General features: G+C 34.5%; 2 protein-coding genes across 3 annotated transcripts in view; one reads left to right on the top strand and one right to left on the bottom strand.

Moving 5' to 3' along the window:
- The window catches only part of IL12B (interleukin 12B), a 16,766-nt gene extending 501 nt beyond the window's left edge, over positions 1 to 16,265 (top strand). Inside the window, exons 1-8 of the mRNA XM_031953609.1 lie at positions 1 to 2,330; positions 5,268 to 5,355; positions 6,921 to 7,199; positions 8,221 to 8,338; positions 10,244 to 10,461; positions 11,237 to 11,397; positions 12,801 to 12,921; positions 14,247 to 16,265. The exon at positions 1 to 2,330 is cut by the window's left edge and continues 501 nt beyond it. Coding sequence (XP_031809469.1) covers positions 5,268 to 5,355; positions 6,921 to 7,199; positions 8,221 to 8,338; positions 10,244 to 10,461; positions 11,237 to 11,397; positions 12,801 to 12,921; positions 14,247 to 14,251 — 990 coding nt within the window. The 5' untranslated portion in view covers positions 1 to 2,330 and the 3' untranslated portion in view covers positions 14,252 to 16,265. The remainder of the gene's footprint in view (positions 2,331 to 5,267; positions 5,356 to 6,920; positions 7,200 to 8,220; positions 8,339 to 10,243; positions 10,462 to 11,236; positions 11,398 to 12,800; positions 12,922 to 14,246) is intronic.
- Positions 16,266 to 45,523: 29,258 nt separating this feature from the next.
- Positions 45,524 to 69,187, bottom strand: UBLCP1 (ubiquitin like domain containing CTD phosphatase 1). 2 transcript variants are annotated; one of them, XM_031953608.1, is made up of 11 exons: positions 69,086 to 69,187; positions 66,177 to 66,369; positions 65,237 to 65,328; positions 64,718 to 64,803; positions 64,519 to 64,634; positions 62,642 to 62,740; positions 61,160 to 61,197; positions 60,524 to 60,622; positions 58,377 to 58,493; positions 54,453 to 54,580; positions 45,524 to 47,237 (listed from the first exon to the last, which is right to left on the bottom strand). In XM_031953608.1, the coding sequence occupies exons 2-11, from the start codon at positions 66,328 to 66,330 to the stop codon at positions 47,150 to 47,152; spliced, it is 1,017 nt and encodes a 338-aa protein (XP_031809468.1). In that variant the 5' UTR covers positions 66,331 to 66,369; positions 69,086 to 69,187; the 3' UTR covers positions 45,524 to 47,149. The 2 variants fall into 2 exon arrangements, with proteins under 2 accessions (XP_031809468.1, XP_003756818.1); XM_003756770.4 differs by lacking the exon at positions 45,524 to 47,237 and adding an exon at positions 51,842 to 52,997 and having other exon boundaries at positions 69,086 to 69,186.
- Positions 69,188 to 72,089: the final 2,902 nt, after the last annotated feature.

The raw sequence follows: 72,089 nt of genomic DNA, 5'->3' as shown, positions 1-72,089 counted from the left end.
CAGAAGAGGGAATATAAAGAAAATTCCCTTTATCAATGAAAATGGGTACCTTCTCTGCAACTTACAGCCATAGAGTTAACAAGAGCTGTGGTGTCAAATTCAAATAGAAAAGGGAAATTGGGGGCACTAATTGAAGGATCCCTGCAAGTCACATACTGACTTCATTTTAAAACGTAATGTGATACACACATGTATGTATGTGGTGTATGTATTTATAACTGCAAGTATATACCTGCAAATACCTGTTTGTATATTTATATGTGTACATATATACATATATATAAAACGTGCCTGAATATTTTATGTAACATATTATTGTATTTTTATTTATTTTGTTAACTATTTCCCAGTTACATTTTAATCTGAGAACTCAAGAATGTTGTGGGAGTTCTTGACACCATATGATTGATACTGGCCAAGGGCATTGAGAGTTTAGATGAAATACCCAAGATCACCAAACCAATATATAAAAGGGTCACGTCTTCTGGCTTCAAGGGCAAATTTTTATCCACTATACCATATTGGTTTTGGTAGTATAATGCAGATAAAGCACTTTCAAATCCTTAGTACCATATAAATGTGAGTTGTTTGTTATAGCTCTGTCCAAATGCATGCCTATATATTTGTATACATGGATGTATGTACTGAGCCATAGAAAGAGATCACAGAATTAGTGAATTTTAGATCTTTAACAACCTAAGAGAGCTATCTATGATAGGATGGGTTTGAAATATGGGAGTTTTTTTTTTTTTTTTTTAAGTACTTTTGGTAGGTCTTTGGGGTCTATGGGAGCAGCCTTCATTTCGGTTCAGTAATCACCACAAGAGTAGCCAGGTGTTAAAGTCCAAATCCTTTATTATCTCCTTCACTTGGGGCTCAGCTAAATTTTCTTAGAGTCCTTTCGGAGTCTTGATTTCAGTGGAGAAGTGCAGGTGGAGAGCCTGCCACCAATGACCTGATTGAAGATCGAATGAATATCTGTCCTTGATTCTGAGAGCTTGAGCTCCTGCTTGTCTTCTCTGCCCTCTGAAGGTTGTGTGAAAACATTTTCTCTACATCTAGCCATAGTCATTCATCATTCCTTTCATCCTAGTTTTTAATTATTGAATGACAACTCAATGCTTATAATACATATGACAGAGAGAGAGAAATCCCCTAAATGTATTTGTGATCACAGAGCAGTTACTGGATGAAGAATAGGAAAAAAGGAAAATCAAAATGTGAAAAAAGTTGATTGTATGCAATGCAGGTGCTAAAAATTGGGCAGAGTATAACAAGAGCAGGTCCTCTTTGGCATTCATCTTATATTGAGTTATAACTCAACATATAGTTGAGTCAACTAGGGTCAAGTGGTCCCATGTAGCTTTCCAGAAAGACTATAGGCCATGGGAATCAATGCTGATGGCCAGAGTAATGTAAGCATGTTCTAAAATGTAATGGCCAAACCATGGCAGATGTAAATATAGAGTAGTATAATTCTACATGGGAACAGAGAGAGGTCAGAAAAATACCAAGCAAACTCAAAGTTTGATTATGAGTGACTGGTAGCAAGTGAAAATTGCAAGATTGGAGAAGGTTGGAAATCTGGAATGTGCTGTCATGGGAGAAAGGAACTGTCATACCAATATTATTCTAGCCCGGGGTTTTTAACCTTTTTTATGTTATGGATCTCCTTGGCAATCTGGTGAATCATTGAAGCCCTTCTCAGAATATTTTTATTACCTACATTCATAATTGAAAGAAATATTAAATTTGTTCCCATCCAAGTTCACAGATCTCCTGAAATCTATCCACAGACCCCTTAAGAATCAGTAGATTAACAACCCCAATCTAGTCAAACTCTTCATTTTCCAGTTGAAGAAACTGAAGTGAAAAAAAAAAAAAAGTTTCTCTTCCTTTACCATGTAACATTTTGTAAAGATTTGTTTCTGACTCTCTGATTTTTTCCATGTGGTCTATGCTTGGTTCCTCAGTATTGTCTAGTTCTGCCTCTAAGCCTAACAACATAAATAGTTTATGTATATAAATCACTAAGTCATATATACTTTCTTCCCCCACCCAAAGGTCAGAGTTTAGTTTCCTCTTAGTACGTTACCTGCTTTCTCGTTGCAATACTGATACAAAAACAGAACTGCTTAAAATTCCCGCAAGGTTCTTGAGTATTTTTTCTTCCTGTGTTGCAATTTAGCCACTCAGTTTCATAGAAAGTTGCTGGGATATATATGTATATATATATATATCTATCTATACACACTCAATATGGGATCAACAACTGAAATAAAAGCTGCTCCTGAAGCTTTAGGACCTTCAGAACCAACAGAGTCAGCAAGGTAAGTGCCTCTGAACTAAAATCAATATGTATTTTTTCAATTGTTGTTTTGATACATATTATATATACTGTATATGGAGATGGAAATGGAGAGAAATTATATGTGTATATATATATATGTGTGTATATTTTATACTGTTGAATAGGTTTATTATATTTAAGGATAAAGGAAGAGGATCTATTTAGGTAATTTTATTTTACTTAGAACTTGGTTTGTTTTAGTTGCTAAATCTCATCTTCCATATCTTCTAAAATCCCATCTATATTTTCTTAGCTCAAGCTAAGACTAAGAGAGATCCATTTTATACTATTTATTACCTTTCCTGTGATTTATTTTTCTAACATTTTAATTAATTTAAATCTTGAGGCTTTTCTTGTTATCAGCACTAATTTAAGAATAATGTGACAACCCATCACCATCTCCAAGACCTTTTATCCTATTTTAGTCAGCTTATTGATGATGAAGTCTTTTGATAACATTTTAAAAGTTTTATTTTTCTTATTGTCAAAGAGAGCATGTCTCTAAATCACAAGTGTATCTACCATGAACCCTTGATCCAGAATTTCTGGCTACCTGGATTGTGAGAGCAATCAGATTGGGTCTTAGATGATTTGATTAACTTGGCCAACTTCACTTTGGGCCTAAGGAAATTTTTTAATAATGTTAAATGGTGTTTTTAAAATTGCTTAAATTTATGGAAATTTAAAAGAAAAATGCTAAACATTTATCTAAAATGTTTTACATTTGTCACATTGTACTTCTCCTGATGAAAACCTGTTTACATCAGTGTTATAAATTTGACACATAACCAAAAGATAATCAAATCCCAGCCACTGGCTCATTTGTTTCAAACCAATTGCTTGAAAAACTACACTACTACTGCTACTACTACTACTACTATTACTAAAAAATAATAATAATAACAACCACAATATAAAGAATTTAGGCAGTACTTTGGAAGAATTTCTTTTAAACTAAAATTTGACCTATTTTTTTCCTTTTCTTCAATCCTTCCTTTGAAAGAAAGCATACTAATGAAGTTTGCAAAGCACTTCATAAATGGAATGGCTGGCTTAATACCATTTTACTGTTTATTTTGTTTCTTAACATTGTTGAGCCAAAGTAATGAATAGCTAGAAAAGTGAAAGAAGAAATGGTATATTTGAGATTGGAATACTATGGGGTAATTTTTCCTATTTATCATAGAACAGAATCTCAGAGTTGAAAAGAATCTTACTGACAATTTAATCCACCTTGTTCCTGAACAAGAATTTTCTGTCAGATCTGGCAAGTGGTTGTCCAAGCTTTGCTTAAAAACCACCAAGAAGAGGTACCCCTCTCTCTACCCACCATTTTATTGGGAAAGCTAAATTTTCCTCTTTGCACTTGCCTCCATTGCAACTAGCTCTGTCCTTTGAGACCAAAGAAAACAAATCTAATTCCTTTTCTACATAAAAAGTATTCAAATACTTATAGGCAGCTAATATGATATCCTGAATAATTCTCTCAACTCAGCTCTTTCTGATATGAACTGGAGGTCCTTCACTCTTTTGATTGCCTTCCCTTCCACTTTTTTCTTGTCAGAAGAATTGAACACAGTACTCCATAGGATCTGTCACTCTTATTTCAGCCTAAACTTTTATTACTTTAAAACTTATCCCCTTCCTACTTTGTTATTCTTCTTATATCTTACTCCCCAGCACACCCTGCAATCTAGTGGATCTGGCCTCCTTCTTGTTCCACAATCAAAATACTCAGTTCTCAGCTCCAGGCATCTTCTCTGGCTGTCTCCCATTCCTAGAAAGCTTTACCTCTTCATTTCCAGCTACTGTTTTCACTGGCTTCCTTTAAGTCCCAACTATCTTCTATAGGAAGTTCTTTCCAACTCCTTTTAATTCTACCATCTTCCTTCTCAATTATTTTCTTTTTATCTTGAATATAATTTATTTAAATATATTTGTTTACAATAAATGTAAACATTGTCTCTTCCAGAGGGCTGGCACTGTATTTTCCCTTTTTGTATCCTTAGCGCTTAGCCCAGTATCTGGCACATAGTAAATGCTTAATAAATGTTTATTGATTATTTACCATACCACTTTCTTGAGCTATGTTGAATTTGCAGCTCCTTAAAATCCCAAGATATTGTTCAGAAAAACTATTGTCTAGCCCTGTCATGCTATATGGCTTTTTATAAACCGTTTCATCAAACTGACCTTCAATTTCTTTATTTGTAAAATGAGAATCATAATGCTGATATACTCTTTCATGCTTACAAATACATTTCTTTATTCAGAGAAGTTTTTAATCAAATTTTTTGGGATATAATATGTTTCTGTTTTTAATTTAGTCCCCTTTAATACTGGCTTATGTGAATTTGCCATGGAGATTTTAGGAATATCTTTACAATTTTATAGGGGTGGTGTGACATATGGAAGTTGTGCTGAATTGGAGTCCTGAGTTGACTCAGCTATTTACTGTTTTACTAAAAGAAAGTCATTGTGTCTCTCAGTACCTCAATTTTCTCATCTCTAAGACAAGGATAATAGTTCTTGTAATACCTGCCTCGCATTCTAAGAGAAGGACCATATAAATTGTTCCTATCCTTGCTACTTTCATCAAGTTTTAGGAAATCTCAATTCTTTAATCTTTCTCTTAATACAGTCAACAGGCATTTATAACGGACCTCCTCTGGGCCAAGCAATGGACACATTCATGTTGTATGAACTCCTGTTATGAGAGGTTGTTGTAATATACTTGAACTTAAACATAGAATGTAACATATGCAATATCATAATAGCCTATTTGAACATCAGCATTAGTCTGATGTCAGTACAGGGAGGGTGGGGAATGATTAAGGAAGCGTGATCTGGTGCCCAAAGATGACTTAATGGCTAATCTTTGCCTCTTTTTCCCTCTCTCTCTCTCTCTCACCCACAGATGTGTCATCAACAACTGGTCATCTCCTTATTTTCTTTGCTTTTTTTGGCAACTCCTCTCATGGCCATATGGGAACTGGAAAAAAATGGTAGCTATCCTCTTATTTTCTATTGAATACATTGATATTTATTAAGAATGTACCTGTTCCTAGTCCTGTTAGGTGTTTCTACTGCCCAAGGTAAAAAGGACAGTCAAACAATAAAGCCCTAGTTTGTGGTCCATTACAAACTTAATTCCTTCTTCTTTCATATATTTAAAAGCCCATCCCTTCAAAGGATGATTAGATAGATAGATAGAAAGAAAGACAGATAGATAGATACAGATGAATAGATGGATGGATAGATAAGAACTATAAATGCTTGTTCAAGAAAAGAACAGATAGTTCCTATCTCAAAGAGCTTATATTCTTGTAGAAGAAGATGATACATAACTCGGAACTTAAAAGCTGGGAGGGAGTGAAGCAGGTATTTCTGTAAGGGCAAAGTGTAAAAAGTCGGGAGTGGAGCCAGCTTAGAACTGAATATGGATTTTAGGTTCTTCCTCAAATAGAGGTTCCAGATAGGAACTCAACCATCAAAGGAGGGGATTTCAAGAGTGGAGGCATCTCTGAAGTGAGAAGACATCTGCCTATTCTCCCTTCTTGATATTGTCCATATTTTAGTGTCAACACTATCAGTCAATTAAATTAACAAGTGGGTTTTTAAAGAATCATATGGTAATGGGATTAGGATATGCCAGATCTCTAAGTTTTCTCTCCCAAATTCTACTATCATTATTAAGTCACAGTTTGATAACAAACCTAGAAAAGACTCTTCTTTGGTTATAAAATTCTCTACCAAAAAATTGAAATAAACCTCTTTATTATGTCAGATTAGACAAACACTGGAATGAGACCATGATAGTAAGAGTGAAATTCAATTCAACAACAAACATTTATTAAGTGCTTAACTATGTATTAGGCACTGGCAAGCTTCTGGAGAGGTTTTTGTTTTTTTCTTTGTAGCCCAAAATATAATACATCTTGCACATAAGAACTTAACAGATATTTGTCAAATAAGTGAATGACCAAATGACTACAAAGACAAAACCAAAAACTTCTCTTCCTTCAGAGAGCACAAGTTCTACTATATTTAGATCTTCTTAGGTCTATGTTCAAAGTGTCTTTAATTAAAATAACGGATATGTGTGAAAGGGAAAAGAGGATGGGAAAAGACAAAGATAACTGGGTAATTTTGGTCCTGGTCGACTGGAGTGGTGCTAGTGGAAAGTTAGATATGAAGGATAAAGTGGACAGTGGATGTTGGAAATCACTTAGCAACCCTATTGTAACAGTTCAGGTGAGAGATAATCAGGAATAGAAGAAGAATGGTTACAGTGTGAATGAAAAGGATAGAGTAGGTAAAAGAGACATTGTGGAGACTGTACTTGGCTTCTGTTTTCAAGTGCATAAATTGGGCTTTATGAGAATGACATGAGCCAGTCATCTCCTATAACATCAAAACATTGAACAAACAGGAAATATTTCAGGTGAATGCAAGGAAAAGCTTTTGACTTTCATGAAACTATGGCCTCAGAACAGAAATGTAAAGAGACTCCATCCCTACAAAAGGAACAATACTACAAGATTTCTCTGTTTCCTGTGATTTTTTTCAGTTTACGTAGTAGAGGTAGAATGGCATCCTGATGCTCCAGCTGAAACAGTAGTGCTCACCTGTGATTCATCTGAAGAGGAAAACACCATTACCTGGACCTCAAACAAGAATGGTCAAATCTTAGGAACAGGCAAGACCTTGACTGTCCAAGTGAAGGAGTTTACAGATGCTGGCACCTACATTTGTCAGAAAGAAGGAGAAGTGTTGGGTCACAAGTTATTGTTAATTCGAGTAATGGAAGATGGGATTTGGTCCACAGATATTGTAAAAGACCAGAAAGGTAATTCTTTTCTCTCAAATGCTATGTAAATTCCACTTTTAGCTTTGGCAGGAAAAAAAAAAAAAACAATGGAAAGAAACTGTAAGGTTGAGTGAATTGATAGACTTTTCATTGAAATCATCTAAAGGCTACAAATTCTTTCCAGTAAGGGTGTTCTTCGGGCTATTTTCATCTAATCCTGGTATTGAGATGATCAAATGTAATTTAAATGCCTCTTAAAAGCTAACAATTGAAAAATCAAAGGCATCAAATATTAATAATGTATAACTTTTTAACATAATTTAGTAGAAAGAGTAGACTGTTAGTCAAATTAGGTTCAAATCCTGACTGTGATAGTTACTAGCTGTGTAAACCTGTGCAAATCATTTAATTTTTATAAGCCTTAAGGGATTAGCTAAACTTCCATCAGATGTTTTCTGGTTCCCTTGGTATTCCAGCCCTCCCCTTGAAGTGTTACCATGTATCAGCTTTGTGTGGTTTTTAATCTACCTACATATATTCATATTCTATTGTCTCTTCCTCTTATCCCTGTTAGAATATAAACTCAATGAGGACAGGGACTGTTTGCTTTTGACTTTGTACCTTCAAGGTCTAGACCAGTCCCTGGTATGCGACAGGCATTTACTAAATGTTAGTTGATTGATTAATAGATTGAGGTATGAAAATAGAAAAATTTTGGTATAGGAAGTTCCTCATAGTGGAGGACAACACAGATCACTGCAATGATAACTTTGAAAGCAAAAAGCTTTTATTAAATTGTGTGTGTGGATGTGGAACATCCCACAAAATCAGCATCCCACAGAATCAGCATTCCAGTGACTGACAGTTGAATTTAACTTTGAAATGCTTCCAAAATCAATTCAACAAAATCCATGAAAGTGATATCATTTTTCCCATGAAAGAGAGAAGGTTCATTTGACATGTGTGTAATACTGACCTATGATCTTCAAAATCAAACCCTTTCCCCAAAAAAATTTAGAGTTTGATTGTTTTTTTTTTTTTTTGTCCTCTTTAAATACAGAACCCAAAACCAAGACCTATTTGAAGTGTGAAGCCAAGAATTATTCTGGGAATTTCACCTGTTCCTGGCTTACAGAAAGCAGTTCTGATTTGAAATTCTCCATTAGAAGCAGCAAAGGGTAAGTAAAAGTTTCTTTTCACTACTCCCAGTGTCTCCCCAGGGTCATTCCATTAAGAAATAGAAAATAAGATTACTGTAACTTATCTTAGTGCTGGATTTGGAGTAATAGAACTTGTATTCAAATTCTATCCCTTACTACTTATATGACTTTATACAAGTATTTCATCTCTTTAGGACTCAATTTCCTCATTTGTGAAATGAAAATATTAAACTAGCTGATCTTAAAGGTTTCTTCCAGCTCTAAATCTGTAAGCTAATGATCTACTAAAGAAAAATAAATAAAACTCAGAAAACAAGTTTTCTAAAATCTTTACCATTTTACTTTGCCATTGGGAAAGATCAGGAAAACTTAAGCCAGTTTTCTGTCCCCTCAAAGAATCTATTACTATATACTTATGATGAACAATGCTATCCATCCCAGAGAAAAAAAACTAGTGGTGGCTGAATACAAATTGAAACATACTTTTTAAAGTTTATTTTTCTTGAGATTTTAGAAGGGAGGGAAAGGAGAGAAGGCTATATGTTCTTTTACAATATGATTATTATGGAAAAAAAGAAAATAGTACTATTTATAATTCAGCCACCCCAAATCTTTAGATCATAGATTTAGAAAAAGAAAGGACATTGAGGCCAAGTCAGCAAGCATTTATTAAGAACCTACTCTATACCAGGCACTGTGCTAAATTCTGAAGCTACACAGAAAGGCAAAAATAATCCCTGCCCTCCAGAAAATCAGGAGCCAATCTGAAATCTTTCTAGTTAAATCTGTTCAATTTATAGATAAAGGACACTAAATCAAAAATGTTGAATAAGTGATAGAGTCAGACTTTGAAGTTAGATCCTCTGGCTCCAAATCCAAACTTTTTCATGAACCTCATGTAAAAACTCACAATTGCTTGCTTGAGATATGCTCAGTTCACTAAGATCAGAAACACATGAGGAGTGACAAAAGAAGAAATGGAAGTTAAGGCTGACTAGCAAAAAAGTTGCAGCTTGAGTCAGTGATTAAGCCAAAAATAGAACCTAGGAGTCCTACACCACTGATCTAGCTAGTCATATTGAAGGCTTCTAAAACCCTAAAGTCCACCAAAAATTTTCCCTAGGTTTACCAGAATTTCCTCTAATTTTTTAACCAGTTATCATCTCCCCCTACTCCCCTGCCATTCTTTCCCAGGGAAAAGCATTGTGGTATAACGATTAGTACAATGATTTTAGAGTCAGAGACCTAGTTCATATCCTTCCTCTAAATAGCTGGGTAACCAAGAACAAGTCACTTAAGCCCTCTGACCCTCAGGGTACTCTCTAACAACTGAGTTATAGAACAGTAATTCCTTGATGTATACCAAGGTAACAAAAATTTATCATGTTTACTATGTGCCAGAAACTTTGCTAAATGCTAGAGATGTAAATACAAGCAGAAAGAAAGATGCCTGCCTTTAAAGAACTTGTATTCTAACAAGGAAGATAAACACAAAAGGGAGCTGAAAAGCAAGGAAGGAGAAAGTTGGGGTGAAGGTAACTTCTGGAAGTTTTAGTGAAGAAAATCAGAAGCAGAATCCAAGAAAGAATAAAGGTTAATCCAGAAGGAATGAGAGAAGGAGACTATATGGAGGAGGGATGTTCCAGGGTGAGAAGTCTACTTGGGAGGATGTGGCCTTAGATGAAGGCCTAGATGAAGAAGCCTTAAACACAGAAGGAAGTTCTAAGGTGAGATAACAGCTGAGGCATGATGGTGAAATCCAGAAAGTCAATAGAGCAAGGAGGGGGAATAAGATTGGAAAGGCTATTTCTATCTCCTGTTGTTTCTAGTAGTCAAATATACTCAGACTTTCCTAGGAGATAAATTTATATGACCACCTAACCCTAATGAAAAAGAGAAGTTATAATCTTTGTTTTATTTCAGCTCTTCAGATCCCCGAGGTGTAACATGTGGACCTGCTGTGCTCTCTAAGGAAAAAGTCAAAATAAACAACAAGGAATACCAAAAATATACAGCAGACTGCCAAGAGGTCAGCGCCTGCCCATCTGCTGAAGAAAACCAGCCAATTGAAGTTGTCCTAGATGCTATTCAGAAACACAAATATGAAAAGTATACCAACAGTTTCTTCATAAGAGATATCAGTACGTTCTCTATTGATTTTTTATATGCCATTAGTTTCAGGGACAATTGAATTCAAGAACTCTTGAAGCATAACATGTTCACAGGAGAACTGAAGTGGGATATCTTATTTTATTGCCTCTTTTACTGCCTTCATGGCTTTTTTCAAGGTAGGGATTGGTGGGTGAGAATAGACAATAGTCTAGATCTGTACTTTAACCAGAAGGGAGTAATTATTAAAATACTGAATTTGGGCTCAAGAAGACTTGAGTTCAAATTCTGCCTCAACTTCTTGTAAAAAGGTTGTTGTGAAAATCAAGTGAGATAATTTTTGTAAATTATTTAGTTCCTTCCAGTTCTACATAAGATTCCAGGATCTCAACAAGAGAAGGAGAACATTCCAAGTCCAAGTGACAGAACAAGCAAAGTTACAAAGATAGAAAATTACAAGGCATATTAGGAAATTTGTCAGCTGGAAAAATTGTTTGTTGGGGGAGGGATTACTATGTGCTAAACACTATGCTAAATGCTAGAGACAACAAAGAAGGTCAAAACAAACGTATAATATGAAATAAAACTGGAAAGTTAGTATGGTGCTAGATAGCCAAACACCCAGAACATCAGGCAATGGAGTTCAAAGTTTACTTGCCAAGATGCTTTACCAGAAGGGGAACAGGACTTATGCCAGACACATCTCGATCTCTTGTTTATTCCCTGAGCTATTAATATATCAAAAGAGCCTCAGAAAATCCAGATTTGCCTCAGGAAAATTAATATTATCTATTTCCTCTTCTATAGTCAAACCAGACCCACCCAGGAACCTTCGTGTCAAACCCTTAAAGAACTCTAGGACTGTGGAATTAAGTTGGGAGTATCCTGAGACCTGGAGTACACCACATTCCTATTTCCCATTGAATTTCAGCGTTCAAGTTCAGCGTTCAAGAGACAAGAAAGAAAAGGTAAGTTGGTTCGCTCTTCATTTTGTGCTGTGGTTGTAGTGAGGAACAATTTTAGGATGCTTAGCAACTTGACACAAAAGTGCCTATGGTATAAGGAAATGTCTTAATTGAATTTCTCATATATCAATCTGTCCATTTACTATGCATACCTCAGCAACACCATCAATATGACAAATAGCTGTGACCAGGATGTAGCCAGTGCTTGGCGCATGATAGGTGCTTTAAAAATACTTATGGTCTGACCATAACATTGCATAACTTTGGTGAAAAAGTGAGAAGAAGTAATTATTTGGACAACTGAAAATATCTCAATTATCATTCCAGAAATAAAGAAATGATTTTCCAAGTCTGTGATCAGTTCCATCCTTTTCTCACCCAGGGCAACTTTCAGAATGTTAACATTACAAAACCAGAAGGTTAGAACTAAAAGGAACCTTTAAGGTCATCTATCTCAACCCCTGTATTTTACTTATGAGACTTTTAAGGGCTGACTAGTAGAATGATTCGCCCACAATTACACAAATAGTAAATGGCAGAGCTCAGGTTAGAATCCACATCTTGTGACTCCAGATTCAGCAATCATTATAATGGCACTTCAGTGGGAATTGGTATCATAATTAAATGCTACCTTTGGCATAAAAATAGCAGAGGAAATTTAAGCTCCAACATGATATTATTATCTGTAGCAAGTGTCTTTTTCCTCTGACTTGGCGAATCTGTGTTCTAATTCAGATATAATATGGAGAGCTTCTTATTAGTTTCAAACACCACGGCCTTATTTCATTAAATGGTTTCTTAGAACTTGGATAGAAAAAGGCATTGTTTATAACAGAGCTTGGCGCATAGCCATTTAATACATACTCATGGATTTAATTACCTTTTTCAGTAGGAATTTGAGTGGTGACAGTTATGTAATAATAGGCTTTTCTAACAAATATTTAAAGTCTTGATAATTAGCTCTTAAAAAAAGAATCTCTGAAAATCCAAAGTAAAAATGGAAAGATGGACATGTTTATGCATACTGTCTCTGTAGCAGCGATCAGTCTGGTTTGGGGGCATAATCTGACTTCATGCTCAGCAGTTCAGATAGACTGTTCCCTAAGAGTTAGAGAGAATGGAAACAACCAGGGCAACACAGAATTATGTGTTTCCATAATATGTGAATTTAAAAAGCAGCATTATTGAATAATACCAGCAGATGGCATCGTTTCCCCACAGTTGGCCACATCTCCCATTAGTCTGCCTAGCATCCCCCGTAACATTAGAATCTATTCATGGTTATAATTTACATTAAAAGATGAGTAGTAACTTGAAGACTATGCTAAGAAAAAATAATGTTTCCTTTCCTACTCTTGTTCAATCCAAGAATATTAATGGATTGTTTTCGCCTTTGTTTGATGCAGAATAGCTTCACCACAGAAACAACCTCTGTTCAAGTTGAATGCCACAAGGGGAAGAAGATTTTGGTGAAGGCCCAGGATCGCTACTATAATTCCTTCTGGAGCACATGGGCATCTGTGTCCTGTGAGTAATGCAAGAATTAGTGTATTGTGTCCTATTAACTTCTATACCAAAAAACAACAGAAAAATGCATAGAGAGTGCATAAAGCAGGAAAGTACCCCCACAGAGAATGGAGGAATGGGAGGGATAAGGAAAAGAATTTGGGAAGAATAGAAAAAGAGGAAGATAAAAGAATAAGGTTGGAGGAAAGATAGAAGTGGAAAGAGAAGAATATAAAGAGAGAAATACAAATCCCATGTTAAGCTCTCTGTGTGTTTAGCCCTCCCCCTAGGGAGGGATGTGAGATTCTGGATTACCTAGAATTTGGATCAAGTGAAGAAGAAAAGACTAACTTTAAAGGAAAAGGGAAGAAGATATGCAACAAAAAGGCAATGCCATTTAAGTGATAAGTGAAAGGGAAGGGAGAAGCATTATCTCCAGGGAGTAAGTTCAGGTTCACCACAGTCTCTTTGGGCTTATTAACTTTATTTTTAAAAATTCAATTTAATTGGGTTTTTGTCTTGTTTTGGACACATGGTGGTCCTATCTTACCCAGACAAGAAATACATAGAGACTCCTTAGGCCAGTCTCATCTACCTGGGAATTTTGACCAGCTCCATTTCCCTCCTAAGGTGGTTAGTTCTCTCTTAAGCAGCCCGGGAGCCCTCTACTCTTGGGAACTCACTAGATTAGTACCAATCTTAGGATGGACACTCAATTAGCTTGATAAGTACACTGTTATGAGCTCAGAAGTGCTGAGCCCAAGCATAGATCTGTGTTTTAAGGGCATTTAAAACTGATTTTTAATTTTTTTTTCCCTGAGGCAATTGGGATTAAGTGACTTGCCTGAGATCACACAGCAAAGAAGTGATAAGTGTCTGAAACCAAATTTGAACTCAGGTCCTCCTGATTTCAGGGCTGGTGCTCTATCCACTGCATTACCTAGCTGCCCCCAATTTTTATTTTTTTAATTTTAAATTTTTAAACACAAACTGATGGTGCCATGAAACCCAAGCCCATCAATTTCTACTGGTTGGCCCCGAAAGCTTTGCAACAATCTCACAAAGTATAGTACTCCAGGGTAATAACCCCAATTTGTTAAACAACTTTTTTTTTTGTTAAGGGATGGCTCTGGACATCATAATCTTAACTCTCAGATACAAATTCCAGAGCATATAAGAAAAATATGATATTGGGTTTCTAAGTAAGAATCATTCAAGGTTGTAGAGCTCCAGGAAGATTTTTTTGTTTGTTTGGGTTTTGTTTGTTTGTTTGTTTTGTTTAAAAACAAGAATAATGGAATACTACAGATGACAGTATAGTCTAAATTTCTTGTCTTCTCCCACAGGTTAAACTCCCATGACACCTCAATGAATGAAGGGAAGAGATGAAACAAACATGGGAGGGAGGAGAATCAAGTGAAATGAAATGTCAATGTTGTTTGTTTTACTTTTATTTTATGAGTTATGATTTAGATTTATTTTATATTTCAATTCCCAGATACCCAATGAACCAAACAAGCAGTTAATATGAGATATCTTTTATTTATTTATTTATTTGTTTGTTTGTTTATTTATTCGAGATTGGGTCTCTCCATCTTTCCCAAGTCTGGAAAGGCAGTAGCTACTCATGAGTCTGAATCAACTACTGATGAGCTCAAAAACTTTGACCTTTTTTGTTACTCAACTGAGTTGATTTGCCCTTTTTTTGGCAGACTATCCAGCAACATATGTTGCTGGATATGTGACCCTTGATATCTTTTATAGTTTATCTATTTTGTACTAACCTTTCTATTTAAAATAATTTTACATATTTAATAATTTATTAGTCTTACTTAACTTTAAATGTGTAAATGTTTGTACTTCTAATCTGCATCAGTGAAAGGATTATCTACACTGATGAAACCATACCCAACAAATATTTAATATTTGTGTAATGCCTGAATATTTTGTGTATTTTTCATATCTTATGTGACATTCACTGAGAATATATCCTTTCCTGCAAAATGTGAGTTGGAGTGCTATATATGACTGATTTTGTTTGTACTGAAACTTTTTAAAGTGCATCAGTTTTATGATATTTAGTAAGAACATAATGTTCTGGACTTTGCCACCAGAAAAAAAGGCAAATGGAGTAATACATCTGTGAGAGATGGAAAAATTTAAATATTTGTAAGTAGATAGAAGGATAACATATCTAATGAGACGAGGATCTGTTTTCTTCACTCAACCCAGTTTCCTAATATGAGACTTTTTTATACATGCTTTTTCAAATAAGACTGACACTGAAATTCTATATGGCCTGACATGTCCAAGTTCAATGTTTCAGTACCCAAATGAATATTTATTTGGAAGTGAAGCTACCAGAGCAGAAATTAAACTTCTAGCTTTCCATGAAGTTCCACTTCCCACCCAGTAGTAAAGAACTAAATGTGGGTAGGATATAAGATTGCAGAAATCTTAAAGTAAATGTTCTTCACTTGCCTATAAAAGATATTTTGAATAAAATGGGAGGAGAGATGCTGTGATTATTAGTGGGATTTTTGCTAACATCAATTATTACTAGACCCTAAATTTATCCATTCAGACATGATCCAGTCTGCTAAAACAAGGAAATGAGAACTGGCTTTCCAATTGGGCCAAAGAAAAAGAAAATAAATATGTTTATATTATTCTTAAGCTCACCTTTAGAAAAATGCAAAAGAAATTCTGCACCATTTAAACAAAAGCCAGAACTATTGTATATATACAAAAATATAGAAAAAGAATGATGGTAAACTGAAATAGAGAAAAGAAAAAATAAACTGAGAACCAAGCATCTATCTTCCCATATGAAACTTGTGAGGATACTAGACTTTATTCCTTATGTGAAAATGCACAAATAAAACTGTGAAAATTTTTTCTTTTGTTCTTCAGGGAATAGCCTAATGTCACCAATGTATTTTATATTTAGATATGGATTTTATTTGTCAATGTGCTGCTTTTAAGTGAAATCAACATGCTTTTAAATATGAAACAATTAAATTTATTTATTTATTAATATTTTTGTTATAAGCTTGAACTAATAAAAAGAATTCCTTTGCAACATATTTTGGGCTGAGAATTGGTTTTGTTTTATGTGTCTGTGTGTGTGTCTTCAGAAATTTTCATTTCAGGAAGTACATTTGTTTGCAGCTTAAGAAAATTACCTTTATTCCCTTTAGTCTAGATCCATGAGCTCCTGAGCTGTCCCCATAACGTAATATGAGTTTAAAAAAAGTAATTGTTAGTAAGGCTGCTGGATTTATTATGTTTTATTTCTATGATTCAGATGCCCATCCTTGTTCACTTTTCACTTTGGAAACCATTCTATTTTTTCTATCATAAAATAATTAAAATCTTTCCTGGTAGAATCACAATCATTTTTTAAATGAAAAATAATCTCTTTTTAAAAATTTTTATTTAAAATTTCAATGAACAAAAATTCACTTTTCTCCCTACCACTCCTCCAAAATGGAAGGAAGGAAGGAAGGAAGGAAGGGAGGGAGGGAGGAAGAAATCTCTTGCAACAAATACATAGTTAAGTGAAAGAGATTTCTTTATTGACTATATCCAAAAATGACTTCTCATTCTGCCCCTGAATCCAACATATCTCTGTCAGATGATAGGTAGTATGCTTTATCAATGATGCTCTGGAATCAGGACTGGTCATGGAATTAACCAGAATTCTGCAAATTCCAATGTTGTTCATTTTTGATGTTGTTCTTTTATAAATTATTCTCTTGGTTGTGCTCACTTAACTTTGCATCAGTTCATAAAAATCTTCCCAGATTTCTCTAAAACTATCCTCTTTTTAAAATGTTCCTATGGCACAGTGATATTCCATTATATTCCGATATCATAATTTATTTTAATTGATCCCTGATTGATGGGTATACTCTTTGTTTCCAGGTTTTTACTCCTACAAAAATGACTGCTTAAATATTTTTGTACATGTGATGATCTTTTTTGGGATAGAAACCTTGTAGTGATTTTGTTGAGGCAAAGGATATATACAGTTTCATAACTTTGAGGGCATTGTTCCAGATGCTTTTCCAGATGGATGTAAACAATTCACAGCTCCAGCAACAGTGTATTGATGCTCCTATTTTTCTTTCATTTCCTTTGACAATTGGCATTTTTATTCATCTGCTTGGAGGGAGAAAGGAGGGAGAATGCCAACCAAAATGCATTGTACACATATAGTCTTAACAACAATGGATTCAAAGGTCAAATACCTGATTTCTGTTCCAGCATGTGCTATTTATAATTAATGAGGTCACTTCAAAAGTCATTTCATTTCATTTCCTCAACTGTAAAATGAAAGGCTTGGATTAGATTCTCAAAAAATTCCTCTTAAGATCTAGAACCTATAAACTATAAATACTAAGAAAAGCAGATTGATACAATAGAAAGAGCATTGAATCTATTGTCAGAGGAGCTCTGTTCAAATTCCTTTTATGACTCTTCATTATCCTGGGTCTAAGTTTCTTCATGTGTAAAATGAAGATGGCCTCTAAAATTCCTTCAAGCTCTAGACTTGTGAGCCTTATTACATGCCCAGAAATGTTTTTCATTTGGGGGAATTTTTTTAAACCTAAACTATAACACAATTTCGGTTATCAATGACTTTTAATATTATGGAAAGGCAACATTTATACAGATGAAAGGGAAAAGAAACCAGTACATAATATGCATTTAAATTTATGCATATAAATTTAAATCGAATATAAATGAAAACTATGGATAAGCACAAAAAATATTACTTAATTGTTTTAGATCTTAGGTTCTTCATTTGTAAAATGAGACAACTGAAATAAATACAGCCCTTTCCAGAAGCTATGTGATGCAGTAGATAGAGTACCAGACCTGGAGTAAAGAAACTTAAGTTCAAATCTGTCTCAGGTACAAACTAACTGTGTGACCCTAGACAAGTTACAACTCTCTTTACCTCATTTGTAAAATTTTACCTCATCTGTAAAATGTAAAAATTGTAAAATTTACCTCATCTGTAAAATGAGGTAGAAAGAAATAGCACTCCAGTATCTTTGTCAAGAAAATCTCAAATGAGGTCACAGAAAATCAGACATGACTGAAACAACTAAACAATAAGGGTCCTTTCATCTTTAAACATATGATTCTTACCTTGATTGGCATTGCCAGAAGAAGATTCAAGAAATTGACCTTAAGGGCTTAAAATATCTACATCCACACACAAAGAATTCTCTCTGATAACTCTCAAGAACACAGGACAAGTAGTAGTGGCAAAGAAAATACCATGTCTTGTGTCTTATAAAAAGAACTGACATGTACAAAGATCTTTAAAATCTGAAAACTTTTTTACATGGTTTAACACTATGAGACTGTATTGCATAACGATTATGGTTTTAAGTCAATAATTCAAATCAACAAGTATTTATTAAATACTATGTGCCAGGCACTTTATTAAGTGTTGGGAATACAAGTATAAGTAGAAAAAAAGACCTTGCTGTTAAAGAGCTTCCATTATGTTGGAGAAAGCAACACAGGGAAAGACAACAATGAGGAAGAAGAGGGAGCTGAAAAGTTGGTGGTGAAGATGAGGAAATGGGATTGATAAGGGAAATGTAACCAGAGGTAGAAGACATGGTTCAATAAGTGAGGAGTGGAACCTGGGGAAGAACTGAGACATGGCTGGCCTGGACATTTTCCTTAAAATGGAAGTTCTTAGAGAAATCAGATAATCTTATGAAGTCCCTCCAGGAGTGGAGTAGAGTACTTCCAGTAGAAAAATCTGGCAGTGGGATGAAGTAGACCTCTAATGACCCTTCAGTTCCACATCTGTGTTCCTATCATCTTATTGGGATGTTCCATAAAGATCTCAAACTCATCATGTTCAAAAATACCTTTTATCATTTCCTTCCTCATTCTCAACTCATCCCTTCTCCAAACTTTCCCATTTCTGTTGAGGTCATGAACTGATTGTGAATTTGTGAAATGATTTCGAAAATAGGGACAGGCACACCCAGTTCTTTGGGTACTAACCAGGAAAGACCATGATTGACAGCCTGAAAAAGGGAAGCAATTACATTTTAATTAAACACAGAGGATATGGAAGCAGAGACAAATGGTGAAAAGTGCTTCAGAGGCACACAGCAGCATGGGAACAAGGGATGAGCTGGTGAAGGAAGGCAAGATAAGACTAAAAATGGGGAAGGGAAGAGACAGAGGATATCACTCATGTAATCATGGATTAGAGTTGGGATCTTTAGGCAGCATGGACCCAATGGAGAGGGAAGAGTTGCTCAGGAGTAGAACTTTGAGGTCCCATTTTTATAGCATTTTGGGCTTTGGTGGGAAAAGACCATCTGTCTTCTATCTGTGTTTCCTTGGGGTCAATTCATTAACATCCAAATTATCTCAAATGTTCAGTAAAACTTCAAAGTCATCATTTTAAAGTTATCAGCATCTTTTTGACATTCTGCTGTCCTAGATTCGTGGAGATCTAGATTTTGTTTGGAATTTATATATCACTGGACCAGAAACAGTGCCTAGATGATTTCTCCTGATTTGGCACACATTATCAGGATGTGAATTTTGGTCAATATATAATACAGTTTGCAAAATACGCTTCTTTGATCTTTGGGAAAGTTTGTACTTTATTTCCTAGTTCCCCTTTGCAATCTTGCTTCCTGATATTACCCTCCAAATTTAATCACCATACTGGCTAAGAGAGGGTAGTGGCTGGGGACCAAAACAAGACATAATCTTAACACCTTTCAGTCACCTGGTTTACAAATTTGAAAACATCCTTGACTTTTTCCTCTCTCTTGCTTCCTTTATTCAATTAGGGATTAATCCTTAGTCATTCTACTAAATAATACCTCTTACCTCTATTTTCTTCTCTCCACTCATTTGACTTTTACATTAGGTCAATCCTCTCATCTAGACTATTCCAATAGTCTCTTTATTGGTTTTCCCAGTTCTCAGTCTAATTCTTCTCCATTCTCTTTTCTCATCTGTAAAATGATTTGGAGAAGGAAATGGCAAATCACTTCAGTATTTTTATTAAGAAAATTCCAAAAAAGGGGTCATAAAGAGTTGGATGTAACAAAAATTAACTGAATGATAACAAAGGGGGCTGGTCTTAATTTACCCTCAGCATCAATTCTGTGGCATTCCTGGGAAAGCATAGAGAGAGCATAGATTGACAAGAGAATTTCTGAAGATGTTTATGACAGTCCACAGGTATGCCAAAAAGGTCTCTCTTAATTTAAGGTGCTTATTCTTTCTGCCAGTAGGGAATGGTCCCCTTCTATTAAGCTTCTGGGGTTGCTAATATTAGAGTGATGATCCTGCTTTTTTTTTTTTTTTTCTTTTCAGTCTGGCTTGACATTTTTTTGTTGTTTCCAAATGAGAGTTGTCTCCATCTTTGTGACTTTGGGCAAATCACTTCACTTCTGTCTGCCTCAGTTTCTTCATCTATGAAATGGGGAATAATAATAACACTTACCTTCCAGTTGTTATGAAAATAAAATTAGATAACATTTGTTAAATGTATAGCAAACCTTAAGGCACTAGAGAAATGCTAGTTGTTATTACTATCATCATTCACCACCATTGGTGGTGGTGATCCACCACCATTATTACTATAGGATCATGGATTTTAGGATGGAAGGGACCTCAAAAGCCATTTAGTCCAAACTCCCCAATCCCATTTTATAAAGAAACCGAGGCCCATGGAGATTAAATAACTTACCTGTTATGAGAATTTATTTCCTTTATTTATTTAGAACTCAGGGACAATTCTCAGGCAAATTTTGATTAACTAAAAATCTGATTTAATATTAACCACATCTGATTAAAACTTATCCTATTGGATGTGAAAATTTACTTAAAAGATTTATCTTCAGATGAAAAGCCACAGAAGGAATGTCAACTGTCCTCAGCTACTTAAGGACATATAGATCATTCTCAATCAACCTATTTGAGAATCCTCTAAAACAGCTTAATCTGTAACCTGACTTAATTACATAGAGTTTGTTTCATGAAGTTTGTTTCCTTAGGAAATATATAAAATTATGACTATTCAACTAAGTTCAATCTTTATGATATTAAAGGGAGTATGGGATTATGCATGTATCTTCTTTTTAACTATTATGACTACTTTAAGAGAAAGTAATATTATATCATTAGATTAATAACTATTTATTTGTGATATATCCTTTTCTTCCTGTTTTTGTTAAAGCTCAGTTCCTGAAAAGGTCAGTCAGCCTCTTAAGGGCATAGCTGCTTGATGAGATTCTTCTAATTTCCGAGGCACAAGCTTGTTAGGCAGGATTCCGCCCAACCAGAAAATCTGATTTCTGTTTACAACATAGAGAGAATCCAGTCTAGGGCAGCCTTTTTCTGAGGGAAGAACCCCTGTCCTTGATCTTCTCCATTAGAAATCAGAGCAACCCAGCTCATGAAGGAGAGGACCAGATGGAGATGTTTTCCCCTGCCCAGGTGCCTAAGGCTGCTGAGTCTCATGATCAAGTCATGTTTTCAACAGGAGAAACTAAAGAATTTTAGTCCAACTACTTAAACATACACTAATCAGGGTTTTTCATTTGTCAAAGGCGTTCCCTTTCAGAAGGGATTTAGAGCATTGTAAAGTCTCCCTTGGCATTTTTGGTTACTAAGAGATACCACTGACCAACAATTAATTAATTTCTGGCTAGCCCAATTAAAAAGTTGATTATTAATTACCCAGAAAGTCTGTCTCTTGAGGTTTTTATTCATCTCATGCTCCAAGAGGACAACCTATAAAATGCAATCTATAAAGGAATTATTTCTCTTGTCATTCTAATGTGATTTTTGCCTATAAGGGAATTTGTAAAAGTCCTACTAGAGTTCAAGTTTTCCCTGAGACTTGAACCCATGCTCGAGCATCATAATAAAACCTGTTTTATCTCTGTAAAATACAAATATATTTTCTATATATTTGGCAGCAGTTACCCACCTACATGAACTCAAGAGAAGAGATATTTCTCCCATAATACATTTGGCAACTGAGGATTAATATCAGAGATGGGAAGTATCCATATAGTATATCCTCCTTTTTTCCCCCAAGGGACAAAATGAGAACCACCCTTTACCCTTGAGGAGGGTAATAAAGGGAAAGAATAGTTACCAAAGGCAAATATTATCTATTTCAACATTTTGCCAAGAACTGGACTTATCCAACAGCCTGTACGTTACCTCCACCCTGAGACTAATCCATAGGATCATGACTTTAGAGCTGGAAAGAACCTTGGAGGACATCTGGTTTAACATCCTTATTTTACAGATGAGGAAGCTGAGGCCCAGGGGGATTAACTGTCTTATCCAAAATCTCATAGCCAGTGTGGGGCACAGTTTGGATTTGAATCCAAGTCCTTGGATGCCAGACCCAATGCTCTTTCCACTGAACCACATTGTCTTCCTTCTGATAGTGGTTTTCAGCTTTCACAAGACAAGCCATTCATTCTCTTTTCACCTTCCTGGCTATAATAATTTCAGCACCTATTTACTAAGTTATCCTGCTTGTAAAAGCAATGTGATCATCTCTTTCTGTTCCATTTAAGCATGGTCTTTCTACTAGGATACCATTTATGAGCAAAATGTATTTGGACATGTCTTTCTCTAGAGTGTTATATTTTAGGAGGGGAAATTAATTCCCTCTCTCACTCTCATAAATGCTAAAATAAAATAAACATTCAGGGTGAGAGCAGGGAGAACCCAGAATGCATACTGAATAACCTTATTATGCTCCCAGTCATTCTCTCTGGTTCTAATTTGCATTTACCTTGGTTTCTGGAGGAGTTTTGCCTCATCTGTATTCCTCAGTGCAGCTGCTTGCTAGCAACCTCTTCAGGATGGTTTATGTGTATTGTAATGGGCTGTGAAGCTACCCAGCTACCATTAATCTTTCTCATCCCCTCAGATAAGGAATGCTAACCATCTATCTCCCGTCTTTCTCCTTCAGTCCACCTGAGCAAATCAGAACGCTCCTGTGACTGGGTTTATAATCAGAGCCAGACACACAAAGATGGCTCTGGTCTATGTGATTTCAGGGGCATGGAAAAGCCTGCCAAGAAGTCTCTTGAAAGAGATGGAGAATGTTCTAAAAGGGGTGTAATGTCATAGGCAAAACTTTCTTTGTGAGCTCTCTGTCCCTATTTCCACAAAATTTGTAAAAAAAAAAAAAAAAAGGAGGGGGGGGAGTGCTTTCTTTTTTAACTTGGGGATAGAGGAGAAATTATGGATTGGTTCAATATACAAAGTCTTTTATGCTATCTTGCAGACCTGCCTCCTTCTTCACTGGAGAAGTAAGAGAGTTGATCTCCTCATTTCCCAGTAGACAATATTTAATATAACCCCCAAACTCAAAAACCAAGGGGAATATTCTAGTTTGATTACTGTGGTTCAGTAGATACTTCTGCTCTGGATACTTCCCATCTTTGATATTAATATCCAGTTGTCAAATTTATTATGGTAGAAATATGTCTTCTCTGTGTTCATTTAGGTGTGTAACTGCTGCCAAATATATAGAAAATGTATTTATATTTTATAGAAATAAAACACAATTTATGATGCGCAAGCACAGGTTAGATATCAGAACCCTGAACCCTACTAGGACTCCTATAAGTTCTCTTATAGGCTAAAATCATATCAGAACAACAGAGAAATAATTCCTTTAGAGATTGCATTTTATAGATTGCCCTCTTGGATCTCATTAAAAATAAAATACTGTTTACCAAAAAAGGAAAGGGAGAGGTTGCTATCTGGCAAATTAAAAACCTCTTCCCTCTATAATCTATCCTTACTCCTTATCACCTAAACAGTTCAGCCCCACCTATTCCCTATCCCTACACTATTCTATAATCATCTTTAACTATGCCCTATGGAACCCTTACTTTATCATTACCAAATTCTCCTTTCATTCTACATCTCATTCTTTCCATCTTTTGTGTTCAGAGAAATTTGGCTATCTGTGGAATATCCATCTTCTGCAGACACCCTTTCCATGGTTAGCTGCTCCTTCTCTGATCTCCTGAGCTATTGGGCCAACATTAAGTTCTCTTATTCCCTGACACTGACAACTTCTAAATGCCCATCATTCAAAAATTGTTCCTACTTTAATAGTCATGTTGTCACCTGTTCCTTTGTGAACCACACAATACTCCCCATGTTATATGTGAGGAATAACTTTAACTATGAATGAAGAGAAGTCTCTGCTTATTTGGAAACACTGAATGCTTACCTCGTGAAACAATCTCCATAAAAAAATAATATTAGTTATCTGAGGCTGGTTTCTACTTTAGGAATGTACAATTAAGGGACAGCTAGATGGTATAGTAGATAAAGCACTGGCTCTGAAATCAGGATATCTGAGTTCAAATCCGACATTACACAATTAACACTAGCTGTATGATGCTGCACAAGTCACTTAACCCTAATTAGCTCACCAAAAAATCCAAAAAGAAACAAAAAAACCAACAACAGAATGCACAACTAATTGCAGTGAAAATGTGGGAATGATTGTTATGTTCTCATATATTGTATCACCCAGTCCAGATAACCATTGTTGTGATCATCTGTCTTCTAGTCATTCTTCCTCCTTTTTCAAGATTTTCAGTATATCTCTGCCAAGTGTTGCCATAAAAATATTTCTTATGGAAATGGTTGTCTCAGAATTCACCAGTTTGGTGCCTGGTTTGTTTCTCCTAATTTGTCATTGAGATTTTAAAAAAGAAAGGCCAAAAGAAATTTCATCATGATACAGAGACTCTTAACTATTGAGAGAACATTCTTCTTAAGTTTTCTTCTTCAAGTTTCCTGTCCTTCATTAACCTCCTCCTCCAGGACCCCCAAATCAGATCATTAAAACCCACACCAACCCTATATTCTTCATGCCATACCATTCTTCAAAGAAGAGAAGAAAGATCACTCACAGTTGATTTGGTAATGGTGGAAAACTGTGATAGGGGTACAGAAGAAGGTAGAAAAGTGTAATGATTATTACAAGATTCTAAGTCACTGGAATTGATAGGCACTCCGGGAGATTCACAAGTCAGAAGGACAAGCCCACTAGAGGAGGAGCCCACTCTTGGAGGCATGACAGATTCATTGCATATTCCACCTTTGTGCTGGCTGAAGGCTTTGGATTCAGAGAGCTAGAGGCTGAAGCTGGAAGAGACAAAGGACTAGCAGCAAGAGCTCTTGGAACCAAGGAGAGAGATAGGCCTCTAAGAAAACTAACTGGGCTATTTTGGAAGAGACAATAAAGGACTGGACTTTAACAGCTGGCTGCATTTGAGGTGATTATTACTTTGAACTGAAACTAAGGCTGCCTCCAGAACCCCTCCAAGAAATCTGCTCCCAGAGAACAATTATATTTTAGAGAAGAGAACATTACATTTTGGCGCCCAATGTGGGGCAGACACAATCCTGATTTCAGTGGAAAAGCCTCTAATCCTGATTTCAGTGGAAAAGTCTCCTCGACCCAGAAGTTAGGGTGAGTACAAGGAAACTTTGTTAAAGGGCTAAAATAATATTTCAGCTAAAATGGGACAGATGTTTAGAAAACAGCCTTCTGTTTCTCTTCAAGGAAAATGTGTAGAGAGCATTGTCAGGGTTATGAAAAGCCAAGGTGTGATTATAATTTGGGAGCAGATCACTGAACTTTTAGAAACTGTACAGTACACATATCCTTGGTTCTCTATGGAAAAGGAATTGGATCTAGATGAGTGGAAATTAGTAGGAGAGCAACTTTGTCAATTCTACAATAAAAATGGACCTGACTCAATTTCCAAAGACACACTTAATATGTATAATTTAATACAACTGGCTTTAGGAAATTATATGTTATAGAATAAGGAAAAAGAAGAAAGAGCAGGAGGGGGAGGTGCCAACTAAACTAGGTGAAAAGGATGAAGAATCAGATAAGATTTCACAGCAGGAGAAATTAGATCATTCCCCATCCCCTGACCTACTTCCCTCAATTAACCCTTCATGGGTGGAGGGAGAAGGAAGAGGGGGAGAGGCAGTGACACAAACAGAGTCACCTATTAAGCAGCCTATGACAAGATTACAAAAAGCACTGGTCAAGGCAAAAAAATAAAGGACAGGATATATCTGATTTCATAAATGCATACCCATGATTGAAGAGATTGACTCTTCAGATCAAAAAAGGAGAAGATACACTCCTTTTGATCTGGAAAAAATTAAGGATTTGAAAAAAGGTTGCACTTTTTAAAGGGCTACATCATCTTATGTTAAGATGTTACTAGATAATTTGTCTTATAAAATCCTAACCCCCAATGTTTGGAAATCCATAGCAAGGACATGTTTAGAACCTGGACAAAACTTCCTGTGGCTTTCGGAGTATCATGAATTATGTAGGATTCAAGCCAGATACAATAGGCAAACGGGAGTTAATATACAAATCACTTTTGACCAACTAGTCAGTGAAGGTCAGTATGGAGAAAATTCAGAACAGATTAATTACCCCATAACAGCTAATGAACAGATAGCCACTGCTACAACAAAAGTTTGGGGTTCCCTCCCCAGACAAAAAGATTGACGGAAAGCCTTCACAAAAACAGAGCAAGGTCCCAATGAACCAACCCTTTGCGGATTTTGTGGGATGTTTGCAGACAGCTGTCACAAGAACCATTGGAGAAAATGCAGCTACAGAAATAATGGCCATCTGGCTAAGGAAAATGCTAATGAGGTTTGCACAAGAATTATATGGGGACTACACAAAGATGCTCCTTTAAAGGAGATCATAAGATGCTGTGCCACAGTGGACACAAATGCTTATTATACTCAGACTATGATGAACATAGGAAGACAGAGTCCCTCTTGGCAAAGGACTTCTAGAGAAACTCGTCAGTGCCTTCAGTGTGGAAAAGTTGGACATTTGAGAGCCCATTGTAGATATGGAGATAGAGTGAGAAGACAAGGTGAGAGAATAAAACCCAAAACCCCATGTCCAAAATGCAACCAAGGCTTCCAGTGGGCCTCAGAATGTAGATTGACCCAGGGAAATGAGAGGCAGAGTCCAGCTCCAAGATATCATACAAAAGACAGGTGGGGCATGATGGCAGCTGAGTTTATACCCAGAGAGTTTTTAGAAGGTCAAGACTCTGATGTGATCTATCAGCCAAAAAGCAATCACATGGCAGAAAGGGATTACATGATCAGTCAGCCAAAAAGCAATCAGATAACAGAAAGGGATTACAATTGGGGAGAATACAAGCTTTTTAAATCAACAGGGCAGTGTTCAGTGAAAACAGCTCCAATGTGATTGCCAGATGATGAGAAGTGATTTAGAAAGTGGTAAATAGAAGGGACTAGATAGGTTAACTCCCTAGGAGAGAGGGTTTGCTTGTATGCCTACAGATGGGAAAGGAAACAGATGGGTGGCAATGAGCACTCAGAGAGAGACAGAAAAAGAGAAAAATCTGGAAAGAAAGGAGAAGACCTAAGAACAAAATCTGCAGGAATTATTGGATTCCCTAACACAAGATAAGACTGTTGAAGGACTTGAAAACCAGCAGGAATCATTGGATTCCTTGAGATAAAAAATTGTTGATAAAGACTGTTGCAGGACTTGAAAACCAGAAGGAATCACTGGATTCCTTGAGATGAAAAACTGTTGATGAGACTATTGCAGAACTTCAAGGCTTGCAGGAATTATTGGATTCCTGACACATGAACTAATGGACAATGGATTTCTTTTGGACTATTTCTAGGACTTACAGACATATGTAATTTCTCATGTTGATTCATGTTATTTGTTACATCACTACTAGCTTTTGTTATCTTACTATGTGCTTATGTAATTTATGTAATTAATGTGTAATTCCTGCCATATCGATGTATTTATGTATACCTGTTTTAAGAGTGAGGCCTTTCAGAAATCTGCTAATCTGATTTGATTTCCCATTTCCTTTGGTGTTTTCATCTTCCTTCCTGAGATGTCAGGGAGGGTGTGATCACCTGCTTTTTATGGTGTTTTCACTCCTTTTTTGAGCAGTCAGGGAAGATGTGATCACCTTCTTTTGGGGGGTTCTCACCTCTTTGAGAAGTCAGGGAGGTCATGACCACCTATGTTCAAAATCAAAAGAAAGCTTAAGATGTTATGATTCTTACAAGGTGTTAAGTCACTGAAATTGATAGGCACTCTGGGAGATTCACAAGTCAGGATTCAGTCCAGGAGATTCACAAGTCAGAAGGATAAGCCCACTAGAGGAGGAGCCCACTCTCAGAGGCAAGACAGATTCGTTCCATATTCCACCTTTGTGCTGGCTGGAGGCTTTAGATTCAGAGAGGAATCTGAAGGAAAGCTAACCAGGCTATTTTGGAAGAGACAATAAAGGACTGGACTTTAACAGCTGGTTGCATTTGTGGTGATTACTACTTAGAACTGAAACTAAGGCTGCCTCCAGAAGCCTGCAAGAAATCTGCTCCCAGAGAACTTCATAATTTAGAGAAGAGAATATTACAGAAAAGCCACTTGATATTTAGTACGTATATAGTGCTTGCTATATGCCAGGAACTGTATTAAACACTTTACAAGCCTTATCTTATTTGGTCCTCACAACAACCCTGAGAAATGAGAGCTATTATTATCTCCATTGCACAGATGAGGAAACTGAGATAAGCAGAAGTTAAGTGATTGTCCAGGTCACAAAGTTGGTAAGTGTTTAAGACCAGATTCGACCTCAGGTCAAACATTCTATTCATCCTGACAACTAGCACTGAAAGATTAACTGAGAAAATGTATAATCTTCACAAACTATAAAAGACTTAACAAATATTGTTTGCTTGCATTTTGTTTTCTTTCTCATTTTTTTTCTTTTGATCTGATTTTTCTTGTGCAACACAATAATTATGGAATTCTGTATAGAAGAATTGTTATTTAACATGTTTAACATATATTGTATTACTTGCCATCTGAGAGAGGGGTAGTGAGAAGGGAGAGAAAAAAATTTGGAAAATAAGATTTTGCAAGGGTGAATAGTGAAGATTATTTATGCATATTTTTGAAAATAAAAAAGCTTTAATAATTAAAAAATACACTCAACAAAGGCTTTCTGACTGACTCCTATAAATTTAAGTATTATTGTTATCATCATCATCATCATTATCATCATCATCATCATCATTATCATCATCATCATCACAGAGGCAGAAAGGGGTAGTGTATTGAGTGCTAGACTTGGAAGTCAGAAAGACCTATGTTCAAACCCAAATCATTTACCCTCTACTTGCTTCCAGTAACAACCTAGATGTCTAAGTGATACTTGTTGATAGAAAGAGGTCCACAAATAATCAGTCCAAAGCTGCATAGGACTTCATCTAAACAACCTCCACCTTTCATAAATGAGGAAACTGAGGCCCAGGGTAGTTTGTTGGCTTGTGTAAGATCAGTCAAGTAATAAGTATCAAAAATAGGATTTAAACCAAGTTTTTCTGATGCCAAGGCCATTTTTCTGTTCACAGTGCCAATCCTCTTCTTTAATCTTGAATTAAGTATAATCATCAGAACCAACTTTGAATGTAAAATAGGCTTATTAAATGAAAATAGATACTTTTTTTCCCTTTTTCACATCCCAACAACACCCCATTCCTGGTATAATATCAAAAAACTGAGAGGTGTACAATGTAACTTAATGGAGTAAAAAAAATTAATCAAGGGAGACAAATAATGAAAATGAGAGAATTCTTTTTCTTTTTCTTTTTTAATTTTAATAGCTTTTTATTTACAAGTTATATGCATGGGTAATTTTACAGCATTGACAATTGCCAAACCTTTTGTTCCAATTTTCCCCCTCCTTCCCTCCACCCCCTCCCCAGATGGCAAGATAACCAATACATGTTAAATATGTTAAAGTATAAATTAAATAAAAAATAAGTATACATGTCCAAACCATTATTTTGCTGTACAAAAAGAATCAGACTTTGAAATATTGTACCATTAGCCTATGAAGGAAATCAAAAGTGCAGGCAGGCAGAAATATAGGGATTGGGAATTCTATGTAATGGTTCTTAGTCATCTCCCAGAGTTCTTTCGCTGGGTGTAGCTGGTTCAGTTCATTACTGCTCCATTGGAACTTATTTGGTTCAATTCATTGCTGAAGATGGCCAGGTCCATCAGAATTGATCTTCATGTAGTATTGTTGTTGAAGTGTATAATGATCTCCTGGTCCTGCTCATTTCACTCAGCATCAGTTCATGTAAGTCTCTCCAGGCCTTTCTAAAATCATCTTGTTGGTCATTTCTTACTGAACAATAATATTCCATAATAGAGAATTAATTATTTTTCTTAAAACTGAAATATGATGATGGTGGGCAACAGATGTGGAATTAAGTAAATGCTGCCAGAAGTGATCAGTTTGTTTTGTTTAATTACTTTGCTACAAGAGAAGAAGATGTAAGCGTTGGGAAATGACAGCATTGTTTCTTTTTCTTTTTTTTGTCAAGAAAACATTTTTTAAGCTATGCAATGTTGAAAAGGCATGCTCTTTCTTTTTTTTAACTAAATTAATCACTCACCCACCCAAGAAGCTATTGTTCTCAAAGGTTTGTGCTCAATGGGCTGAAGAAGGAAATGGCAAACCACTTCAGTATTCTTGCCAAAAAAAAAAAATCAAATAGTGTCACAGAAAGTCAGTCATTTCTGAAACAATTCAACAACAAAATTCATCCCACATTTTCACTGCAATTAATTGTACATTCTGTTGTTGGTTTTTGTTTGTTTCTGGATTTTTTTTTTTTTTGATGAGCCAATTAGAGTTAAGTGACTTGTCCAGGATCACACAGCTAATAAGTGTTAATTGTCTGGACCCACACTTAATACCGTATACCAAGATAAGATCAAAATGGGTCCATGATTTAGGCATAAAGAATGAGATTACAAATAAATTAGAGGAACACAGGATAGTTTACCTCTCAGACTTGTGGAGGAAGAAGAAATTTGTAACCAAAGATGAACTAGAGATCATTATGGATCACAAAATAGAAAATTTTGATTATATCAAATTGAAAAGATTTTGTACAAACAAAACTAATGCAAACAAGATTAGAAGGGAAGCAATAAACTGGGAAAATATCTTCACAGTTAAAGGTTTTGATAAAGGCCTCATTTCCAAAATATATAGAGAATTGACTCTATAAGAAATCAAGTCATTCTCCAATTGATAAATGGTCACAGACAATTTTCAGATGATGAAATTGAAACTATTTCCACTCATATGAAAGTGTTCCAAATCACTATTGATCAGAGAAATGCAAATTAAAACAACTCTGAGATACCACTACACACCTGCTAAAATGACAGGAAAAAATAATGATGAATGTTGGAGGGGATGTGGGAAAACCGGGACACTGATGCATTGTTGGTGGAGTTGTGAACAAATCCAACCTTTCTGGAGAGCAATCTGGAATTATACCCAAAAAGTTATCAAACTATGCATACCCTTTGACCCAGCAGTGCTGCTACTGAGCTTATACCCCAAGGAGATACTAAAGAAGGGAAAGGGACCTGCATGGGCTAAAATGTTTGTGGCAGCCCTATTTGTAGTGGCCAGAAACTGGAAACTGAATGGATGCCCATCAATTGGAGAATGTTTGAATAAATTGTGGTATATGAATGTTATGGAATATTATTGTTTTGTAAGAAATGACCAGCAGGATGAATATAGAGAGGCATTGAAAGACTTACATGAACTGATGCTGAGTGAAATGAGCAGAACCAGGAGATCATTATACATTTCAACAACAATATTGTATGAGGGTGTATTCTGATGGAAGTGGATTTCTTAAATAAAAAGATTTAATTAAGTTTCAATTGATCAATGCTGGACAGAAGAAGTTACACTCAAAGAAAGAACACTGGGAAATGAATGTAAACTGTTTGCATTCTTGTTTTTCTTTCCGGGTTATTTTTACCTTCTGAATCCAACTCTTCCAGTGCAACAAGAGAACTGTTCAGTTCTGCACACATATATTGTACCTAGGATATACTGAGACATATTTAACATATATAGGACTGCTTGCCATCTAGGGGAGGGGGTGAAGGGAGAGAGGGGAAAAGTCAGAACAGAAGTGGGTGCAAGGGATTATGTTGTAAAAAAAAAAAAAAAAATTACCCAGACATGGGTTCTGTCGATGAAAAGTTATAATTATTAAAAAGAAAAAAAGTGTTAATTGTCTAATGCCAGATTTAAACTCAGATCCTTCTGACTTCAGGGACAGTGCTCTATCTACTATACCAACTAGCTGCCCCCTAACTGTACATTCCTAAAGTAGGAACCAGTTTCAGATAATTAATATTATTTTTCTATGGAGATTGTTTCACAACCTAAGCATTCAGTGTTTCCAAATAAGCAGAAATTTCTCTTCATTCATAGTTAGTTATTCCTCACATATAATATGGAGAGTGTTATGTGGTTCACAAGGGAAGAGAAGACATTTCTAGTCTCTTCTCCCTCAATCTTCCTTCAAGGAAGATTAATTCCTGCCAGGAGGGGAAGGAAGCAAGAAGTTGAGGCCAGAAGTTTGGCCATTCTGTTCTTGTTAGAGGAATTATATTCATTTAATCCCTTAAATATTTTTGGTCTAGGAAGTATAGTTTTTAGGTTCAGGCTAATCTTCTGATTATTGTTCATTAATGGGGAAAGGACAACAAGTTTTATATCAAAAGTTCAATTCCCCTTCTATCAAATATCATATGTTTCCCAATGAATACATAAGTACCAAAAAATCCATTTATCCAAGTCAATGACAAAACAGAAATCAGAAAAAGTAGAAAGAGAAGAATATATACCAGATAATGCAGAATGAAAGAGTTCTCTCATTTGAAGCAAGATAACTCTGTTCAACCAAGAAAATCACAAATCTCACTAAAAGGGAAAATTTCCTGAAGCCTCTAGTATAGCAAGTTGGGGACAGACACATAATAGATAGAGACTGCCCACTCCTCTCATGCGAGCTTCTGCTGAGAATCTTATTTTCCTCTCAGGAATCTGAAGTGAAGTTGGCTCTATTAATCTTCTCTCTCAAATTTGGAAGCTACAAGTGCCAAAGTGACTATGGAGCTTAAAGAAGCAGAGTTTTTATTCTCATCTCTTCAATTTTACCCTATTCTAGGAATCAATAAGAGAGACTCATACAAATGTATTTTGAGATTTCAGTTATAATAGAAAAAGGAGTTTCTATTTTGATTTCAGAAAAGAGCACAGGAAATATACTATAATGGAAGTAGAGAATGGTCACATAATTTTTTTCTTTTATTTCAGTAATATATGGGGACTATAAAAGGAATTGATTGAAATATAACCAAATTCATGGATGATTTCATGTTAAATGAAAACTCTTCTAATGGTTAAAGGTTATCATTTTGCAGCCATTCTTTGCTTTGTCAAGGCAAGTCATTTCTAAGGCTAATAATAGGAGAAAGTCACACATTACCCCCAGTATTCCCTGGAGGGAATGGGGAAACTGTTTTTTTTTTTTTTGTGTGTGTGTGTGTGTGTGTGTTTTAATACTGATCAAGAATAGCAATGTTTTTCTTAGTCTCTGTTAAGGATAGAATATGAAGATAACTCAAAGATTATATATAGAAGTCCAATTCTTCTAAACTTAGTTCAGAAGACTGAAAAGTGACATTTTTATTCTACCATAAAACCTCATGAACTCAAACTCCTTTAACTTAGAATCTGTAAATTGTTTAGTCATAGTTTTTTCTTGAAATTTAGCTTTTATTATCTCTGAAGAAAGTATCTGCCAAATACATTAGCATCAAAAGGAAAGGTTGCTTGACTCTCTGGTGACCTCAAGTTTTGTCTCTGTATTCTCTTTCTGAAGGGAAAAGCAGGGGAACCTTCAGCTACTAAAAAATTAGGGGATTACTTAGAGTGCTTTGGGAAAGTGGAGTTCTCTGAAAAAGCTAAGGAATATTTCTTACCTTTCTATGGACTAGGGTGCAAGTCTATATTCTTTGTGTTGTGTTAAATAAAATCTACTCCATTTTGGTGAGGAGCCCAGACCATCCAACCTACATTCTCCTTCCTCCTATACCTTTCACTTTCTAGTCTTCAGTATCACATCACTGCATTGGTCCTTTATGCCACCCCCACCATCCACCTCTACCTTTCAGCTCTCTTGTAACGGATGTCTTCCTCTATTAGAATGTTAGCTTTTTGAGGATATAAACTGTCTTTTTGCTTGTATTTATATCCCCAGTGCTTAGCACAGTTCTAGCATAGTAAATACTTAATAAATGCTTCTTTTCTTGCCTTCTTATCATCCATAGTTTACATATTTTTAACCTGTCTGCAGAAAAACTGATAACACCGTTTTTTTGGAAGAGCTGCCATAAACCACTGTTCCCAAATGCTACTTGGACAGGGGCAGAATAAGCTAATACCTGAAGTAGAGACAAATGAGCCAAAGAGAATGTGTGAAAAGTCTAGCAAAGTTCCTGATACCTAGACTTTCATTTCTGAAGCTAAATCTTACTATAGCAGGGTTATTTTTTTTAAGTGGGTTCAAAAATATGCTGGTGATATTTGTTGAACTGAATTATTTGTGATATTTAACATACTTAAATGTATTTTTAACCAAAAATTTTACCTTGAGGTCCATTCTTTTGGTTTTTTTAAAAAAATTGATGACTGTATTTCAATATATTTTATTTTTTGCAATCCTATTTATTTAAAATATTATTCTGATAAGAGGTTCTTAAGCTTCACCATGCTACCAAAAAGCTTCATGATACAAACAAGATTAAGAACTCCTGTTTTAAGCTATTTATCAACTCAGACTTTTCAAAAAAAAATCTACTGATTCACAGTAACCTTCCCCAAATAGTCCAAGTACATGTAAATCTCTTTTGTGTAGCTGTAACTTTCAATTCAGCCTCTTAATCTACTCTCTTCCCTTTAAAATGAAAATTTTTTTGAAATCTACCTACTCTATGACTCTCAAAATCAATATATTAATCAGTATTATCTGCCCCCTCCCCTTGCCATCATCAATCACCAACAATCAGCATTTCAGTAACTGAGAAGTGACTTGTAAATGATGGATATGGCTATAGTCACAAGAAATATTCTCAAGTGCAAATCTGTTTTGATAACAAATAAATTAATATATATGATGATAGCTTCTAGTAAATAATGAAACTCTCGGTTTTCCATTCAGGTGAGAAACTTATTGGTTTAAGATTATGAATTGGCCATGTGAGAAATTGTGGAATCCTTCTCTCCTTAATATGTTCCATTGAAACTGCTGTTATTTTGGTTCAAGAGGCATCATAATATTAAAGAAAGAGTGATAAATTGGGCTCCAAACTCAATCATAACCCTTAAAACTTTTATGGCCTTATCCCCTTTGTGCCTGGCTGTCCTCATTTGTAAAATGAAAAGCCTAGACTTAGATGACTTTTGAGTTTCTGTTCAGTTCTAAATCAATCATTCTGTAAGATGGTGATGAAGATAATAATAACGAAGATGAGGAGAGGCTGACAAATATTTGAGAAACATTGTGTTATAACAGAAGAAAAATTGGACTCATAATCAAAAATATAAAAGCAGCTGGATGACATAGCATATAGAACACTGGATCTGAAACAAGGAATCTAAATTCAAATCTGGTCTCAGACAATTATAACTGTGGACTCTTTCTACACAAATCACTTGACCTGTTTGCCTCAGTTTCCTCATTTATAAAATGGTGATAATAGAAATACCTCTTTCCCAGGCTTACAGCAAAGATAATTTTTTTGGTAAAGAACTTTGAAAACCTTAAAGCAGCAAAAATATATTAGCTGTTATTATTACTAAGAAGGTGTAAATCCCACTCTTCCAGCTGCTTACCTTTGTGACTACAGGCAAGTTATTATACATTTGGATCCACACGTTTCTCATCTATAAAAGAATAAAAAGTCTTGCAAATCTCCATCAAAAAGTCAAGCAAACCTTACTATGAGACATGTATTTTATGTCTAAAGCAGATACTAATCTGTTATTATCTATGCACTAAATTTTGATTTAAGAAGTATTTTCATAGATTCAGAATATAGTTTGAGACATGTTTATTTATGTGTGTGTGTATATATATATATATATATATATATATATATATATATATATACGTGGATTTTTTTTTTCTTTTAGGTATAACCAATGGAATAGTTTTCCTTAGCGGTACATATTTGTAACAGGGGATTTGCTTTTATTTCATTTTATTTCATTCTCAATGGGAGGAGGGGTGAGGATGGGCAGAATTATACTGATTGGAAAAAAAATTAACTTTAAAAAAAGTATTTTCACATTTATTTTTTTACTTAATACTGGAAATACCTTTACATTTATAAGTCACTGCCCTCTGAATTCCTTGAGAGAAAGATCTGTGATTTGCCTTTCTTTGTATTCCCAGCACCTAGACCAGTAGGTGCTTACTAAATATTAGTTAATTGACTGACCACAAAATAGATATCAGATTATAGGATAAAGGATCTTAACAAATTTAGTTATTCCAAATTGAAACAGACTTTTAAAAAAGATAATAAGTTCTTCCTCCCCGGAGCCTCCCAAAGGCTAGATTACCATGTATAGGGAATGTTCTATTCTATGTAGTATTTAAGAAATGTTTTTTCAGGTACTCATTCTCTGTTGGTCAGACAGAAGTTGGACCAGATGATTTCTGAAGTTCATTCCACCTCTGAGATTCGGTGATTTTACAATTCAGTTAATTTTGCCTAGACACAACCCATGTTCTATTTAAAACTTAAGCTCCAGTATTTCCTTGTGTTTTTTTTTTTTTTCCCCTTGTGCTTTCTTATAAATATAAGTACAGTGGGATAAGGAAGACCATTCAACACAACTAGTCTTGCTTGGCAATGAAATGGTTCAGAACAAATGGTATAAGCTAAAGCAGATAAGAATTTTATAGCATGAAATAGGTCAGAGCTTAGGCTAAAAAGAGGTTGATCTGATAACTCAGCTTTATCACTAGGTAATTCTAAGGAAGGGAAATGAGAGAGATAAAAACCTCACAACTACTTATTTGTAGTTTTAACAGTTTCTTTCTATTAGGATCCTTTCCTCTACTCTCATTCTTTCCATCAATAAAAATGACATTTAAAAATTAAAATTGCTGGGCTTTTATGTGTGTGAACATGAAGTTAGTAAGATCTAAGCTAGAATCCTTCCTCAGATAACTCATTAGCTCTGTAACTCTGAACAAGTAAATGAATATCTCTGAGGCTCTGCTTTCTCACATTTAAAATGAAATTGAAAACATCATCTACTTCACAGAGTTGTTAACTTCAAATAACATGGTTTATAAAGTATTCTCTGACTCTTGAATCCACACATCAGCATAATAGCCCTCTCAGTTTTCAGGGAAATTCACTCTCCATGATCATTCCATAGGCATTTCCTCTCATGAAGAATTTTATTTGCATGAGAATTACAAAATCAAATTGGAACAATTTCAAGTCTAAAGGTAAAATACATCATTGGAGTAAAGGCACAGAAGCATAATCATCTCTATGCTAGATTTGTAAACAGATAATGTTCTGCCTTCTATTCTATTCAACATATTTTCTAGGAATACAAAAAAGCAGAGCTTCACCTTGAAATAGAGATTTAAAATTTGAATTAAATAAAAAATTTTAAAACCTACTTGATGTGATTTTTACCATTCTATTTATGAGTAATCCCAATCACTCAATGGGGATAGCATTATTTATATGACCTAATCTTAAGGATGATATATAAACCTTGAGCAGTCTCACTTTTATTTTTCTATAAAACCTTCTTTCAAATTGTTAGAATTTGTTTGTTTTAAATGACCTTTTGAGGTTCTCAGAACTAAGAGAGTATTGTCTAGGAATAGTACAACTTCTTTATGATCAGGTAATGAGGGGCAGCATGACATATAGAAAGAACAGCAATGATCACATCTTGCCTCTCATTTCTAGTTGTGTAATTTTGGGCAAATCACATAACCTCGTCTCAGTTTCCTCATCTGTAAGAAAAAGGAAGTGGACTAGTTAGTCTTATTCAGTTCTAAATCAATGATATTATGAACCTGTAGTTTGTGCTTCAATAACACTGACCATAAAGTAAATCAATTCTATGTGAAAGTCCAATCCTCAATCCAAGTAACCCCAGAGATGCAGATTCTTCCCCTACTTTCCACTAGCTGCTTGAGTGATGAACTAGAAGAAGATTTCTAGAAATGTACTGAAGGGAAATTCTGAGAGAAAGGAAGAAGGTGGCAAGTTAATTGTGAGAACAGAACTTCCATCTTGGGATCACATGGGAAGACATGTAGAGGTCTCTTAGTTCATTCATTGAGACATGACTATTAGTGTGGCTGATGAGGTAGTGGAAGACAACGAGAAGCTGTAGTACTTACTGAACAGACTTGATTCAGTTAGACTATCTTTTAAAGATATTCTCATTTCCTGTGACTCCAAGCTACAGAGAAAGCTCAGCCCAGTGGCTGAGCAGGAAAAAAGGATTTCCTGCCTATTTCATGTATATTTTGCAATGACTGCCATATTTCTAATGAACAAATACTAGTGAAAATGCTAGTCACCTGCAATACTGAGGAGCAAGGTATAAAAACACTGGAAAGGTAGAAAGGTGAAAAATTGTTAGGGACTTATTTGATTCTGGACATAATAGTGAGGTAATATTTCATACTCAACTACCAGACAAAACCACCCATCTATTATGTACATGAACTTGAAAATTCCTTAATTTTGAGGCTTTTTTAATATAAAAAGACCTATAGACTACTCTCAATTATCTGCACATAGTGATTTTTTTATGGCAAATATTTAACCCTTAGAATGTGAACACCATGGGGACAAGGGTTGTTTCATTTTCTTTACTTAATATGTCCATAGAGCATGGCATATAGATGTTTAATAAATACTTCTTCATTGATTAACAGAGAATCCTAATTTGCATGGGTCAGTAGCATATTAATCAACAAGCATTGTGCTGGGTGCTGGGGTTATTCAATGATAAAATTTCTTGATGTCTGGTTTAATATTAGAATACATACTAATGTGTCTTCACAGCATTCAATAACTTACTCAGAAGCCCATCATCTTTCCTTCTTGCTGAATCCTCATACTATGAAATTCAGTATAATGTATGTAATCTATCATGGTGCCAAATAAATGATTATTGATTGATTGATTGACTTTCCAGGTCTTTCCAGCAAAATTTTATGCAATAGTTGTGTTTTGGCAATGGGGATAGAACAGAGAGCTGCATTTTAGGCCATCACCAATCATCCTGACTTTTGAATTGATACTGGATTTTCATAACTCTGAGAAAGTGAAACTGCCTCACTTAAATCCAATTCACATGCAAGATAAGACATCACCCATCACATCATGATATCATTGGTCCTCTCAGAAGAATGAACAACATTAAGCACCTACTCTGTCTGGCACTCTGGTTACAAAGAAAGGCAAATCACTGTCCCTGCCCTCAAGGAACTTACAATCTAATATGGGAACAATAACCAAACTATGAACAAGTAAGTTATATACAGGATAAATAGGAAATACGCAAAAGAGGACACTGAAATTAAGAGGAATTGGTAAAGGTTTCCTATAAAAGGTGAGATTTTAGCTGGGAGTTAAATCAAGGAAGCCAGCAGGCAGAACTGGGAAGAAATAATATCCCAGACATAGGTGACAGCTAGAGAAAATGCCCAGACCTGAGAAAGGGAGAATCTTATTTGAGAAACAGCAAGGGCAATGTCACTGGATAAAGGAGTATATGGTGGAGTATGAGGTGTAAGAAGTCTGATAAAATGGGGATTAAGAGGAACTTCAGTTATGAGAGCTTTGGACAATAAACAGGATTTTGTATTTGATCTTGGAAGCAATAGGAAATGTATTGAGTAGTAAAGTGATCTGGGTTAGATCTGTGCCATTGATTTTGAAAGGTTTTGAAAGGCTTTGACGACTATATCCATCCATGATGACTTTGATGCCAGGGAATGCAAGGGGCAAAAACAATAAAGGAGGGGCATGCAAAAACATGGAAGTGGTTGGTAGAATGTCATATACCAAAAAAGGTAAATAAACCAGTATGGTGGGAATATAGATTTTTAGGAAGAGAATAAGAATTTGGTTTGGAAAAATAGACTGGAAACATTATAAAGATTTGAAATAATAGAGTATTTTAAATTTTGTCCTATAAGCCAGGGATAATCATTAAAGATTCTTGAGCAGGGTAATTATATGGTTGTACTTGTGATATAAAAAGGCAGTTTTGTAATTATATAGAGGATGAACAGAAAAAAAAAAAAACTAAAAATAGGAAGGTGCCCATATTTGAATCACAAATATAATTTGATAGAATCCCTTCTTTTTCTATTTATTCAGAGGAGAGTATGAAATATTGAAATTAATTATTTTTAAAATGTTTTTTTTTGTCAGTCTTGTTTGTGGGATTATTTTCTTGAGATCTCATTCTTTCATTACATCTGAGATTGTTATTTATGGCTTCTATTTATTGTTCTGTAAATTTTCATTTCTGTATGATTCATCCATTGTATTTAAATTGTTACTTATTGGCATGTAGTTGAGCAAAATAGTTTACAGTAGTTTCCTTTTTTCTTCTTTTGTTGTGAATTGATTTTTTTTTTGTTGTGAATTTTTTTTTCATTTTTGTTATTAATTTGGTTTTCTTCTTTCTTTTAAAAAAATCAAATTGCTAATTATCTATAAATTTTAAGACTAGCTCCTACTATTATTTATGAATATAATAGATTTGATTTTTTTTAATTTTGGTAATCGATTTTTTGATTTTCAGGATATGTATTTTGGCATTTAGTGGATTTTTTTATTTGGCTGATTATCAAGATTTTTTTTTAGTCATATTCCCAATTTGTTCATCTACCATTATTCCCTTTTATTAATGAAAAGTGCTTAAGAGACATAAATTAACCTCTAAAGACTTCTATATTACATTGTCCTGTTATTATCTTTAGTAAAACTATCAATTGTTTCTATGAAGCTTTAAGCTTTATTTTGGCTTTACTTGCCAAATCCAGTTGTCTTTTCTTCATTCTCACTCTTCTTGATACTCTATTCTTTCTTGGTTTTCAGAATATCACTCTCTCCTGGTTTTCCTGCTACCTATCTGGGCTGCTATTTCTCTATTTTGCTGGATCTTCTTTAAGATTAGGTCCTCTAATTATAAAGAAGGGAAAGGGACCTGTATGTGCACGAATGTTTGTGGCAGCCCTTTTTGTAGTGGCTAGAAACTGGAAACTGAGTGGATGCCCATCAGTTGGAGAATGGCTGAATAAATTGTGGTATATGAATATTATGGAATATTATTGTTCTGTAAGAAATGACCAACAGGATGATTTCAGAAAGGCCTGGAGAGACTTACATGAACTGATGCTGAGTGAAATGAGCAGGACCAGGAGATCATTATATACTTCAACAACAATTCTATATGATGACCAGTTCTGATGGACCTGGCCATCCTCAGCAATGAGATCAACAAATCATTTCCAATGGAGCAATAATGAATTGAACCAGCTATGCCCAGAGAAAGAACTCTGAGTGATGGCTAAAAACCATTACATTGAATTCCCAATCCCTATTATTTATGCCCACCTGCATTTTTGATTTCCTTCACAAGCTAATTGTACAATATTTCAGAGTCTGATTCTTTTTGTACAGCAAAATAACGGTTTGGTCATGTATACTTATTGTGTATCTAATTTATATTTTAATATATTTAACATCTACTGGTCATCCTGCCATCGGGGGGAGAGGGTGGGGGGTAAGAGGTGAAAAATTGGAACAAGAGGTTTGGCAATTGTTAATGCTGTAAAGTTACCCATACATATAACCTGTAAATAAAAGGCTATTAAATTTTTTAAAAATAAATAAATAAAGTATAATGCTTTCTGTGAGCAGGTTTCTTGGGGGGCTTCTGGAGGCAGCCTTAGTTTCAGTTCTGAGTAATAATCACCTCAAATGCAGCCAGGTGTTAAAGCCCAATTGTCTCTTCCAAAATAGCCCAGTTAGCTTTCTTAGAGGCCTATCTCTCTCTCCTTGGTTTCAAGAACTCTTGTTGCTAGTCCTTTAGCTCTTCCAGCTTCTGCCTCTAGCTTAACATCAAATCCAAACCCTCCAGCCAGCACAAAGGTGGAAAATGGAATGAATCTGTCTTGCCTCCTCTAGTGGGCTCCTCCTCTAGTGGGCTTGTCCTTCTGACTTGTGAATCTCCTGGCGTGCCTATCAATTCCAGTGACTTAGCACCTTGTTTTAAGTTCTGGCCCATAACAGGAACTAAGTGTGGACCACAACATAGCATTTTCATGGTTTCTGTTGATATTTGCTTGTATTTTGTTTTCCTTTTCAGGTTTTTTTTCCCTTCTTGATCCGATTTTTCTTGTGCAGCAAGATAACTGTATAAATATGTTTTATGGAATTATGCATATATTGCATTTAACATATATTTTAACATATTTAACATGTATTGGGCTACCCACCATCTAGGGGAGGTGGGGAGGGGGGGAAGGGGATAATATGGAACAGAAGGTTTACAAGGGTCAATGTTGAAAAAGTACCCATGAATATGTTTTGTAAATAAAAAACCTTTAATAATTTAACAACAACAACAAAAATAGGTCTTCTAACCACAGGTGTTCTTAAGATTCTATCCTGGGACGACTTCTCTTCTCCCTCTCTTTTTCATTTAGTGATGATCACATCAGCTCCTACGGATTTAATTACCATCTCTATGAGCTGGTCCCACATTATCTGTTGACCTCCACAATCTGTATCTTCAACTGCCTTTTACATATCTCCAATCAGCAGGCTAACAGATATCCTAAAATTAACACATACAAAACCAAACTTACTTTTTCTTTAAATCCACCCCAGCCTCTGTCTACCTATTCTAATAAGAGGATACCATCATCTCAGTCCTTCAGGCTTGTACTATATGTGTAATCCTTGACTGCACTCTCTCAACCCTACTTGACCATTTTGATAATGTCTGTTGATTTCATCTTTGCCAATCTCTCAATTATGCCCCCTTCTGACACTGCTGCCACTCCACTACAGGTCTTCATCATCTCACTTCTGTACTACTGTAGTAGCTGCTGGCGAGTCTGCCCGCTTCAGTTCTCTTCCCATTCCAATTCATCCTCCATTGAACCACCAAAGTGATTTTCCTTTAATGTAAGCCCAGTCAAACCACCTTTTTATTCAATAAACTCCAGTGGCTACTTATGGCTTTCAGGATCAAACACAAAATGTTTTTGCATTCAAAGCCCTTAATATTCTATACCCCCCTACCATTCCAGTATTCTTAACCCTTTTTCTGACATGTACTTTTTAATCTAATGACACTAGCCTCCTGGCTGTTTCACGAATGAGACTCTCCATCTCTTGACTCTGGGAATTTTCTCTATCTGTTCCTTGACCTCCTCTACTGTATGTACTGATCTCTCTGGGCTTCCTTAACTCAACTAAAATCCCTTCTTGAACTGGAAACCATTCCCATCCCCTTAAATTTTTTTTCTATTTATCTGTATATAGCTTGCTTTGTATATGTTTGTATGTTGTCTCTCCCATTAGATTTTAAGCTTCTTGAGGGGAGGGACTGTCTTTTACCTTTTTATATTGTCAGCACTTTAGTACAAGACCTGATGTTCAATAAAATAGAAGTTGAATAAAGGTTAGTAATCTTCTCTTTTCCTGGACAATAAACCAATCATGGCTTCTAATCCGTTTTTTCTCCCAGTCCTTTTAAAACTCTTCACAATCCTTATTTTTACCATTGTTTTCTCCATAGTTCTTTCTCATTTCATTTCTAAATTTAATTTAAAAAAAATTTTTAAACACACCATTTTTTCTAGGAACTTTAATTGAATATCAGGGTATACTATATCTGACTTAGTTTTGGGGTATGAGAAACAGAACTACCAGTTACTACTTGTTCCTGCTACTTGTATCAGATCAGGAGTCTTGATATTGGATCTAGGATGTCTTAATGTCCTTGTGTATATTCCCAGACCCTCACACATGATCTTGGGTATGTCCATTCCCCAGTTGTAATGTTCTGGTTAGCTTCTGGGGGACCTTCAGGAGGGCCTTGGTCCCAGTGGAGAAGTGAAGGACAGGCCGGACACCACAAGGATCTCTGTCTTCAAGTCTCTTCTAGTCCTTTTCTAGGTCAGACTATGATCTCTTAAGTACTCTATTACAATTAAATTCATTTATCATACTGAGTATAAGCCAATCATTATATCACTAGAGAACCATTATTTGTTGTAAGATTAAATCAATCATACTGAACTAGAGAACTATTAATCACCATGGTAAAATAGATAACCATTATATTATCAATTCCACTGAGTTAACACCTTGTTGTAAGAATCCTTGCCTCAAGTATATTTCTCCAGAGTTCTGGTCCATTACACCCAGTTTGGCATTTCCCTAAATTTCCATGCCAGTCTAGACTGGAAAAATTACTCCTTGTGACTTTTTTTTCTTGGATTTCCCAAACAAGACTTGGTCTAATGCATTTTTCTGAATCTTTGTGGAGTGCCTGTGGTATAGAGCTGAAGTATATTCCTTACTTCTCTCATTTATTTTTTACTTCTTTTCTCTATTGCCCTAATTTCATTTATATTTGTTTTTAAGTTTCTTGTTTAAGTTTTTAGGAATTCTGATCTTGTGAGCATAGTTTTTCTTTTAAGTCTTTGATTGTAATTTTCAAGTCGTTGTTTCCCTGGATTTGAGTCTTGAGCATGCTGGCATCACAATAGCTCTTTATCTTTTTATTTTTCTCAGATTGAAACTATATTTAAGAACAGGTTCTGTCCACTTATGTTAGAATTGTTACTACCTGGTATGGTTCTAGCATGTTTAATCTGGGGTCCTGATGCAATATTCTCCAGGTACTACATGCTGTATTCTTCAAGGACAATAGGGAAATTTCAGGCCAGAACAGCAAATTTTTGGAGACTGCCCGAGATCTGTTCAAGGTTATAGTGTAATAGCTGCCTTCCTGGACTTTCCAGGCTCCAGATTCTGGTCTGTCTCTAGGCAATATAGCTGAAGATTTGCACGTAGTTGAAATCCTAGACAACTACTGACTTTAGTCCTTCTCAGCTAGCTGCAAAGCTCTGTAGTTTTGAGCGACAATGTTGTTTGTTTACTTAATCCTGTTTTAACTTTGAGGGTTGAGATACTGTTTTAGGGTCACAAGGATAGCTAAAGTCAATTCTGAACTAGAGGTGGAATTTGCAAGCCCCTCTCAGAGTCAGAGACAGTGCTGGAGATAGGTTCTGTGTCCCGAATCTCGGGATCCTGAACCATTCCTGTTCTATGGTTCTCGTCCTGTCCACTTTTCTATGAGTTAAATTTTTGATTTTCATCTGGAATGTTGGCCAACACCATATTTTTCTTTGATTCTGGAGAGCAACTTGGAACTATACCCAAAGGGCTATAAAACTGCATACTCTTTGATCTAGCAATGCCATTACTGGGTCTGTATCCCAAAGAGAACATAAAAGAGGGAAAAGAGCCCCATATGTGCAAAAATGTTATTAACAGTTCTTTTTATAATCGCAAGGAACTGATAGTACTAAGATTATGTGATGCCAGACTTGTCTCTTCTCAACTATAGGATGATTCAAGTCAATTCCAATACACTTGGGACATTGACATCCAGAGAGAGCTATGGAAACTGAATATGGCTCAAAGCATAATATTTTCACTTTTTGTTTCTTCCAATCACGAAGCAATTTGCAACTCTTCTAAGAACTTTAGAGAAGTAGCTATGAGGAGAGCTGGGCTATACTGCTTCCTCCTACTTTGCTATCTTGACTGGTATCCCTTGCCCCTTGTATAAAGAAAAATTGTCATTTCAGAATTTTTTTTTAGCATGGTTGCTTTTATCCCCATATATTGACAGAATACCTTTTATAGGCAATCTGAGAGGTGTGAGTTTATGATCAAACAAAGAACAAAGAGGATTAAAGAATATAGACAATTTGATTCCTCAAAATTAAAATGCTTTTGTACAAACTACGCTAATGTTGCTAATATGGGATAGGATCACTGGAAAAAACAATCTTGAAGCAAGTTCCTCCAATAAAGGTCTTAAGTTCAAAATATCTAAGGAGTTGATTCCAATTTATAAAATTAAGAGAAATTCCTCACTATGAGTTCTTGATAAACTGATCTATTTAATTAAAAGGTCTATTTAATTATTAAAGATTAATTGAAAAAAAAATCACAAAAAGCCTATTTATTAAAATATACATTTCAACTATACATTTAAAAGCATCTAAAGATATTCTAAAGATTTTATACACAAAAGTATTTTAGTATACATTTAGGAGATTTCATAAAGTTTAGGATTGGAAGAAACATTAAAAATAATTTATCCAACCTCTTTATTTTATACATATACAGAAACCAGGACCTAAAGAAGGAAAGTAAAATGACCCATGTCACATGAATACTAAGCTATTGCCAAATGTAGGATTTGATACCGATACACCTTTATATCTTTAGATTTTGTTTCATCTTTAAGTGCAGCATTAAATATATTTTGAAATTCATTTACAGATCAATTTATAAAAATGCAGATTTAAATCAGAAGAGACTTTCCTTTCAAGATCAAGATGAGAGACTTTAGAAAATATCTAATCCCAAACTGAGATTAAGCAAATCACTTTAATGATAAAACTGGGATTAAATCTAGGTCTAGGGAATTTCTAAAATATCACAGTATTATATGCATGGTACACTTAAAAACTATTATTGAGAAAATATACAGACTAAATTCACACCCAAAGAACAGATGTCCAAAAATTAAAATGGAATTCCCTTCTTTTGCTCTAAAATCAAAATACAATTTTCTAAATTGAAATAGTCAAAAACTATAAACAGGCATTTCTTAAGGGAAGAAAGCTAATGTATTTATCACATTTGAAAAATATTCCAAGTCATTAATAATATGAGAATTACAAATTAAAATAACTCTAAGGCTCCACTAGATATATAGCTGATTGGCAAAAATGACAAAAATGGAACATGACAGATGTTTGAAGGGCTGCAGCAAAATAGGCACATTGATGCTTTTAGTAGAGCTGTAAATCAGTATACACATTCTGCAAAAGCACTTTGATACTGTTCCTAAAAAGTTATTAAATGTTTTGCATACCTTTTGACAATATTTACTTCCAGACCTATAATCCTCCAAAGAGATGCAAAAAAGATGGTCCTATAAAACAAAAATATTGATAGTAGCTCTTTGTTTAGTGGCAAAAACCTGGATACTAAAGAAGTGCCTATTAGTTGGGGAATTGCTGAACAAATTAGGCATCTATGAATGTAACAGATAATGTTATGTTGTAAGAAATAAGTGTCAGAAAAAACTGGAAAGACTTGCAGAGTAAAATGAGCAAACTCTGAATAACAAATTGTAACATTATCAATATGAAATTTTGAAAGACTTAAGAATTCTGATCAACATAATGATCAAGTAAGATTCCAGAGAATCATTGATGAAGAAAACTATCCATCTCCTAACAATGATGTAATACATCTGCAGAATAAGACACATTTTTGGACATGGTCAAATTCCATATTGACCAGCTTTGTTTGACCATCTATGTTTGTTAAAAAATGTTGTTTTTATTTAAAATTTAATCAAAAACTAAAAAAGTTGGGATAGCAAGATAAAAATAATATGAATATTTATTTAATATAGTAGTTATATTTAAATGTACAAATATTTCTATATATTTAAAAATTAAAAAATTAAATAAATTGGTATTATTCATTACTTCTAAATAATTCATACACACCCCCCCTTACCATTTTGGATATATCAACCTAAAGATTTTCTTTTTACAGTGAAATATTTTTTAATTTTCCCAAATATTGTCTGTCAGTCAGCCATTAAGCATTTTTTAAGCTCTTACTTTGTACCAGGCCCTAGAGAAGTCTCTTTATTAAATGGTCCTTGATAGGCCTAGAAGCAATAGTTAAAACTCCGTAAGTGGCAATCTCTTGGAGTGGTTTCTTCACTCTGCAGTCTATGGTCTAGTGCAGAGGTCCTCAAACTTTTTAAATAGGGGGCCAGTTCATTGTCCCTCAGATTATTGGAGGGCTGGACTATAGTAAAAACAAAAACTTTGTTTTGTGGGCCTTTAAATAAAGAAACTTCATAGTTCTGGGTGAGGGGAATAAACGTCCTCAGCTGCTGCATCTGGCCCGCGGGCCGTAATTGGAGGACCCCTGGTGTAGTGTATAGACCTTGAGAAATCATTAGCATTTGCCAAAAAATATTCATGATGACAATTTCCTTTTCCAACATTGCCAATTCTTATTATTCATAATTTCAAGTTGCATGCATTTTGTGCCTATGTCCTTGCCATGTGCTTGGTTTTTCATACTACCTCATGAAATAAACAACTGTTGATTTCCTTACTTGTAAAGATGACCAAAAAGAAATTGCATAACATACTTAGAAAATTCCCAAGATTTTAAGGCTAAAAATGGTTTTAGCAGAAAGAAGATTGCTTTCATTCAGTAATCGATATGCAGACCCCACTTTATGAAATAAGCAAATTCTTAAAGACTTTATTTTAAATGCAATAAGATTTTTAATGAAATTTCATAGTGAATTATATAGTAAATTTTTAACAGTAACCCTCTTATTAAGCTAAATTTTTATTTTATAAACTGATTTCATTAAAATTATGTCAATCTATATAATTACCTCATACATGAAGCAGTGTTTAGAAAGTCAAAAACCACTTTAACATCTATCTCAAGAGTTTTATGTTTCTCTCCTTTATAGAAAATCATCTTGAAATTAAATAATTTTGCAGGTTTTGGCTGCAAAAAACAAAATAGTTTTTCTGAAATCTGTTTATAACAAATATTTTTCTATTGGGGAAAAAACTAAAAATAATGTGAATATTTAATATAGTTATATTTAAATGTAATAAATACTTCTATATGTTTAAATATAAAAAATTTAAATAGAATTTATATTATCCATTACTTCTAAATAGCTCATACACATCCCCACATATCATCTTAGATACATCAAGATTTTCTTTTTACAGTGAAATAATTTTTAACTTTTTTTAAACAAGGTTTTTGCAACCATTTTTTTCTACATTACTCATATTCTAGACACCTAGAATTTGCAGCCTATGAAATTCTCAAGTTTCATACTCAATTTTCCAGACATTCTCTTCTGTTTGCTATGAAATTAACCTCAAGATTCCTATACTAGCTTTGAGCACTTAGCAGTTTAAGGACATATCATATCCTTCCCCCAATCAAGCCCAAAAGCATGAATCTTTACACAGTGTTAATGAGTGTCTAATACCTTTTTAGAGGGCCCCTTGGGTTGATATTGAAGCTAACCTGCATTAATGAGATAAAGCATGTAAACACTTTGGAGGAAGTAGTAATGATCTGCCTCTAGAGAGAAGTTGTGTTGATTACCTAAAATAAGAAAGTTCATAATGACTGCCTTATTCTACACTCACATTTTAGTCCTGTTTTCTATAAATCATATTACGATTGAAATATCAAATAACACTGAACAACAAAACTCTTTGCATAGGATCTTTGCACACCAACTAGCAAAAGGCCTTTCAAGCCTGAAATCAAAAAAACTCGAAGCCATAACCAATCTCGAATGCTTGTTAGAATCCTTACAAAGTGTTAACTCACTGGAATTGATAGAAACAATGTTTATGTACTTAAGTTTACACCTTTGAGAGATTCACACATTAGTTCACACATTATAGAGTTCACAAGTCTGGGAGATTCACAAGTAAGGAACCCACAATCCCACTCTTGGAGGAGGAGTCAACCTTTGGGTTCACACCTTTAAGAGATCATATATAAGAAGCTCTTAGAGCCTCTGCGAGGAGTCAGTGGAGGAGATTGACAGAGCCAGAATTCAGTCGGAAGAAGACTGAGAATGAAGGATTCAGAAGAGGAGAGGCTGAAGCTGGCAGAGGCAAAAGACTAGCAACAAGAGCTCTCGGAACCAAAGAAAGCTAACCGGTCTATTCTGAAAGAGACAATAAAGGATTTGAACTTTTAACAGCTGGCTGCATTTGAGGTGATTATTTATCTGAACTGCCTGCAGAAGTCCCCACAAGAAATCTGCTCCCAAAGAGAACGATCATATTTGAGAAAAGAAGAACACTACATTTTGGCGCCCAACATGGGGTGCCAAAATGTAACAATCATATTTTAGAAAAAAAAAATATTACACTTACTAGCTATGTAACCCTAGGCAATTCATTTAATCTGTTTCCCTCACTTTCTCAATTGTAAAATGGGGATAATAACAACACTTACCTCTCAGGGTTATCATGAGAATCAAATGAGGTATCTGTAAAGCAACTAGCATAGTACCTGGTATAATATTTACTTCATACTTTTCCACTACTTCACTCATTTTCCACCAATTCCCGAAAATGAGGGCGATAGGGAATTTTGCTCTAATGTGAGAGATGAATTAAGAACATATTCCTATTGGTGACACTGTAAAGGTTGATTTTCCTATCCTACCAGAACCAATTGTAAAACCAGATTGTAAACTATCTAAAGAGCAGGATCTCTTCTTGTTCACTTTTGCATGATCTATTCACATTTCCTCCAAAATACTGTAGAAAGTAGATGTTTTTACTTAAAGATAGTTGTTTCAAAAAAAAAAAAAAAAATTTCTAGTTAGTATCCAAAGATGCTAAACTTAAAATTTTTTAAATCACATTACAATAGAAATTTTCTCTGGTAATTTAAGATTCAAAATTTTCTGACACTTAGTACAAAGTACTGACACAATCAAAACAAAAATTAGTGTTCATAAGAGCTCTTAGCACTTCAAATCCTGAAATACTTCTAAATTAAGGATTAAATGGTATCTAGTAATCTTACTGATACTTAATTGTATTTTAATTAGGTGAAAATAAGTAAGCCATATATCTTTAATACTTAAAGGAGTAACTCAGTTGTCATAGCTAATTAACTTGACCACTATTGTCTCTTTAACATTCTGGTTAAAAAATTTTCTATACCTCCATGTAGTTTGATTAATGTTATTTGGCAGTATTCTGAGGAAAAATCAGTACCAGTTCTGAAATTGCACTTCTTTACATCAATATGTTACATATTATCTTGAAATGTGTTTCCAAATAAACTCTCTAACAGCTTGTTAATTTGTTAATCTTGCTCTCTCTCTGCTGCTTAATTAGGTATAGTGGTTAATTAACCAGGGCTTTGGCACCACCTAATGGCAGAAAACAAAATTTAGATTCTTTTATTAAATTTTCTTGAGTTACTACCCTACGTTATTCCATTTGAAACTTATAAATAACCTCAGATGTTTTCAATTTAATTTTTTTTTAAAGTTTTTAAAGATGTTATCATGTCATTTCAATCACTAATGAAGACTGGAATGGTGATGTCTTCTATAAGCACATAAATATCGAGAGGAAAACAATTCAGAAAAACTTTTCTTTAGTTTAAACAAAACTTAAGAATTTAAATTATCTTAATATTTTATTCTCTAAGTAAAGTCAGACTAGGCTGTAAATAGCACACTGTAGCTTCTCACATTAAAAAAAAAAAGTCCTCCTCAAAATATTCAACCTTTTATAAAATGAAAGACTTTAATGCATTTTATCTTGGTACAAAAGCATGTTCTGCATTATTCTATATGCAAAAAGATACTAATGCACTTCAAAAAAACTAAAAAATTTGTTTTTCAAGAGGCCATCATCTGACTTGATGTTTCTGTGTAAAATGACAAAAAAGGCAAAACACATGAGACCACGTAAAACAGATATCCAATGTTTTAAGAAAAGGTATTTATTATTTACACCACTGCTATAGTCCCTTAAGAACAATATATACCATGTTTATTTGAAAGGCTCGGACTTCTTTCAAATACAAAAACTGTATAATGTAACACTGTCAATAACGCAAAACAGCAGTCACATCATACTTCTATAGTGCAGGCTTAAGCATCGCAAATAAATGACTTTTTGAAAACTGTATGGCTAGGTATCTCAATTGATATATGGTGTTTGCACTTGGACAAGATTTAACTAGAACAGAACAAGGGCTTTTGTTCATGCTTTATTAGGGATAAATCTGTGACATGTCCTATTTGAAATTTAGTGCTTTTAAACTGCTTTATGACAATGGTTTTTAGGCAGAAATGCTTCTACTTAGCCATCAAATACAGCTGGACTTTTTTTCCCTTCAAATTTGGTTTGTCAGTAATTATTTTCCAGGAATCCACCTTTTCCCAATATGGCACATTTGCCTTAGGGCTGGTGCTTTCCAGTCTTATACAAAGAAACACTGACACACAAAATACAAACCAAACTGAGTTTGTATTTAGAAACTTAAATATTGCAACAAGGAAGGAAAACTGTGTCTAAGACAGAAGGATGAAGAACCTTGGTTATTTAAAAGGATACCAAAACTGGCTACCTGCACAAATTTTTTGGTCTTAAAAATATAAAATAAAATCTTGCTTTCCAGTTTCAAGACAGGATTTTGGTCTTTGGATATTTAGTGAAACAAAAACCTAAAGTCTCAAGCTGTTTCCAAAGTTAATGAATAACATCATTAGGAAAATTAGTAAAAATATTTTCCTCCATTTTTGTAGGGGAAAAAATTTACAATAATACCTTGGCAGCAGTGCAAAAGTAGGTATTATTTTTAAATAGTAACATTGAAGTATATATTTGAAAAAGAAACTGGATTTTTTTCTTTTTAGCTTATTGCTGTGATCTTCAAAAAATATAAAATAAAATAAAATTAAAAACTGGAAGACCAAGGATAAGCAGTCAGTCAGTCTGATGTTTGCTTCAGTGTCCAGCACTATCATCATAATATCTAGCATAAAAGCAAGGAAAGGTCCATAGATCTCAATTATCTTCAGATAAATGCTAATGCATGATAGAACTACTGCCCTTGCTTCTTTGAGAGATACCTGCAAGAAATAAAATTATCAAGATTCAAAAGTTATCTCACACCAAGATTATTAAAACAATCCAAATATAATTCCTTAAAAAGTTTTTGCATTTCTTTTCTTAAAAAGAAAAAAAAAGCATAGCATTAAAGTAATGCTTAAAATTAATGAGATTTTGCCTGCTAGAAAAGAAATAAACATATAGCTTTACTCCAGGTACTTGATGTACTTACTTTTCAAAATAAAGCTTTTAAATACATCGAATAAAACACTTAAGATTCCAAGGAAACAATGACATTCAAATACAATTATCAAAATATTTTTTAGAATGAGTTTACAATCCCTAAGTTAAGAACTCCTGATCTACTGTAATACATATTTCAATGTGCTTTTAAAAATCTTACTGTGAATGACAATCATTGAAGAAGATGAGCAGAAAAGATCTTGATCATGAATATGAAATAGGAAAAAGATGCCCAGATAACACAAGCTAGTTTTTTCCCTCCTTATTGTTATGGTAAAATCACATTAGACTATTATACATGTTTCTAAATCTCTTTCACATTTTCCAATTAAAAATGGCCTCTCATCATAGTGTATAGAAAGAGGTCCAGTCTGGGAACCAGAAAAGCTAGGTTTATAGTCCTTGGTTTGCCAATAAATATAATGTATAATGTATAATATATGTATATTTATATTATATGTGTGTATAGGCATACATATATATATATAGATAGATATATAGATATATAAAGAGTTTTATTAAACTAAAGCATTATTTAAAAAATTATATTACTAAATGAACAATGTTGTTATGTTCCTGGAACAAAATTGACAATGAGTATTATTAAATATATAAACAATTAAAATATTAAAGATTTGATTCTAATAAGAATTCAATTGCTTATAAGACACAATTAAATTATGAATTTCTCTGGAATTTGAACTTTTGATGTGTTTTTAAATGCTTTATTTAACTTCACAATTTCTGAGACCCCAGTAAAACAACAACCACCCTTAGCAATTTATCCAAAATCATACAATTACTTACAAACTTTATAACCCAAATGTGTTAAATCCAGTTTGGTGTACTTAACACCAAACATTACCTACTTCTGGAATGCTTGCAATAAACAAGAGAACAGAAAAACAACAACAAAAAAACAAACAAAAAAAAATTCTTTTCTATTCTTCTAAAGACAAAGTTCAAAACAAGCTACTTTTCTAAATTCTATATAAGGTTTTAAAGCATGCCCTGCTTATGCTTCAAGATGCTGAGAAGACAGTGAGTCTGAAAAGGGTCAAATTTCTGCGACAAGGAAAAACAATTCTCTTTAGTTTCTAAATTGTAAAACACTTAAAGAATGACACATTACAAACAAAAATGAGTTTAAAATATCAAGTATATTTGATTTTCTTAGTTAATTCTGTGAACATGTCCATCTTAAAAAGGAAAAATGGAAATGTAATACTTACCTTTCCCAATGTTTGTGATTCAGTTCCAAAAAGTCATCTAATTTTGCTATTTCCTTGAGGTATTGGGTCAACTTTAAAAGTTCTTTATCTTTATCTCTATTTAGATGAGCTTTCATAAAAGGCCTTATCTATTAGGAAACAAAGATCATTCAACACTTTAGACTGAGATAAGGAAATCTAGAACAATCCTTTAATGTTTTACTATTTACAATAGATAATTAAGTTGGTAAAAATTACTAAGTCCTTTGAACATTAACTGCAACATTTCTATAGTAACAGTCTCAGTTCATTAAACTGACAGTCATAGAGTAAGACTGTGCCACTTCCTTCCCCTTAAAATATCAATTTCAGAGACTACAAAAACAATTCTAAACTTTCTTCTAACTATTTCAACCCCAAGGAGTTACTTTGTATAGCAATTCTTCGGCTCTGTATTTCCCCAACATTCAAGCAGCTCTCTCAACCAATTCTTATTTTACTTAAATACAGATTTCATTCACATAAAATTAGCCAAAATGTAACCTAATCTCATTATTTCTCATTCTTTACCTGAGTATCAAGGAAAATGTGATGAGCTTAATATTAATAAAGAACCAGAATGAAAAATATTTGTTTATAAGTAATTTTTCAGAGCTATAAGGATAAGGGCTGGGACAAAGTAATGAGTCTATACTATGTCAGCTTCAAATACAGATTCAATTTTATTTCAGTATACTAAAGAACTGACAAACTCTCCTGTGATGTTTCAGCAAAAACAACTGTGTTGCTATTATTTCTATTTTCTCTTTAACTGGGGGTTCATGGATATATTTTGCAGATTAAGTGCAAAGCTTTAAGAATCTCAGCTCAGTTCAGCTTAGCTGCCCCAAGCTAAGTGGTACAGTGGATAGAACACCAGTCCTGAAGTCAGGAGAACCCGAGTTCAAATCAGGGATCAGACACTTAATACTTCTTAGCTGTTTGACCGTGGGCAAGTAACTTAACCCCAATTGCCTCAGCAAAAAAAAAAAAAAAAAAAAAAAAAAGAATCTCAGCCCTCAGAAAAACCCAAGAATTATTTTATGCCACAAAATAAAACTCTGTAAGACAAAATCACATACCTTCCTCAAATACTTATGCAGTGACTTAAAAAAAAAACAAACAAAAAAACTTTGTAGTGTCTTTGTTGATTTGTCCTGAATTTGATCAAATTAAGGAAACAAAGTCACTTCTAAATTATACAAATTACTATAGAGAAATAAGCATGGCAATGACCTCAAATAGTCATTATCCCACCACTTCTCTCATTTTGTGGTCAGTAACAAGCACAAATAAGAATTTTGTACTTTCAATAGATCAAGAGGAAGGATTAGGTGAACCAAGTGGCTGCCCAACACAACTCTACAATAACAAACATTAAGTGCCTACTACAAATAAGGTAGAGGTTGCTAGATGGCTCAGAGGACAGAGTGCCAGACCTGGAATCAGGAAGACCCAAGTTGAAATCCAGCTTCAGACACTTACTAGTTATAACCCTGAGTAAGTTACTTCTGTTTGCTTTAATTCACTGGAGAAAGAAATGGCAAACCACTGCAGTATCTTTGCCAAAAAAATTGCATGGACTATATTGGCATGCTAAGTTCAACAGGATAAGACATGACTAAAAATTCAATGTGCATAAGATACTATGGAAGACACTGAGGATTCAACAAGAGAAAACATGGAAATCCTGCCCTAATAGAGTTTATAGTCTACTATAATAGATAGGAAATATATAATACAAATAATTTTGAATATGGAGTGTGATGGGTACTAAAAAAAGATCTAGCAAAATGTCCTAAGACAACCTGAGGGAAAGAATGCTCTAGGCAAAGAAATAGGAAAAGTTTCAGGACAGCATTAAGCTGCATTTCAAAGGAAAAATAGAGTTATAATGGGTAGAGAGAAGAAGTATATTTTAGGCAAGGAGAATGGCCTCTCTGAAATATAGAGATAAGAAATGGCAGAACCAGATTACAAAATAGCTAGTAGCTCAACCTGGTTGGAACATGAGAATAAGTATATAGATTAAAGGGCAGTGGATAAAGGATAAGATGGGTTGTAGAGGATTATATAGAGTAACTGTAGTAGGACAAGGTGTATAGATTAATGGAAAAGGGATAAATTTGGGGGGAAAAGGTGGCATAGGATAAGGTGGAGTATAGAAGGGTGTTTAGAATAACAGGAGTGGGATAAGGCATGTATATTAAAGGCAATAGGGTAAAGAAAGAAGGAAAGGGTAGGGGGAGAAGATAAGGAAAACATCCAGTGTGGGAGGAGGTTAATGCAGGTTAAGGAGCAGAATTAAAGTAGAAGAGTTGGCAGGGATAGGAAATCAGAGATATACACAAACACTTTAACGAGGATTGGGGGGGCGAGGGGGGAGGTGCGGGGTACAGAATTTATTAGAAAAAAATGGGGCTAGTAATCATTGAACTTAGACAAAGTCAAATTTGATTCAATCAAGAGAGAAATCTATATAATATGTCAGCCATATTAACATTGTTTTAGATACAAGTTAACATATGGGAATGTATTTATGTGTATCTGAGTATATGTGGGCATATATGCATATAGATCTATGTATAAGTGTGTGTGTATATATATATATATATATATATATATATATATATATATACATATATAAATAATGTATTTTGCGGGTGTGAGAGTGTGAACAAATCTCTTTTTTTGTTTGTGTGCTTAACTATAGCTTGTTTGGGGGAGGCAAGAGGGATGAAAGGGGGAAAAAGAATAAAGTAAAAAATATGCAGCAGAGAACAAAAGAATAATCTATTAGGAAGCAAAGAAAAGATGGACACTCATGAATATAATTTTCTCTATTATTACATATGCTTTCTTGAAATTTAAATTCATTGTTACATATTTTGAATCCTCCATGATATTCTGCTGGGCACATGACAATATTTTCTTCTGATATTTTATTTTCCTTTTCTGTCTTTTTTATGTTGTTTTTATTATTTTGTATTTGGTTCAATAAATTAAAAAAGGGGTAGAGAAAGCATTTAACATCCAAAAACCTTTCTACTCAAAGATCATGCTTTTGAAACCCATTAACATTCTCGTCCATACAAGCAAAAATTCATAATTACTGTTCTTGTGTTAAGATGACATCTTGTTGAAAAAAGCAAATATTTCCAAATAAATGCTGATTTTCAAATTCCTGAAGAGCATTTTCCCCTAAGCTTACACATTATTTACTTAAAGAGGTAAAGTTATTCGTACTATATATGAATTATACTGTCGTCAAGTACATTCCCTTCCAAGCCTAAATTTCTATTGTCCCATTAAATCAATAAATTAGCATTCTTGTCCAATGTCAATCTGTGAGGAAAGCACCAAAATTTATCTTATATATTTTAAATGTTTTATGGGTTGCTAAAAAAAAAAAAAAAAAAAAAAAGGAAAACAGAAATGCTATTGCCAACATTTCTATTTTATACTAATAAATAATCAGCTGGTTTTACTTCAAATGTAAATTACATGACAGTCAATAGATGTTCTGCAGTAAGACTGCTTTCACAGTAATTAAAATAAACAACGTGGCTACATTTGTTAATTAAGGAAACATGACTCAAACATACAGGATGTATGAAGTAATAAAGTTTGTTTTTTTTTTTAAAACTACCTCACATACTTTGCTATGTCTTAAATGATAAAATTAAACTGTGAAGATTCAAGTGTTTAATCTGATATATATTGTATAAAGAGTTTAGGAAAAAACACTAAAATAGAAGGAACAATTCAATTTTATAAATTTTTCTATGAAATGTAAGCTTCATTTGGCCTATAGTCTTAAGAACAGTTCTAAAAAATTATTCCTTCAAATTTCTGTTGTACCATTTCTTCTAGGTCATATAAAATAATAACAGAATGACTGATTACCTTTAATCCATTCTGTGGGTTCATAAGAAAATTTCTTCCAATATCATCAAACATAATGGTATTTTTTTTGCTGTAAAACTCTGAAAATTTTCCCCATATAACACCAAGAGGTTTTACCTTAATGATAAAAAAGAAGTTTTGTTTACATATGACCTTAAAGTCTTAAATCATAAACACAAAATCAATTTCTGGATAGTTCACTGAAGTCCAAGCAAAATTAAAAACCAAGGTAGTCTCTCTGAAGTAATAAAATGATAATCTTCTGCCACTACATTGAGCCAATATTGATTAATATAAAAAAACATATCTCAGAAGTTACTAAAACATATACCAAGTAGAAATACTCAAGCAGCCTGTGATTTATGGGCCTACACTTTTGGATCTTTTCTCTTCCTCATCTGACATCCAAAACATGGAATCTTGATTAAGATAACCCAAAAATAACTTGGTGAAGAACACTTTAGAATAGTGACTATTCTAGTCACAATTTTAAAATTTTATACTGCTAAAAAATGACTTTTCTGCCTTTAATGTGGCAGTGATACTGCATTTAAAAAGATAGGAATTTTCCTGATAGATGATAGCAGATGTAATGGTAACAAGTCCTTTTTAATAAACATTACTGATCTTAAAAATTTTTAACATTCTAAATTTTCTTTTTTAACCAATTACACTTTTTTCTATTTCAATTTTATTTTAAAGAGGGAAAGGATGGGATATAGAAGGGTATTAAGATGAACAGCACTTAATTCTCTCCCTCCTTTCAATTGAAAACACAAAAAAAGAAAACTCTTTGCCAACATCTATAGTCAGATAAAACATTCCTACCTTGGCTTTATTCCCACTGATCCCTCCACCTCCCAAATGCCTCAATTTTCACTACTAAGTCTATCATCTCTACCTAGAAGTAACATGTTTCACTGAATTTTCTGGAATTATGGTTGGTCAATGTGTGGACCATAACCTGTCTTTTGATGATTGACTCTCCAATGTTATTCCTCTTATTCTACATGGTTCATCTTGCATCAGTTCATACAAGTCTCCTTAAGTTTCTCTGAAACCATTCCCTTCATCATTTTTTTTTTTTGTGTAACAATATTCCAACACACTGATATACCATTATTTGTTCAACCATTCCTCAAATTGATGAACGACTCCTCAATTTCCAATTCTTTACTACCAGAAAGAACTGTCATAAATATTTTTGCACATGTCCTTTTACTCTTGTACTTACATCACCTTGATTTTCAAAACTATCCTTCTCCCCATTTCTCCCTAATTATTCTTTATAACCAAAACTAAAAAAGGAGGGGAAAAATGCATCTCAACAAAACTAACATATTAACCAAGTGTGATAATATATGCAACACTCCACATCCACAGGCCTTTCTGTGTAAGGGTTAAATTTGGTTTATGTAGCTACATAATTTTCCCATGCTCCTCTGAATTCTTCATATTCCATTCCCTTTATGTATCCCAATTCACTTAACTATTTGTCAATTAATGTCAACTATTTTTCCTTCTTTGCTAAGATAAAGTGGTTCTATAACTTTGCTGTACATGAGATTTTTCTGTCTTTGCCTCTTTGGGGTATGTCCCTAGCAGCAGGATCTCTGGGACAATTACTTTCTTATAGTATAATTTCAAATTCTTTTCCATAGAGGTTGAACCAATTCATAGTTCTACTAATGGTATTCTAGTATGTTTATCTTCCAAAAAGCTCCAAAGCTTAAGTATTCCCTCTCCATCAAATTTCTGGGTATGAGCAAAAACCTCAGTTCTTTTGATTTGTACTTTTTTTTTTTTATTAATGATTTGGGACAATTTTTAAAATGATTACTAATATTTTGCAGTTTTTGGAAAACCACTTATTTACTAAGACCATTTAACCACTACCATATTCATTGGTGACAGTGTGGTATAAGTGTCCCATTCTGTCCCAATTCCAAATCTGATATACCAACTCGTCTAAATCAAGCCTGACCTGTTATACCATTCCTATCTTCTTATTCTGTTCAATTCTTGGAAGATGTACTCAATGTACTCGAAGCCCTTCTTTAATTCTTTTAAAAAATTTTATGGGAACCCAGGGAAACAAAATAAATACATTGTCAAAAAACAAAAACAAAAAACCCAACATTTCTTACATCTATTAGGCCTCTTCTTGGGGTATGCACTGTTATCATAGCAGCACTGTCCAACATGAAGGTGATCTTATAGTTTGTATTTGTACTTACTCCCAGCTCCTATAAACAAAAATACCCATTACTGATATGACAATGGTTTCAGAAAAACTTTGCTGCTTTTCTCCAATGGTTGGCTTGCCTTTTTTCCCCTATAGTATCAATACACAGGGACACTGGCTCAATTGGGGGAGATTCCAAATGTCATTTCCTGCATCTCCAATTTTCCACTCATATGACCAACATTCTGCTGAGCTGACAAATCTTACTAGATGAAGTTAAAAAATATCAGGGAAAGTAAAGATGAACTTAAAAAAATAATAATAACCAAAAACCCCTCTAACTTCTTATTTGTGCAGAGCATCACTCTTTTTCAATCATTACAATCATTTCAATCATAATAAAAGAAAGACACTCAAATTGGCATTTAAAGAAGCAAAACCTACAATGGATAAGCAATTCTGTGAAAAGTATGAAATATCAAATACAAATAAGCAGTAATATTTCTTCTCCCAGAACTACAGTATTGTTTTTATCTTGTTCATTACTTTTTTAATAGTTTCTAGTAACTTGAAATTTTGGAAAACATAAAAATTTTACCTTCATTTTAGCTTCAATCCACTTCATATTTGTAGCAGCTAAAACACAAAATAATATGAAAATTCAATTATGTAATTGAATTGAATTGTGTAAACAAAACTATCCTCTGTAAAGTTTGCTTCTAAGTTTGCTTCTAAGCAAAGCAATCAAGTTAGATATCCATTAGTGCCTTGATAGGATTGTCTTCAATCTTTACACGTAAAATAAGCACCATCTATTTTTGATATAACTTCAAGAAAGAAAATTTTGATCCAATGTGTAGCATATATGATAGACTTATAGCTGGAAAAAATTTCAGATTATCTAGTTCAATCACTTCATTTTGTAGCGAAGATAAACTAACATCCCTAGAGTTAAGTAACCTGTCTAGAGTCACACACAGGAGAGGTGAAATTCAATCCCAGGCTGTCCTCCAGCTCTTTCTGCTGGAGGCCCTTTTAAGATTCTTCCAAGCTATAAATCTAGCCCCCTTTGCTTAAAATAATTACAAAGGAAAATTTCCCTGCGACTCCCAAGCTACATATTTGCTCACAGTTCTCTCTCATTCATGCAAATGGTATCAGAATTCCTGGTTGTATTGTACTCTGGGCTGGCAGTTGATTACTATCCAATCATGATCAATCCTTTGCCAGAGTTGAGAAATGTAACACTTGTTGTGTCTGGCAGCCTTTACTGATGACACCAAAACTAACAAAATCCAGTACAATGTACTAATTTTCCAACTACTCGGTATTGGTTCATGAATAAGTCAAAGGTAAATGACAAGATGCAAGGTCTACTGGTCTAAAGAATAGTGGAATAAGCTATACAGATCACCACTAGAGAATAACTAGAGAATAAGAAGGATCAAAACCATATCTTATATAATTTTTATATTTTCTCAAGAAACTAGTATAGTACTTTTGATAAAAGATACAAAGTAAATATTTATGGAAAGAATATGAAATCATTACCAAGACACACACACACACACACATATATATATATATATATATATATATACACACACACACACACACACACACACACACACATATATGATGGAAAGCAATAAGAATGTTTAAAATCAATGGAAAATTTTAATCCAAATATCGAAGCTTTAAGGGTTATCATCACTGCAATGGAAATAATAGATAGATACACATGCTGCCACAACACTATACTTTTTAATTTCATATTTTTAAATTATGATAATACTTCCTAATAAAAAACTGATCAAAACATTAACCTAATATCATGCTCTGTATGACATCTTAAAGCATGTAATCATCTTAAGAGTGGAAGAACAAAAAATTGTCCTGATTTACCCATTCTAACCATACAAAGCACCACATGAAAAAAAGTCCTCCACTGAATCTGACTAATTCTCCTATTCATACATAAATCCAAAAGATGCTTCCTTCTTTAGGTTTATATGAATTTAGCAATAAGTATTCAAGTAGGCTAAATACAGGAAATCTTTAAGTGAAAAATGTAGCTTACACCAAATTACTATGTCATAATCTTCATATGCAGATGTTAAAAATTCATGAAGATATGGCCGCATTAATTCTACCCCAGTCTCTGCACAGGACCTGTGATCTAAAAAGAAAATCAAGAAAATTAGTGAGGCAATTATTAATTTAAAATTATTATCAGGGAAGTTATGTTGCTCAGTGGATAGAGCCCCAACTCTAGAATCATATCTGGCCTGAGACTTGACAATTATTAACTATGTCGCTCTGGGCAAGTCCCTTAATTTCAGCTGCCTTAGCAAGGAAAAAAAAATTGTCATACAAGTGTCCTAATTCTAATTTATCCCATCTTGGGATCAGGACATCCCATTTGGACACTACTGCAAAATTGTCCTTTATTATGCTCATCTCTGACTGTATTATTCCCAAAAAACAAAGTCAATCCTTTATTACACTTATCTCTGATTTCATTGTCCCCCAAAACAAATCCAAATTCAAAATGGAATTCAAGGCCATTGGCCCCCATTCTGGCAACAAACTATTTATAGTCTTATCTCACACTACTCCTTTTAATGTAATCTATATGCCATATGATCGCCAAATGGTTTATCTTTCCATAAACACATCTTGCTTCTTTGCACTGTGCTACTCACAGTGTTCCATATGTCTAGAATGCTCTTCTATTTTCTTTTTTTCCCTCCAGACCATTAATGAAATTCTACCCATTTTTCAAAATCCAATTCCACTACTGTTTCTTTCATGAAGCCTTCATGGCTAAAAAAGATATCAGCTTCTCTTAATTTTCACAAGTATTCACCTTCACCTCTCTTATACACATATGATGTTCCATTGTGTATAAGTTATTTTGTGTTCATGTTTTATTTTTCCTACTAAATGAAAAATGAAAGCCAGGTTTTAGTTATTTTGGTATCTCTTCTTACTTTCAAGATTTAATCAAATGTATTGTGTGGATGCTCAATGTCTTTTGAAATGAATTTTAATGAACATAAATATGAGTAAATATTTGTAAACAACAGAAAACAGAAGGATGCTTCCAAGTTAATACATACTATATCAAGTATGTACAACTGAAAAAAATAATTCTTTGGTGACAGAATTATTTCCTTGGAATCTAAAGGTAAGGGTTTGATACTAGCTTCAAAATTTCTAAAAGAATATTGTCCTTTTAGTAAAAAATATTCTTGAAACTACATTCTGTAAAGTCAGTAAAAATATAAACACATCTATATATCAGTGTTTCAAGTTAAGATGCAAAGAGTGTGTAAATATACAATTAAGTTTTTATTATTCTGAAAAATATCAATTCCCTATTGAAATCAAATCCAACTCCCTCATTTTAAAAAGGTTAATTTACTGATAAACTGGTTTCAATTTTGAGTAAACATCCATTTACTATGAACTGAAGTATACAAATATACTTCAAATAAACAGAATGGTAATGTGGAAATGTTTATTCTTCTATAATGAACTACACACATTCATTTGACAATGTTACACGGTACTTTTTTTTTTATGTTGATTTCCATATCAACATGTCAAATTCTAAAATCTAAAAACATTCCTTTTTTTCCCCCCCGGAGTCAATTGGGGTTAAGTGACTTGCCCAGGGTCATACAACTAGGAAATATTCCTAGTCTGATTATTCCTGGTCCAAAACCAGATTTGAACTCAGCTCCTCCTAACTTCAGGGCTGGTGCTCCATCCACTGCCACACCTAGCTGCCCCTCTAAAAACATTCTTGAGAACAATTAAGAACTAAAAGCATAGGAATATAAAGCCAAAAATTAATTTGAAATGTTGCACAAAAAACACTGTACTGTTAAATAAAAAAGAAAAAAGAAAATAATTTTTTCCAAATGATAAAATTGTTATTAGCTAACTTACCAAACAATGTGTAGTCAACATCTAGAACCAAAAGTTTCTTTCCTTCCCTGGGAGGATTCAAAATTTCCACTTTATAATCTTTAACTCTTCGAGAAATTTTTAGCAAGTTTTCTTCCCTAATGCAAAAAGTAAAAACATAGCTGAAATGTTTATTTTTTATATTAAATTCAAGTTTCTCCAAAAAATACTCAATACTTACCTATTTTCTACTTCAACTACTTCCTCTTCAATATCAAAATCATTGACAACATCATCATTGTCAGGTGGTGGGCCTAAGACATCTTCCTATAAATATGGAAAAGGAACAGAACCTTGAATTTAATATTTGTCATTTTTTATTTCAACAAATTAATCCAAAATTATTTATTACTTTTCTATTTAAAAAATATACATTATATCAAATAACAATGAGCAATTTGAGGGAAAATGTCTTTCAAAACATATTATGAAAGACTTCTAAGGATAACCTTTCATTGTAAGGTTTCACATATTAAATGTGATACCCATTCCAGCTACTTTAGTATCTACATATGGCTCTATGTAAACAGGTCCACATATACTTATGTTCTGCTATGAATTAATAATGCCTTGCCTATAATATTATGCTACTTTATTTACTGCTAAACTGTGACAGCCCTATAACAATTATAACTATGGTATAACAATGTAATGTAGATTGTAACATCTTCAAAGGAACAAATGGTTTATAAACATTTACCAAGCTCTCCTCTCGAGTTCCCATCATCATGATTTTAGTATTTGGTTTCAGTTTGAGAGCTCCAAGCTTAACGTCATTTTCTGCAGGTTTGCCTACAATACAAGCAAATGACTGTTTTTTCACTAAAGTTCAAAAGCCAACTTCACTATTCCATGACACAAACCCTAACATAAAAATCTGTACAATTTCACAGCAGGTGAAACTAAACTAACATAGCAATATGTTACTGTAAAGTAATAGCCATATGTCTAAAATTAAAAAGCAGTAGCTGATCTTAGTGCTATTTTCCCCTCTGCCCCATAAAATATCCTACCTTTATAAATTCATTCTTTACAAATTCAAAATTAAAAGAAATATCTTCCAAAAAGATTCAGGCACAATACCCCCTTCCCCAAATGGTCACCACTTCTGCAATACACAAAATTTACCCTTCAAAAGCTATTATTACAAAAGTTAAATGCCACAAATGCTGAGAAAGACTATTAGAGTTAGTATGAATGGAATACCATCCTCATTTTAAAACAGAACGGATTATATGGGATGAAGAAAAAACCCAGAATTTTAAGAGAGTCTATGAAAATTAAAAAAAACATTCTAGATTCAATTTCATCCAATGCTTCTGTGTAAGAAATTAAACTCTAAGAAAAAAATTATTATAAAAAGGATAAACATTGGTAATTTTCAAGAGAATAAAAAGTAATCTTATCATTATTAATAGTTCTTTTATATATCTTTTCATATGTCAGCTTACTTGTGCCACTTGAGAGCAATTAAATCTCCATCTAAAATATATATCCAAAGTGGAGAGGAAATACTGTACTAAAGCAAAAGGATATTTAAATTTTACAGTATTATTAAGAAAATAATACATATATACTTTAATGAAAAAGGTTAGAAAGCTCTACACAATTATTTATTTTTAAAAATCAGTACTTTTTACCTTTAACTTTGAGACCAAGCAACTTTTGGCGTTCTGGTAGCACTCCTGTAAGTGTCTTGAGGGACTGCTTGAGATCTAGCACCGTATCTTCTTCAGAAAGTGTGGTTATTGAATATTCTTGTCCACCCCATTTTATTATGAGAGAGAGAGACATCCCTGAAGCATGCGATCAAGCAATCTATTGTCAAAAGACCTAGAAAGTAAGGAATGGGCAAATAAAAAAATCAAAATGAATACACACACATATAAGATATATATAATACATTATATACATATTTCATATATATAAATATACATAATACAATTTCATGATAAAATATTATTTAAAATGTAGTACATTAAAATAATTATTTATAATACTATTATTCAGTAGCATCATGCATTTCTCTTCCTCCACTCCCATACATTATCATCATTAACAGCACTTATAGATTTCTTTACAAACTCATTTTTCCTCATGAATATAGATAGTTTAAAAAAAATAGCTATTTCTAAACTCTTTTATTTGGCTAATGAAACATTTAACTGAATTCTTCCAGAATATAGCTCCTTACCTCCTCCTCTCTCCACTTATCACATCCATTTATCACAGGATAAAAGTAAACTCAGAATTTCAAAATCATTTAGAATTGGCATGAAAAGTATCTGTAGGCATTTCCAACATGACCTATTGGCTGTAAGATCTATCATAGCTATTTAAACATACTATACTTTGAACAAAATTTGCTACATTTAAAAAACTTTAAAATCACCACTAGTTTAAGATATCAGCTTCTATTTCAGTTACTTACTCAATGTTATAAGCTTCAACAACACTCTTTAAAAAGTGAAATGACCTGTTTATTTAGCATAAAAATGCTAACTTGTAACAGTGTAAGATCAATTTCCTCTGAGGGAAAAAAATTCAAATGTGTAGCCTTAAAATCAAACGCTGAAGTATCATCTGCTAGAACAGTGTATAGTCCATATTTAGTAGTATAAGCATTATAACTAACACCATCTGTATGAATATAAAAACTATTTAAATATTCATAAACACTAAAAAATAGATGGATGCTGAAATTCTGCTGCCCTAAAACAAAATTTCAAATTCTTGGGCACCTCTATGTCCTTTTCTCATATGTTAAAAAATAGAGGGGGCTAGAACTAGAAGATATCTTTTCATATGTAAGTTTATTTGTGCCACTTAAGAGCAACAAAATCTCCATCTAAAATATATATCCAAAGCGGAGGAAAAATATTGCACCAAAGCAAAAGGATATTTAAGTTTTATAATAACATTCAATAAAATAATATATAATTCAATGAAGAAGTTAGAAAGCTCCAAACAATTATTTATTTTAAAAAATGAGTACTTCAAGTTCCAAATTTTATAATCCTCAGAGGAAAATAACAGAACAAAGTAGGGTTTGCAATCTCAACTCTAGTATTAATTGGCTGTGTGACCATGTAAATCATTTAGCTTATCTGGCTTCAAGAACTGCCCTGTTCTATAAAATGAAGAGTTTGGATTGTATTAAGTCCTTTCAGTTCTAAGACTTTACAATACACATTTTCAAACCAAAGTGAACAAAGTAACACTGCATAATGTAACAATACCTTTTCTATGAACCTCCTTAATGAAGGAATTGTATGTTTTTTATTTTCCAAACAATGTTTTCCAGCTCAAAGACTCAATAAATGTCATATTCAAATTAAAATTTGTAAAGCAGCAAAAATGCATAAGTTTATAATTAGATATATGTACATTTATATTTCCAGTAAGGCTTTTCTTTTAACCTTCCAATCTATAAACATTTTCTATCAATAATACTATTTTTAAAAAAATCAAAAACTTTAGGAGAAAACATTCGACAAATGAACAATTATAAGCAAAAGATCAGAACTCAAATTAGAATAACTGTTTAAAAAAAAGACACCTTACAAGATTACCTAGCATTACCCTTCCACATTCTAGACGAGAACAATGAGGCTGAGGAAGAGTATTCAGCCAGTCATAAGAGTACATGAGTAGAACAGCAGGATCTGAACCCAGTTCCTTTGATTCCACATCCAGAGCTCTTTTCACATTATTACTATCCCCAGTAATTTGTTTTAGATCTATAAATTTTATGATACCATCCACATTTTGAAGTTCAGAGAACATAGTAAAGGAAGCAAAAGGCAGGGAATCCAATTGAACACACATTTATTAGACGTCTGTTCTCTGCAAAGCGCTGAGCTTGGCAAACATACACACACACAACATACACATACACATACACACACACACACTTAATGACTAGACGGGCCTGAATTTGCAGTTACAGTAATTGCAAGGAAGTGTAACAAGAGAATAGCACAACAGAAAACGGTGAAATAAGCAAGAGCGCCTTGATATTAGCGACACCCTCAGATCAGTGAACTTGCAAGAAGGCTGGAGATAACGCAGGAGGGTGGAGGGAATTACCAAGAATAGAACAGGTGTGTGGGGGGAGGAGCGGAAATGGAAGGGGATGGGGGAAGGGACCGGAGAGAAGTGGGGGCAGGTGGACACGAAACGGGAGGGAAGGACTTCAGCAAAGGAGGCTTTGAAACAGGATGGGGAAACAAGTTGTCAGTGAGGGGAGCGCTGGCCCGGCCCCTTGTGAGGGGACAGGGAGGGGAGTCACCTCGACACCTCCAGCCCACCTCACCCCCACTAACATCCTGTCCTCTCCCCTCCCATCACATTCATCTCCACAGGGAGCCCGCGGGACAGCAGCAGATTCGGCCTCCAGCCGGGCTCTCCACACCGCAGGCCCCACGGCCCTGCAGGAGAGATCTGGACCTCATAGAGAAAGGAAGGGGGGTGGTCAGCTCCCCACAGAGGTTTCCACCGATTTCCGTCACTTCGCTTCGGGATAACGCAGGGCGTCCCGCCCCCTCACCTGGAACGGAGTCCCGACTGGCAGCTGCGGCGGATACAAGAACCTGCCACACCGGAACCGGCGGCGCCGCCCGGAAGTTGTAGACAGGAACCGGAACTGGTCGTCGGAACCGGAAGCCAAGGAAGACGTCAGGGTGGAAAGAGGAAAATAGAGGAAATGGACATCCTATAGAGTGGTCCACGGAAGGATAGGGTCAACTTCTGGAGAGGACTCATGTTTGAAGTCGCTACTTCTAGAAGTCCAAAGATTCAGGCCTCTGTGACCCGGATATAGATGGCAAGGAGGTGCTGACGACCGACAGCGTCCTGCCTGCACCACGCAGGCGCGTGTTACACGTCAAAAGCTAGTGGGGGAAGGGCGGGCAAGCCTCGGACCTGTCATTGCTTAGCTGCACCATTTGAGTTGTTCTGCCTCCTGATTTGTCTCAAGTTCCCAGGTCCTGAGAGATCCTGCCCTCCACAGTATACAGTTACGAGGTCATGAAAGTTGAAAGCATTCAGGTTTTGGAGCCTGGTGTCGAATTTCTGTGATCTGGAGGGCAAGTCTCCTATCTCTGACCTCAGTTTGCTTCTCTGTAAAACAGGAGTGATCTTTGTTCTCATCTTCTTTACGGGGTGGGGGCAGGGTGCACCTTTCCTCAGGTGAGATGAGGTGGTTGAGAGGAAAGCATTTTGTAAAGTAAAGCTGGTAAGAGAGAACTGGGATCCGTTTCAGAAAGAAAAAAAAAGTGAAGGAAATGTTAATATCGGGGACACAGGAGGCAGTGGGAGGAAAGACTCATGAACTTGAGAATAGTCAGAATACCTGATTGTGAATCCCGTCTCTGCCACTTTCTATCTGTTTGACCTTGGGAAAGCCACTTCACTCTATCTTTAAAACGAAATGGTTGGATCAGATGGTTTCTAAGTTTTCTTTCAGCTCCAGATCTTTGTTCCTTTGATCTTTTGATTTATGAAATGATGCTTTTATCCCCTTTAGACTTGAACTTATCCAAGTCTTTTTTTTTCAGACTCCGAGATAAGGGAATGGAATAAACACCCTGATATTGGGATGAGGAAGTGTCTGATCCCAAAAGCAATGTTGGGGTTAAGAGCAGATGTCAAGGAGGCGTCTCAAAAGAATTTATAAGCTTAGACCATCCCAAAATAAGAGGCAAAGATTTTATTGCATTGTAGCGGACTAAATTCTACATGGTGTTTTCACAAGGAAAAGAAATACAAAAAGATTTTTTTTTAAATAAGACAAGCCTGTCACACAGAGGCTTGATTTGAATTCAAGACATCCTGACTTCAAGCCCAGTATCCTGTTCACTGAGTCACCTAGCTGCCTTGAGTAAACATTTTCTGTTTTTAATGTGCTATCTCCCTGAAACAAATGCTTTGAGGACTGAATCAAAGCACAGAATTTTATTTAGTCTTAAACCCCCTTCCTCCCCTAGCTAGGACCTAATACAGTGTTGTTCATATAGTAAAGCCCTAATAAATGAATTTTATTTTGCCTTCCCCTCCCCACCAAGACTTGATTAGTGCTATATTGTTACTTCTAATAACATAACCAGTACCATAGATGAATTTAATATGTAGTCTTATTAGTAACTGAAGAGTTTTATGCATTTATCAAATCTCTTTTTATAAGTTTTTATTGATATTTTCTATATCTTATATCAACTGGACCAAAACCTGTGGGTGGCAGGAGCTGAATAGAGCAGAATAGAGATAGGAGAGTTAGGACACAAACAGAAATTGATAACTGGTAAATATGAAATAGAGTGGGAAAATACATAGCAAAGAAAGGAGTTTAACAATTAATTTTACAATTAGCTAGGAGAGAGGAAATATCCCAAAAGGTTGGAGCATGCCCTTAGCTGGCAGGCTAAATCCTATAAGGGATTCAGCACCCTAAAAAAGTGATAAGAAGAAAGACATAAGGTATCAGAAGAGGGAGAAATGATGAGAGGAAAGGAGTGGGGAGATCAGAGGAAAGATATCTCTTGGCATGGGAGAGGAAGCGGGAAAGAGGAAGGGGAAAAACACCATGAGGCAGCAAAGATGGCAGGGGTCATAAGCAGATTTATAGGGGAAATTTAATCCCACGGACGTGAGTAGGATATCTGGCAGGACATAGCAAATACTGCCCATGACCCCTATATGGGGGGGTAGGGGGGTCCTCAGGGACTGAATATAACTTGGATTTCTTTTTTTTAATTATTATTATAACTTTTTATTGACAGAGCCCATGCCTGGGTAGCTTTTTCACAATATTATCCCTTGCACTCACTTCTGTTCCGACTTTTCCCTTCCCTCCCTTCACCTCCTCCCCCAGATGGCAAGCAGTCCTATACATAACTTGGTTTCTTGGCTGGACACAACTAGCTGGGGCTGTTACGAGGACAAGGGAATCTCCACAGAGGGTGGGATTACTAAGCTAAATTGATCTCTATCAGACCCATTTCCCTGCCTGCCTACCTTGCTGTATCCAGTCAGAAATACAAGTTATGTCAATCCTCCAGGTTAAATTCCCCCTGTAAATCTGTCCATGGCTTACACCATCTCTGTTGAACCCCTTTTGCATTAAGCACCATAGAATTCTGCCTCATGATACCTTTCTCCTCACCCATCTATCTCATGGTGTCTTTCCTCTCATCCTCCTACCATGCTTCATGGTGTTTTTCTCCTTGTAGCTAACTCTTTTGAGATACCAAATCCTTTTTAGGATTTAGCCTACCAATCAATGGTATTACTCCCACCTCATGGCATAGTCCTTTAATGGATTTTTCCTAAAACTTTTCTTTGATAAGTCTATTGTTCTCCCAGATCTATTTCATATTTACCATTCCTGGTGTTTATTGTATTGTATTTTGTGTCCTCTAAAATAACATAACTTTTGGCAAAGAGAATGACCATTGTGAATCTTCACATGACTGAATTCCAACATTTGGTGCCTATATTCATGTCAATATTTGGTGCTGTACCCCAAACATATCATTATGACACAGCCTCTCTGC

Source organism: Sarcophilus harrisii, chromosome 2 (genome assembly GCF_902635505.1).
Source record: "Sarcophilus harrisii chromosome 2, mSarHar1.11, whole genome shotgun sequence".
NCBI lineage: Eukaryota > Metazoa > Chordata > Mammalia > Dasyuromorphia > Dasyuridae > Sarcophilus > Sarcophilus harrisii.
Note: the sequence above shows the minus strand (reverse complement) of the source record. Positions and strands in the feature narration are given on the sequence as shown.

Coding starts and splice junctions, on each gene's coding strand:
- UBLCP1 (XM_031953608.1), bottom strand. CDS start 66,330: ATGTCTCTCTCTCTCATAATAAAATGGGGTGGACAAGAATATTCAATA. Junction 64,635..64,717: donor GTAGTTGAAGTAGAAAATAG/GTAAGTATTGAG, acceptor TTTTTGCATTAG/GGAAGAAAACTTGCTAAAAA. Junction 54,581..58,376: donor ACCCACAGAATGGATTAAAG/GTAATCAGTCAT, acceptor GTTTCCTAATAG/ATAAGGCCTTTTATGAAAGC.